Source organism: Daphnia magna, unplaced genomic scaffold (assembly GCF_020631705.1).
Source record: "Daphnia magna isolate NIES unplaced genomic scaffold, ASM2063170v1.1 Dm_contigs156, whole genome shotgun sequence".
Classification (NCBI taxonomy): domain Eukaryota; kingdom Metazoa; phylum Arthropoda; class Branchiopoda; order Diplostraca; family Daphniidae; genus Daphnia; species Daphnia magna.
Window position 1 is genome coordinate 52,792 of NW_025533145.1, and position 72,089 is coordinate 124,880.

Genomic DNA, 72,089 nt, shown 5'->3' on the forward strand with positions numbered 1-72,089 from the left:
AGAATCAAATATACCTGTATTCAATGTGAATACACTGTGATACCATGAGTTTTAACTTCTATATGTAAACAGGGTCAAATATACTTGTATTCAATGTTAATACACTGTGATATCATGAATTTTTACTTCTATATGTAAATATTATAAAATATACTTTTATTCAATGTGAATATTCTGTGAAATTATGAGTTTATACTTCTACATGTAAACATAATCAAATATACTTGTATTCAAAGTGAATATACTGTTATACCACGAGTTTTGACTTCTATATATAAGGGATCAAATATACTTGTATTCAATGTGAATACACTTTATATCATGAGTTTATACTTCTACATGTAAACAGAATCAAATATACTTGTATTCAATGTGAACACACTGCGATACCATCAGTTTTTTCTTCTATATGTAAACAGGATCAAAAATACTTGTATTCAATGTGAATACATGTGATATTATGAATTGATATTTCTTTACGTAAACAGGATCAAATATACTTGTATTCAATGTGAATACCCTTTGATGTTATGAGTTTATACTTCTACATGTAAACAGAATCAAATGTACTTGTAATCAATGTGAATACACTGTTATACCAAGGGTTTTTACTTCTATTTGTAAACAAGATCAAACATACTTATATTCAATGTGAATACACTGTGATATTATGAGTTAACTTCTACATGTTAACAGGTTCAAAAATACTTGTATTCAATGTGAATACACTGTGATATTATGAGTTTACACTTCTAGATGTAAACAGAATCGAATATACTTGTATTCAAGTTGAATACACTGTAATACCATGCACTTTAATTTCTATATGTAAACAAGATTAAATATACTTGTATTTAATTTGAATACACTGTGATACTACGAGTTTTTACTTCTTTTTGTAAACAGGATCAAATATAGTTGTATTCAATTTGAATACATTGTGATATTATGAGTTTATACTTCTAAGTTTAAAAAGAATCGAGTATACATGTATTCAATGTGAATACACTGTGATACCATGAGTTTGTATATTCTACATGTAAACAGAATCAAATATACTTGTATTCAATGTGAATAATCTGTGATACCATTAGTTTTTACTTCTACATGTAAACAGCATCAAATATACTTGTATTCAATGTGAATACACTGTGATATTATGAGTTTATACTTCAACATGTAAACAGAATGAAATATACTTTTATTCAATGTGAAATCACTGTAATATTATGATTTTATACTGCTGCATTTAAACAGAATCAAATATACTTGTATTCAATGTGAATACACTGTCATACCACGAGTTTTTACTTCTATATGTAAACAGAATCAAATACACTTGTATTCAATGTGAATACACTGTGATACCATAAGTTTTTACTTCTACATGTAAATAGAATCAAATATACTTGTATTCAATGTAAATACACGGTGTCATTATGAGTTTACACTCCTACATGTAAATAGAACCGAATATACTTGTTTTTAATGTGAATACACTGTAATACCATGAGTTTACACTCCTACATGTAAACAAGTTTAAAGATACTTGATTTCAATGTGAATACACTGTGATATTATGAGTTTACACTTCTACATGGAAACAAGTTTAAATATACTTGATTTCAATGTGAATACACTGTGATATCATGAGTTTATACTTCTACATGCAAACAGAATCGAATATACTTTTATTCAACGTGAATACACTGTGATATTATGAGTTTATACTTCTACATGTAAACAGGATCAAATATACTTGTATTCAATGTGAATACACTACCATACCACGAGGTTTTACTTCTGAACGTAAACAGGATCAAATATACTTGTATTCAATGTGAATACACTGTGATATTATGAGTTTATACTTCTACATGCAAACAGAATCGAATATACTTTTATTCAACGTGGATACACTGTGATATTATGAGTTTATACTTCTACATGTAAACAGGATCAAATATACTTGTATTCAATGTGGATACCTTGTCATACCACGAGGTTTTACTCCTATATGTAAACAGGATCAAATATACTTGTATTCAATGTGAATACACTGTCATACCACGAGATTTTACTTCTTTGTGTAAACAGAATCAAATATACTTGTATTCAATGTGAATACACTGTGATGTTATGAGTTTATACTTCTACATGTAAACAGAATCGAATATAATTGTATTGAATGTGAATACACTGTCATACCACGAGATTTTACTTCTTTGTGTAAACAGAATCAAATATACTTGTATTCAATGTGAATACACTGTGATGTTATGAGTTTATACTTCTACATGTAAACAGAATCGAATATACTTGTATTGAATGTGAATACACTGAAATACCATGAGTTTTAACTTCTATATGTAAACAGGATCAAATATACTTGTATTCAAACTGAATACCCTGTGATAGCATGAATTTTTACTTCTATATGTAAACAGGATTAAATATACTTGTATTCAATGTGAATACACTGTGATATTATGAGTTTATACTTCTACATGTAAACAGAATCAAATTAACTTGCATTCAATGTGAATACACTGTGATACCGCGAATTTTTACTTCTATATGTAAAACAGAATCAAATATCCTTGTATTCAAACTGAAAACCCTGTGATAGCATGAATTTTTACTTCTGTATGTAAACAGGATCAAATATACTTGTATTCAATGTGAATACACTGTGATATTATGAGTTTATACTTCTACGTGTAAACAGATTCGAGTATACTTGTTTTTCAATGTGAATACACTGTGATATTATGATTTTATACTTCTACATGTAAACAAAATTAAATACACTTGTATTCAATGTGAATACACTGTGATACCATGAGTTTTGACTTATATATATATAAAGGATCAAATATACTTGTATTCAATTAGAATACACTGTGATATTATGAGTTTATACTTCTACATGTAAACATAATTAAATATACTTGTATTCAATGTGAATACACTGATATTATGAGTTTATACTTTTATATTTAAACAGAATCAAATATACTTGTATTCAATGTGAATGCATTGTGATATTATGAGTTTACACTGCTGAATGTAAACAGGATCAAATATACTTGAATTCAATGTGAATACACTGTAATACCACGAGGTTTTACTTCTTCTGTAAACAGGATCGAATATACTTGTATTGAATGTGAATATACTGTCATACCACGAAGTTTTACTTCCTTATGTAAACAGGATCAAACATACTTGTATTCAGTGTGAATACACTGTGATATTATGAGTTTATACTTCTACATGTAAACAGAATCAAATAAACTTGTATTCAATGTGAATACACTGTGATATCATGAGTTTTTACTTCTATATGTAAACAGCATCAAATATCCTTGTATTCAATGTGAATATACATTAGTCGGATTCTATGCATTTTAATATTTAAGTATCAAAGATTCGTGAGCAATCGCCATTTTTCTAGAGTGGGAACTTAGGAAAAATTATGCAAAATAACTAACTTTTGAACAATGCAACCTTTTTTTAATGGCAATGGTCTAGAACCCTTTTTTAACGGAAATGGTCTAGATCGACGCAGAATCTCCAAATTAGGCGGATTCTATGCATTTTAATATTTAAGTATCAAATATTTGTGAGCAATCGTCATTTTTCTAGGATGGGAACTTTTTCGATAGGGATTCTATCAAAACTCTTATATTCCCAACCTCCTTATCAGGCACCCCTACCCTTCTACAAAGACCGGTGGACCGACCGACACTTTTTCTGAGACTTCACCCCAGAGATTGATGGCGTGGCAATTTCAGGGGTGTCGGCACTAATCTTTCGTTGGTTTTTTTATTTTAGATGCTGTGCCGCTGAGATTGGTCTCCTTTTGTAGAGGAAATAACGCATCAAATCGCGGTTGAGTCCCCGTTTTTATCGGCTGAACGACGAAGGAGTGTGGAGTTTCTTTTAAAATAACCCAATAAAAGCAACAAAAAAAACCAAAAATTCTATGACAAATGCAATAAAATAAAATGAGAACATTCAGAAATGTCAAAAGCAGATAGATATTTGGTCCTATGTTGGATATATTAAAGGATTGAAAAGGAACATTATCCCTGAGAGATTTAGATTGGTAAAGATGGAAGGCTATGCCGTGGTTATGGGCCCCAAACTGTTTATTGTTTCGCCAGGGGTTCCAGCCGGGTTTTGATTGTCTGCGAATTGGGTAGAATTATCGTGTGAAAACAGGGGAGTTGTTCTTTTTCATTTATTTTTTGTCTGATTCGCCGTAGTCAACTTCGTGCCAATAGGTTGTTTCTAAGTATGTAGTTTTTTTTGTTAATTTTATATATTTTTTTGTTTGATCAAATTAAAATTTTGGTCGTGAAAATCGGGTTCTGATTGGTTGGTGGGAGGTTGGTTGATTTAGGGACCCTCCTGTGCCGCAAGTTTTCGTTTTTTGGGTGAAATTTTATTACAGTTGGATTCTCCATGGAAAACTGTATGGAATAGGGTATTTTTTGTGATGAAAGGTTGGTTTGTTAATTTTTAATTTCTGTTTGTTTAGAAACGATGAGGGCGGCTGTCGTTTGTCATTTGTTTTTGATGCTGTCATGGAGAGAAGTGGAAAACGTCAGGTTTTTCGGTTATTCTATTCGATCAGCGTTTCGTAAGTTTTCCCTTTCAGAGTCTAATTAATCTCGAAGGCCGACACCCAGTGGCGTTTTCATTCTTGCTTAATTTATAAATTTCGCTAGTATCAATTCTCATCATAAATTTTCACTGTTTGACCACACCACTCACTCAGAACTTTAAGCAAAACAAGTTTCTGGAATTCAAAAATAATACAAGGAAATTCTTTACCTATTTACGCTCTTTTCTGGTCAAATGAAGTTTGATGCAGTTCTCTGTAATGTAAATTTAGTATCTAAAAGGCTTTTCCGAAGTTAATTTCTACTAGCTGGCTGAAACCAGTAAAAAAATGGCAGATTTAAAAAAATGGGAGTAAAGTTTCGTCTTTGAATGATTTTATCAAGACAATCACACAAATAATAACAAAAAATTTTCGAAGTCTTTATTACGGAAAAAATTATAAGGATAAGATTTTTTTTTTACCGTAAAAGAGAGTGAGACTTACGAGCAAAAAAAAGCAGATTTCATCAAGGCCTTGATTTGATAAATAAAGGTGCAGCCAGCTGCAGGTCCCCACTTGGTTTAACCAAGGATACTTAATGCTTAAGGCCTGTAAATTCAAATATCTCCTATGGCGGGTATTCATTCCCTAATAAGAGGTTACGACGACACCATCTGGCGCTCGCAATTGTAGCCGCGTTAAAAAATACCCCCAAAAAACTTAAACACTTGTTATAATTACATAAACCCATGAATAAAGATTAAAAAAAAAGAAAATCAAATTTTTGAAATGAAAAGTGTGCTAGTTTGACAGCAATATGGCAATTGAGTTGTTAAAAAGAAAATAGTAGTAGGTTAAAAATATATGTTTTATTATCATATTAGTGAAAAATTTTCTTCTTGGTTTTGTAATTAATTGAATTAATCACTTAGGAAAAAATATATATAAACGGATTAAACATTTTCACTTAGAGATAAAATTAAAAATTTATAAAATTTTACTCATATTGATAACATGACATAATATAGACTTGAACCGACAATCTCATATCCATAATTCACTAGACGGAGTCCTTAACCATCATCCAAATACCGATAAAAATTTGATTGAAATGGTGAAATTTAATGATGAAAATATTACTTAGTGGACACAAACCTTTTCCAAAGAGGAGATTTTCTACACTTACTGGAATTCTTTAACTAAAAGTTAAGGATTCTAAGATACTCTTAAAAACATTACATAAAATAAAATTCACAACGATGTGTAATAAATTCTTTTCATAAAATGAAAAAAAAAGATTTAAAATAGGTAAAAATATTGTATTGATATGAATAAATAAATTATAAACAATAAACTACATAATAAAAATAGAGGAAAAAAAAAGAAATGAAACGGCAGCACTGCAGAAAACTCCAATGTGGAGAGTGTGCACCGGAAAATGCATCACGCTATGCAAAAAAGTGCATCGCGCTGTGCAAAAAAGTGCATAGCGCTGTAGTCTGCCATCACTCAGAGTCACCACGAAATGTCCCTGAGAGCTGTCGCGATGATCGATATCTAGTTGAAGAATCAACAACGAACAAAAAACAAAAAAAATTAAATCATCATGAAACAAATTGTATCGTAATTCGTAAAGTACCTTGTCAAAAATACAGAAATACGCACTAATTTTTCTTATTAATTGTAGTTTAACATTTTTCCAATTAAGACATTTTTTCGCTTAACCCTATCGGGAACTGCGCGAACACCGAGTTTTAGGATTATCTCCCGTAGGGCAAGTTAACTGCTGGCGCAGATGGTCAGTCGGAACTTACAGGGGTGAGCCTACCAGACTGTTTAACCTTCGCTCGGTTAACCTTTTGGTCTAGGGCCGTAGCACGTTTCAGGGACTACGGTTGTCGTCTTTATCGGGCTATAGCTAGAAGTTCCAGCGACTGCTGTTCGCCTTATCGGGCTAGAGCAAGGTCGGAAGTCTGCTGGGCCTTGTCGGGCTCAACAGGGGTGGCTGCCGCTAGAGTCTTACTCTTGTTAGCGGTGATGACTGGATCCCGGGTCTTCGGTCGGCTCTGTTTGCAGGCTGGCTCGGCAACGGGATGACGGCTTACAGGCTAGGGAGGACGACGGCAACGGGCTCCGGAACTTAACTGGAAAGCAAGTGGGTTAGCGGAACAAATGACTTGACACAGGCACGACAAATCGGTGAAGAAAAGGGAGTGTATTTTCACGGCTAGATAGCCCCTTATATTCACGGAAAACTACACCGCTGTCTGATTTCTCCGAGCGTCCGATCCTGGAATAGAGGGCACCAGCTGCTGATGATTGCCGGTTATCGATCGGTAACCTTCCCGATAACCCTGCGGGAACAGAACCTTTATTTTGACGGGATGAACTCTGCAGGCTCCGCCTCAATGAGTTTAATTCTCACGTCGTTCCTTTCACCCTCAACAGGTGTCTCCATATATATGGAAAAGCACTCAGGCAGTTCCAATATCACTGTCTCGCGCTACAGCCTCTCGAATACGGCTCTTGCGAGCCGTAGACCGTCTTAAGTCGTTTGCTTCTGCTCATCGACTTCCCTATCCTAGGTGGCGCGGAAATCCACTGGGGATGACTCGGCTGAGTCTAACCTGCTTCGGCCAAAGGGTTGTCACCCAGACGAGGGCTGTGAGCTTCGTCCGTCGGAATTTCCGACACTCTCCTCGTTAGACCATGGTTTAACTGAGTTCGCGAAAGCTAACTGTCCTCGTAGGGTCCTGTGTTCCGGTGGTCGTCATCGATTTTGCCCGGATGGATTTGATGGAGCTCTAACGGGTACAAACTCTTTGAGTCTTTCGTTATCATGATTGACCCTTTACCTCTGAATTTGTCTGCAATGAGTACGATCACACGTTTCGTCTTTCCATCATTCCTGGGTATCAGTTTCACTACTCTCCCGGTCTTCCACCTCGTTCTCTTTGCTGACTCGTCGTGTATTAACACTGCTTGTCCCAGCTCTATCTAATTGACATGCCTCGGAGTTGGGCAGTGAAACTGCTCCAAATCCATCACGTATTCCGTGTAAAAGTCCTGCCACCACTGCGCCACCAAGTTTCTCCTAATCCTTTCTCTCTTCGTCAGCCTCACCTGGTCCGAGTATTCTCTCTCCTCGTCATCTACCGAGTGATGTTGTTGCTGCCGGTAACCCGTCACCAATTGCTTGGGCGTAAGCCGTTTCGTGTCATCTTCCGCGATGTAAGTCAACGGTCTCGTGTTGTTGGTGTACTTGATCACCTTCAACACCGTCTGAAAGAGATCGTACTCCATACAATCACTCCCGTAAGTCTTATACAGCAGCTGTTTTACGGCCTGCACCATTCTTTCCCAGAATCCGACCCACCAAGGGGCTAGACTCGGTGAGAATCACAATTTTATATTGAGATCAACCAGCGTGTTAAACACCCTGGTGTCTCTATAGGCTTCTCTCAGGTATTTAGCGGTCAATGTGAATGTTCCCGCGTTGCCGGAGTAGAGCGCCCTCAGGTACTCCCTCCGCGCGAAGAACCGTCGCAGAGCGAAGATAAATGTGGAAATCTACTGGTCGGTCGTAACTTCGAGATGAACTGCTCTCGTTACGGCGCATGTGAAGAGACACACGAATACCTTCGTCCTGTGGCCGCTATTCGCCGGCGACTCTACTGGAAATGGGCCTTAAAAGTCCACTCTCGTTATCGGGAACGGATTGGACATTTGCAGGCGGTCCAACGGTAGAGGCAACGGTATTTCGTCAAAATGCCTCAAGTCCAATCTCTGGCACCTCGTGCATTTTCTTGTCTCTTTCTTAATGGCTTGACGCATCTTCGGAATCCAGAAATCCGTTCTGAGCGCTCCCATCATGGTCTTCACTCCGGTATGTTTCAACCGAAGATGCGTCTGTTCAACCAGCTTTCTGGTTACGTTGTGCTCGGCCGGTAGCAGAATGAGCCTTGCTATTTTATTATATTCCATCCAGTTCAGATGCCGGCCTCGACACCTCAATAAACTAACTATTTCGTCCCACATCATGCCGAGTTTCCTCAGCTTGTGCGGGACCTCCAGTTTACCGGATCTAAGACTCTGTCACGACTGCTCCGAAATGAGTCACCTGGGCCTCTCTGTACAGCTCGAGCGTTGCTTCTCGAATCTCTTCTACCGTCAACAACGGGAGTTTCAACTTCCTTCCCCGGTGTCTGATCGTCGCCACCGGGCTTTACGGATGTTTCTCTCCCTTCAATTTCTTTATCGCCCTCAGCATCGTGGCCAAGACTCTTAACATGGTTCGCATGAAGCTGAATCTCTCATACCACTTTGTTTCGGTTGATACCGCGCATTGTGTCGTCTCTTCCGCCTTTTCATCGACCGATACTTACGGCTTGGTGACTGGGGCCATTCTTCCTCCTTCCTTTTCCACGATGGGCCAGTCCACCAACTCTTCTGCGCGTTTAACTGCGGTGTTGTAGCTCTTCTGGACGATACATCCGCTGAATTCTGTAACCCTGGACAGTGCCTGATTTCTTCAGTCTCCACTGTCCGTCTTCTATCTATCACCCTGTTGTGAACAAATAGCTTCCACCCACCAGCCTCGCCTTTTTATCGACCAGAAAGCTATCGTTGAGTCGGTCCACAGTAACTTTCTCTTAATCTGTTGCCCTGTGGCTTTCTCAATGTAGCTTCCAAGTCTTGCTGCCAGAAGCCCGCTTAGCAATTCAAAGCTCGGTTATCGAGACGAATTCTTTGGGGTCCGGCGCTACCCTCGTCTTACTACACAACATCAACGGGTCTTTCCCATCTATTCTCTGCAAGTATGCCACCACACTGTAGGCGTCGTTACTTGCGTCGCAGAACAGGTGGAGTCGGCCATCATGCTCTCCGGCCCATCTTGGCCTTCATGTATTTCTCAACTTGGTTATCCCATCAAAAAATGTTTTCCATTGAGGTACCACCTCTATTGGAATGGGCTCATACCATCCTGTTCCAGCCAAACAGATCTTCTGCATGATGAGTTTCCCCACCAACGTCACCGAAGCGATGAGACCCAGAGGGTCAAAGATTTTCAGCGCTAGACTGAAAAGATTCCGTTTGGTGGGTCTGTCACCAATTTCACGGGCTTCTCTGAGAACCTGCGTCGGATCAAACCTGAATTTGTCCGATATTGGATCCTAGATTACCCCTAGGGTCTTTGTTGCCGATTGACTTTCAGCTGCCACGCTCGTGACCGTCTCCTTGAACTGAACCTCCGGCAGTCTCTCAATTAATTCTGCGCTATTCTAGGTCCATTTACACCATTGCATTTTCGCGGCTTGGAAAATCGTATTCGCTTCGCGAATGTGTTTTTTCTCTCCTCAAAAGTGTTCTCTCCCCCTTACCAGTCGTCGACGTACAACTGCTGTTGTAATTGTCTTATGGTCTCGGGGTATTTCTCTTCGAACCCTTTCAGGTGTTAGAGGATGACGGCCTTGAGAATGAACGGGCTGCATGACAATCCGAACGGTACTCTCTTCCATCGGTACTCAATCAATCTGGGCTCGGTTTTCCTAGGGTCATCTACCCAAATGAACCGGATCAGTTGCCCATGCTCCTGGCGGATCTCAACTTGAAGAAACGCCTAAGTGATGTCGGCTGTCTAGGCTATCCGATTTTGTCGGAATCGCAACAAGACCACCAACACTTTCGGGTTTAGATTTGGCCCTGTCTCCAGCGCATCATTGATGCTAGGTCTCTCTTTTAGGTAAGCTGATCCATCGAACACCAGCCGAATTTTCGTTGTCTCCGCGCTCAATTTGATCACCGGATGGTGAGGCATCTTCGTTGTAAGTCGACCAAGCGGCCTTCCAACTTCCCCACGCGGCTATCTCTCCATTAAACATCGGAAGTGATAACTCTGGGCGATTGACGAGTGCCGTAGTTGCCGGTACAGGGACTCGTTTCTGGGACTCCGCCAACTGATTTAACACCACCATTTCACTCAGCATTACGTCTAGCTTCTCGCGGTCATTCACTCTTTCTTCCGCAATCGAGATTTCCGCTAGGTTCCGTGTAATCTCCTTTATTCTTTCATGTCTGGTTTGCGCTTTGAGTGTATTCACTCGCCGCTCCCCTTTGTCTCGTGACGTCTTCACTACAAGAGCGGCCCCCATTAACTCAGTCAAAAGGGTGTATCGTTCGGCCGTCAACTCGTCTCTTGTCTCACAAGAGGTGGTTGACGCCGACGCGCTGCTTGAGTGGCGGGTTCTCGCCGTTGTTCCTTCCTCCATGGAGTCTCCCACTGTTTTGGTGATCTCCCTTTGCTGTGTCTGTCGAGTCTACCTCAACTCAATAAGGAGATCTTCCTTGAATTTTTTCATCTCTTTAGCTGACTCGAGCATGACTCGCTTTGTCAGCGAGTCATCTTGCCGGAGTGACCCGATAAGGGCTGTTTCTCGGGCATCCATCTCTTCTTTGATTCTCTTCAAACTATTCTCTACTAATGCCGACTGTCTTTGGTTTATTTGGACCTCTATTAACAAGAGCAGCATGCTGATTCTGCGCACCTCCACTTCTAGAGTCCTTGCCTTTCCTTCAAGCACTGATATCACAGCGTCCTGTCTCTCGGCCGTTTCTCGGAACCCTAGTTCCAGCCGTTGAGACTCTTTAGTGACCCTCGCCTCGACTCTCTCCAACCATTCATTGAGTCCAGTGATGTCATTTTTGGTTTCGTCTAATGCAACCTCCTGCAATGCGAACCGTACGTCTGATACCTCCGCAGCCACTGCTGCTCGGGTCTTGACCGTTCATGGTTCCGAGCTCATTTCTGTTCCTTTTACCGAAAGAATTTAGTCAGCTTAAGACGCGTTAGTTTCGGTTTAACAATTTTATTTCTCTGAAACAAAAAAAAAACATAAAATACAAGGCCTTTTCTGGCTGAATAAGGGGGTTTGTGGTGACTTCAACACCGCCTCCTCGTCTTCTGAAGTGTTTATCCCGTGCTTTCGGAACTGTTTGGCTAATACTTTCTCTGTCAAGGTCGTCCGGTTTCGGCTTTCCTTGCTCGATCGGGGCGTTTAACCGGGCGTCTCCTTCCTCGAGTGCTTGCTGCTACTTCTGGATTTGGAAGATTTGGATGATTTGGACGAGCGCGCCGGGGTTACAAGTACGGCTTCGGGAGCCAATTTGGACGGACCGGTTTGAGGCACGACCTCTGGAAGTGGCTGAATCTGAAGGACCGCTGGTCTAACGATTGGTGAGGGGACGTAAGGCTCCGGTGTCTTAGCCGCAAGTCTCCTGGCGGAGGACGATTTGGCCAGCTCCTCCTTCCTTTGGATCAATGCTTCATTCTCCCGGCGAAGAAGACAGGTCTGCTGCAAATATAAGGCAGTCTCCACCGCCTCCTTCTCCTTGCGTTGAGCAATTATTATTGCAAGGACGTGCTTCTCCTTTACTCGCTGCACGGCCTCAAGTTCTGCCCTCTCTTTATCGTTGAGTAGTTTTAAGTCCTGGTCTGCCTGTCTGGCGTACGGGACGAATCGGGTGGAAGGCGAGATCTTGGGCTTGGCTGGTGCTGAGGATGCGCGTGGGAAAGGCTCCCTGAGTCCGAGACTCCGAAAAACTTCTTGAATGAATTGAAGTTCCCCGATTATCAATGAATAGTGATCTAGATTAGCAGTTGCCCAGCGGCCAACAAGAAGAGAATGTGACCCTAGTCACGTAATTCTCGTTGGCCTATCAGAACACAAGGTCACTGGTAAGACTAAATCCCTATGGCTGAAGCGGTGCTATCGGTGCAGCACCGATTATAGCACCATTCCGCACCGAAAAAACAAATCCCCGCATTGAATTTCCCCGATTCATTTTTATCGGGGAAGCTTAGCGGTGTCCCCGATTAGAATGTGATCGGGGCCGAGCCCTAGTTGTTGCCAGGTAACGCGTCATATCCATACGAGGTATTCGAGTTTACAGGCCTCAAGCATTAAGTAGGCCTTGCCCAACCCTATCGGGAACTTCCCGAACGGAGTGAGGGACTGAGGGGCTGAGGGGCAGCGCGCATGCCCTAGTGTCTATCGGGAAATAAGCACGATCTGGCAACAGGGCAATGTATAATCCATACTCAAACATTTGAAATCCAACTGGCTTCCTGGTGTGTCCGCTCTCCCTACTGCTCCCTGATTTTACCCCGGTGCCTTCGATTCCCTGATTTTACCCAAGTCCCTTCAACCCCCCCTACCTTCCCCTCAATAAAGTGCGCCACATTTTTTGTTCAGATTTAATTGAACCAATATTAGTACTTAGAAAATGAGCGAAATTTAACGCAGAGAAATGCGAAACAAAAACCAAAATATCCAAGTTTTCGTCCGAATTCGATGAGGGCGTATTTTTTACAAACTGCTGTGCATTCTGTTGTAATGATTTCGGTAAATTTTGTAAAGGCCTGTTAATTCGCAAGAAAAAAAAAACTCGTTCGCCAATTGTGGTTGAGAACCCAGTAGGTAATGATAAGGAGGTCCACGTGGTGGCAAAAAATTTTTCAACTAAATAAATTGCTTTTGATCGGGTCTTTGGGACCAATTCAAAACAAGTTGATGTCTACAAATTCGTTGAAGCCCTACTGTTGGATGAAGTATTGGCAGACTACAACTGCACTGTTTTTGCCTATGGACAGACAGGCACGGGAAAACTTTCACCATGGAAGGTGAAAGACAGGATGATTTGGCAACTTCTTGGGATAATGTAAGTTTTTTTTGTTTTTTTCTATTTCAAAGTGTTGCTTTTCTGGCATTCATAATACTTTTTCATTTAAGGACCCATTTCATGGAATTATTCCAAGAACTTTGTCACATCTTTTTGATAAATTGAGAATTCAAGAGGTGGAATGCACTGTCCGTGTTTCATTTATTGAAATTTACAATGAGGAAATATATGATTTGCTCTCTGGAACTAATGACGCAACGTGTAATGATGGAAACTAAGAGAGAGAAAGAGAGAGAGAGAGTCGAATTCTGCTGCAACAGTTTTGTATTTCTAAGTCAAGAACAATCACTATGAAACTCTATGGTAACACAAAGAGATCTTCGGCTGACGTCGATGACTGACGTCCAGCATCTGCCTCCTTCTCCCTCTTTCCGAGTCGCCTTAGGTGGTTTATATAGTTGAGGTGTCCGGGATACAATTCTGGGATTGAATCTGAATTGCACGGTCGTAAACGCAGCCAGGCTGTGCTTTGAGTACCCCCAAAGTCCGTGACGGGTTGTAACTGTTGGATGAGTTACAGGCTGAGGACAGGGGTTACCGTGACTCATCACTTGCGTGAACAGTATTGTTCAGCGCAAAGTGTGGAGACAAAGGAGTTTTATATTAAACACTTAAAGAACGGAACAAGCACAAAAGGGTATATTAGAAAGCATGCATATGAGTAATTGTATTTGCATGCGACAAGTAAGTGATTGCATTTGCATGCGGCTGTTCCTATCGATATTGGCATCCAATATCGATTATTGAAATAATCATTACACACCTCCCCCCTTTAAAAAGACTCGCCCTCGAGGCTTCTCAAAGATTGGAGGAAAAGTTACAACATAAGTACTACAGATGACTATGTGACTTTGTCGCGGGTTTTTTACATAAGGGTATCCGCATTCATCGTTTGTTATGTTTGAATGGAGAGTGCTATGCATTGGCAGGGAGTGGTTTGTGTATCCTTTCGTGAAGGTCGAGTTGCCAAAGGAATAATTTCTTTTGGTCCTCGTTGTTGATGGAGAGCATGATCGGGGTGTCTGGCATTGTCGGTAGTGAAAGGCATTGTTCCAATGGTAATCTTACCAGTGAAACGATACATTTCATTTTCAGTTTTGATTCTTGCAGTTGAATGATAGTTGTTTTGTTTAAACGGCTTCTGGTTTCCATGATGTTCGAGTATTTGGGATTGGAATTGGTGGTGTACGGAGTAATTCTGGGTCGAGGGAGGTAAACACTTGACAGCCGTCTTCCCAACAGTAGCCTTTTTGAATTACATATTTTGGGGTTGTATGATTGTGGGAGAGAGCAATGTCGATATCTGTAGTAATAGGTGCGAGTGCTGGAATAGTTAAAGAGGGTACATCAGAGACAGATGGAGATGGGATTGCAAGACAAATTGGTGACAGATGTAAAGGTTGAGGTGTTATTGAAGGTGGTGAATTTGAACAAATTAAAGTGGTTTCATCAATTGTAATTTCATTTGAATTTGTTGGTAGTTGCGAGAGGGCTAGAAGAGCGCTGGCATGACTCAAGAGAGTGGTGGTTGCAAGAGGATGACTGTGGAGTGATATTGGGGTAGGGGATGGGGTAGTGGATGTAGGGTGTTCATTGGTGGGTATAGACCAGGTAGCTCGTCGAATAGGGATGGCGACATTAGAGTCGTTGGGATTTAACATCACATTGGTCTGTTCAATCGGGGAGGAATTTTGTCGACGTTTTAGACAAAAGTAAATGAGGGCGAAAGCAGTAATAAGAAAAATAAAGCATGTAGCTGAAAAGAAGTTTGTAAGCCAGTTGAAAGAAAAGTTGAATCTACTTTTTTCTTGTGATTGGGAAAGAATGGGAGAAATTGGATTAATTTCATCATGTCTCATGACTGCCATTAATTCTCCTATCATATTCATTTGTTCAATTTCTTTGGAATGAAATGAAGTTTCAAGATTGTGTAAATATTTAGCTTCAATGTCTACTTCTTCGTCGAAATGATTTTTGATACCGATCGAAGAGATTTTATTATTTGGTTTAATTGGATTCCAAGTGCCATTGAAATATTCGTGAGGTTGTCCATTTTGGTTGGCGAGACCATTACTCCATGTGCAAGGTCTGAATTTTGTTCGGGTGAATCCATCTTTTCCAATTGTATAATGATGGAATTTGGGTTCCCATCCGCACTTAGTTTTTTGGGCTTTTACGTTTACAGTAAGTTTCTTACATTGCTGCAGGAGCATTGTTTGTCCGTCAGCTTGCACACGTTGACAAGTGGGGAGGCCTAAAATTATTCCTGCTAACATAGGGCTAGATTGAGCCATGCTCATCGCTAAAAATTGTTTGGTTTTTAAAGATTTACAGTAGACATTTCTAATTTCGCCATTCAATTGGTTAGAAATATCAATCAATGAACCTCAGGTATATGGATGATGGCTAGCTTCGTCTATGAATGCTGGTTCGTCGGAAAGAAAAATTTCCTTTTCCATGAATTTCCAATCCAAGTAATCGGTTTCGTCTTTTTCTATACAATCGATTAAAGTGGGCGTGACATTATTGAATTGTTGGTTTTTGTAAGAGAATATATCTAGTGCGAGGCAGTATTGATTGGCGTTGTTGTTTAGGGTTGTGTTGTCGTGTACGGATAGGGTTCCAGATGTACTATTATATTTCCATAGTTGTCTACTGGAGAGGGAGGTTTGGCAATTGGAATATATAATGTTGTTAAAGGAGGGGCTAGCGGTGACACATAAGTGTTGATCATGCTTAGGGATTATTCTATTTTGTATAAACATGTAGTTATCCGCATCTATAGAGGCACAATTTACACCTCGTAGTTCTTTTGTGTTATTGTTAGGTTTGCCTACGCAAAGACCTGTTCGATCGTTAACGAGAAATGAACTGGAAAGATTATATCCGAACTCGGAAGGGATACTAGCGTTAGATGTTTTGTTAATAACAGTGGTTGGTGCGCGAGAATAGCGAATGTATGTTTCAGCTATTCCCTTGACCTTGAAAGAGTGATCGAATTTGCAAATGGTTTCTGGTTTTCCATTTATGATGAATCCTAATTGGTTTTTTGCGTCTCTTAAATGTTGTATGGTGGAATTAGAAGAATCGTAGAGAAGTCCTCTACCTTGTCGTACTACTGTATAAACACAATGTGCTGGTTTGGCAACTGGCTTGTTCCAAATGAAAGTTAGGTGACCTTTGTGGTAGTGGGTAATATTGGAGTTTGAGTATGAGTTTAGAATACCGAATGGCGATTTGATGGGGCAAGTTGTACAATCCTGTGTAACATTAAAATGTTCAAGCTCGCAATTCATGATGGCATGGACTTGTGTAGTCATCCAAGATCCGTCTCCTTTTGGAGGGTTGTTGAAAGATGCTGAGTTGCCGATGAACTGTTATTTATTGCCGTTGCAGGTTTCGTAGACTGCCATTTTGGCACATTCTTGAACTGTGACCAATAGTGGTGTTTCTTGGTATCGTAGGCTCCGAAAAAATATCCAGTAATGGTTTTCTGTCTTAACCATTGTCTACAAAGGTATCCGATGTTTCTCAAAGGTGGCTCATTCTTGCTGACGACTTCGTATAATAATTCTGTGATGTGGTTGTAAGATGATTTATTGCAGAAATGAGGCTCACTGGTATCGAGGAGTCCAATGAAAATAGGTTTGTTGCAGTCGCAAGTGGAGATTTCTTTGCCGTGGGATGGTTTTGGTTCCAGGAACAAAAATGAAGAAAGAAGAAGGAGGTTGAATAAATTCATCCTATAACTGAAATAACAAATGGATATTTGTTTATTCGCTGTCTGATGGATTGCCATAAAAGGATGATCTTTTTGTGTGAGCTCTTAGGTTGTAACAAGTTCATGTGGATCTGTTAGATGGATCTTTATTTTCTTTATCAGAGTCTGAATTGGGAGTTACTGATACCTTCATATTATTGGTGCTAGGATTTAGTGATAGATCGTGATCGTTAGTATGGTAGTTTTTATGAGATTCTTCTTCGATAGTGGGTGGTTGTTGAGGAAATAGATCATCGATTGTGAAGTTGTCCGGTTGGTTGGGAAAAAGGTCTAGTGTTATGTCAGGAATGGTATCGATGTTCCAATCGATTGGGAAGGAGTGGGGAGAATGATTGTCTTTCGTGGGGGATGGGATGTCTGGCACATCTGTTCTTGGTGGGAGAAGCTTCATTCTATTGACGTGTACTACGATTGCATAAACGGAAGTGGTCGTAGTTTTTTCTGTTTCGCGTTGAACGGCATAATTTAGGGGACCCATTTTTCTTTTGACAATGTAAGGCCCGTCCCAACGTGGAGTAAGTTTAGATTTGAGTCTCGTGTCGAGAAGTAATTCTTTGTCCCCAATGTTGAAAGTTTTTTGGTTGGTACCTCTGTCGTAAAATTCCTTCTGTGTTTTCTGTGCTTTACGGAAATGTTCTTGAGCGATTATAATAGCTTTGCGCCAAATGCTGAAGAATTCATCTGCTTCGGAATCAATGTATCGTTTTCTTGCAGTTGTTGAGGAAATGTCGTCTGGTTCAATAGGATCCTGTCCGAATAGGAGATAATGAGGGGTTTCGTTCGTGCTAGCATGGACTGAAGAATTGTAGATATACATTATGTATGGTAGATATTCGTCCCAAATGTGTTTGTCATTTGCGAGAGCAGATGCTAACATATCGCCCATTGTACGATTAAATCGTTCTACCATGCCGTCTGTAGCAGGATAATACGCGGTAGTACGCGTTTGTTTAATGTTAAGCAGAGAACAAATATCTTTCATCAAGTTGGACAGAAAATTTTTCCCTTGATCGGTTAGGATTTGTAGTGAACTTCCATAACGGAGTATTACATGTCGAATGAATTTCCGAGCGACCGTCCTAGCTGACTGATTCTTCATCGCAACTGCTAACATATAACGAGAAGTATATTCTGACATCACCAAAATATAACGGTTCCCTTTATATGTTTCTGGGAGTGGTCCCACTATGTCTAATGCCACTCTTTGCCAGAAAAATGTAGTCGGTTCGAGAGGGCTTAAAGGTGCAGTCTTTTTCCGTAGGCTTTACGTTAAGCACAAACGATGCAGCTATTAATGTTCATAGTAATGTCGTTGACCATGTTAGGCCAGAAAAACCTTTGTGAAATACGTTTCACCGTTTTCGCGATGCCTAAATGTCCGCCAAGTAGGTGATCGTGAAAACGTTCCATTACGCGATGTTTCAAACTGCCAGGAATTAAGATTTTTTCTTTATGCGTAAGAAGTCCATTTTTGTTTAATTTGCGCTGGAATTGTTTTGTCTGCTCAATGCACAATATTTCATTTTCCTGTGCTTGTTTGATTTCGTCTGCTGATGGCAATCCTACTTTAGAGATAACGCTTATAGCTGCGGTATAACTGTTGTGATGTATCGGGATTCGGCTCAACGTGTCAGCGTTCTGATTAGTTTTACCGGGTCGATAGGTGATTTTTATGTCAAATGACTGCAAAAATAGAGACCAGCGTCCCAGTCGTCCACTTTGGCTTTGTTTCTTCATAATATATTCCAGAGGTTTGTGGTCGGAGTACACAGTTATCTGTGTGCCATGTATGTAAACGTGAAAAGTCTTGATTGCGTGTATAATTGCGTATAATTCCTTTTCGATGGTTGACCAGTTTGCTTCTCTGTCTAATAGATGCTTCGAAGTGTAAGCGATTACCACTTCTTCTCCTTGTTGATTCTGTCTTAAGATTGCTCCTATGCCGTATTGTGATGCGTCTGTGTCGATTGAATACTGCGCAGAAGTTAAATCGGGATGCCTCAAAATTGGCGAAGATGTCAATCTTTGTTTTAACGCGTTAAAAGCTTCCTTTTGCTCGTGCTTCCAGCACCATGTTATATTCTTCTTTGTTAATTCAGTTAATGGATGGGCAATTGTTGCAAAGTTGTTGACATAATGACGATAATAATTTTCTAGGCCTAAGAACGTCCTCAGTTGGTCAACATTTATCGGTTCCGGATATTTCGCAACGGATTCCACTTTCTTAGGGTTTGGTTTAATACCAACAGCTGAGATAATATGTCCAAGGTATATTATCTCCTTTTGTACGAATTCACATTTTTCGGGTTTTATTTTTAAACCTGCTTGTCCAAGCAGTTGGATCACATGATTGAGTTGGGTAAGGTGATTTTCTAAGGAATTTGAGAATACGATGGCGTCATCCAGGTATACTAGAGCGTATTTGTGAAGCACTTCGTCCAGAACGAGGTTCATTAATCGCTGGAAAGTAGCTGGTGCGTTGCATAATCCGAATGGGAGTCTGTTGAATTCGAAGTGTCCTATTTCGCAAGTGAAAGCTGTCTTTCGTTTGTTTTCTTCTGAAACTTCAATTTGCCAAAAACCACTAAAAAGATCTAGTGTGGAAAAGTATTTGGCTCCTTTGAAGTAGCTTGTTACGTCATCAATGCGGGGAAGGGGGTATCTATCTTTTACAGTTACGTTATTTAATTTCCTATAATCAATGCAGAGGCGCAATTTGCCAGTTTTCTTTTTAACAAGGACGATTGATGAACTGTAGGGGCTAGTACTTTTACGAATAACGTCATGGGCTAACATATCATTGATGTAGGTTTTAAGCAAAGGTCTTTGGGTAATAGGAATTGGGTAATGGTGGGTCCAGACTGGTTTTGGGTCAGTCAGGTGTATTTGGTGAATGGCTAAGGAAGTTTTTCCCAATTATAACAAAGATTCGGCAAAATGGTGATGGTGGTTTCTAAAGAGGGCCATAAAAGAGGCTTTGTGGTGATCGGGGAGATGAGATAAGTTGAATGTAAAAGGATAGGTTTTGTCGATTACTGGACCTTTATTGAATACTGAAACTGTGGCATCTGCGAATGTTGCTTTTGCCAGCACGGCTTTTGGTTTGCGTGAAAGTATGTGCAGGATATTACCATCGATAATGATACCATTATCGCGGATAAAATCTAAACCAAGGATACAATTAGATCGTAAATTTGAAACTACATAAAAATTGTGTTCGACCCGGGACTTAATATCAGGTAAGGTAATCAAAATTCTAAAGTATCCAACAATTTTTAAACTAGAATTAGATTCGGCTTTTAGGTTGTCCATGTCATTTGGTATTTGTTGAACGTAAAGGGGATTTAGCGAAGCAAAAATAATATAAGATAAAACACTAACTTCTGCGCCAGTATATACTAGTGCTGGTGTACTAACATTACCGATTGTTACATGTAACTTAATAGCGTTAAAATTATGACTACTATCTAGAAAAATTGTGGGTTGCTCTAATGTGGAGGGTACCTTCCTCGGAAGGATGATTGAAGACATTCTGCTTTAAAGTGACCGGGTTTGCCGCACTTAAAACAGCTTAATTGGCTATTCTTCGGAGTTCGTGGGTTGTTACTCGAGGTGCTCCAGGGTAAACGTTTTGGTACGAGTTATTAAATTGTCTGTAATAAGGAGGTTGATAAGTGTTATGTTGTTGTGCATCGTTGAATGGAGGTAGTTCCTTAGTGTAGGGATGGTTGCGGTATGGCGGCTTTGCTAAGTTGGTTGGTTGGTTTACATAGGTTTGATTAGCAAACGGATTAGGAGAACGGTTTCTGTTAAATGGACTTGGAGAACGGGTTTCGGGATAAGGAGTAGAGGAGCGCGTGTTTGGAAAAGGGCTCCGAGATCGTGGGCGTTTGTAAGGCATAGGAGAATGTCGATTTGTGTGCGGGCTCGGAGAGCGGCTCCTATTGTAAGGGCCGCGTGATCTGTGACGGTTGTAAGGACTTGTTGGTCGGCCTGTTGTTCTTGATGGGCTGGTCGAAAAATCTGTGCCGGAAGGTGATCGTCGTCCAAGGATTCCCTCGCCGCCTACATTGGGTGAGAAGCGAACAGTCTTTGCGTTGAGAGAGAGTCCAGAAGAAATGGATGCGGATGAAGAAAGCGTAGATGCTATCGGCTTATCTTTCGATTTGCTCCTTTTATCCTGTAAAGTTTCCACGGAAGAACAGGTGAGTCCCTCGAATTTTCGTTTAAGGTCCTCAATGTCAGATGATAAAAGCTCGTGACTGAGATTTATAGCACTAAGATCGGGTTGCCGTGCTCTGGCCGAAGAGTGTTTTCTGGTTAGGATGCTTTCAACTTCTGTTGCAGTTGCTATGGCGACATCGTAAGTTGCTGTAGCTGTTATTCTGTTTTCATAACCGGCGTGTAAATCACCTTTAAGTCCATTTTCGAAAGCTGCCTTTAATATGTCGTCCCTAACTGAAGCAAGTGTTTCGTTTTTGCTGCGAAACATGTTTTTTCACCGTATCCTTTTATAAAAATTTTTCGATTCGTGCACGAAAATCGCTTACTCGTTCATTGGGTTTTTGTTTTATTTCGTTGAGTTCATTTTTAAAGTATTGATTTTCCGTTGGATCTTTAAATTCCTGGATTATAAGTTCCTTCCATTCTTGGTACAATACTACTGGATCAGGATAGTTCGGATCATCGATTTCTTCTTGGAAAGAAAGGGCCAACTTTGTAAATCTTTCTGAGAAGTATCGTTTCATTTGTTCCTTGGACCAATTAGCGCCTTTTGCTATTCTTTCGGCTTCTTGGAACCAATCTTGGACACTAATGTCACCTAGGTATCCACTGAAACGAGGTATTTTCTCGCGAAGTGGGATGGATACCAGTTCTCCCAGGTCTGATGCTGATGCCATGATGGGTGTTGGCTGGTCTTGAGAGAGCATGCGCGTCACACGTGCAAGATGTTCCGCGTTGCAACGATCGATAACGTTGGATATGATGTTGCTAGCTGGTGAAGTTTTTAGAGTTTCGATAATGGAACGTTGGCGCTCGGATGTTTCTTTTATTTGGTTAAGCTCTAAGGATTGGTTGCTGAATTTGGACACCGCAAAAGATAGTGACTGCTTCAAGGAATTTATCTCGATTTCTTTACTAGAATTACTGGATGTAGCGTTGTTAAGAAGTAGTTCAAGGTGGTCGATTTTTCCGTTAAGTTGGGAGATTGTTTCCTGCAGGGCTTTCTGTTCTCCAATTAAATGGTTGTTTGAGGTTTGGAGATCGACAGCTATTTGTCGTAGTGAAGGAGTTTCGTCTGATACTGTATCGTGAGGAAGATCTTTTAGGCAGTTAAGGGTTGTTTGGAGGGAAGTCATTTCGTGTTCTAATAAAGCTATTTTATTGGATAATGTCTGTTGAATATCAGTTTTTTTTTGCTAGTCTCCAAGAGTTGTGTTTGGAGGGCTTTTAGTTGTGTATTAACGTCTATCGTTTGCTTAGAATATTGTGTAGCGTGCTGAGAGAGATCTTCTGCAAGAGATTTTACTTTTGCTTCAAGTACGGATTGAGTGTCTGTGCGGTTTCGTAGATGAGTTTTGAGATCTGAAATGTCTGCGTTATCTTTCAAAGCTTGTTCTTGTAGAGAAACTAGGGTTTTGTTGGCGTTATCAATTTGTTTATTAAAGTATGACTTAAGGGCTAAAATTTCTTGTTTACTAGTCTCAAGCTCTAAAATTTTTTCTGAAAGTAAATGTTCAAGCTGAGAATTTGCCTGCAGAAGTTGGTGAGCTTGTGATTCGAGAAAATACTTTCAGTCTGTATTGAAGCAATGTGCGATTGTGCTTCCCCGATAATACGCTCATTTGTTGCTTGTTGGGAAATGGAAGAAAGAGCAGCATCAAAATGTGCTTGTTGTAGTTGTAAATGTTGAGTTTGGACTAAAGCAAGGGCTGAATTCGCGTTTTGGATTTCTGTTTGGTGATTTAGAATTTGCTGTTTTAAGTTAGCTATTTTCTCACGTTTCTCATTGGTGGGTCTACCTGACGGTTGGTTTTCTGTCAGCTGTTTGAGTTGGGACTGTAAATCTTTGATAACAGATTCCGACCTAGATCGTATAAGGATATACGTATCAGGGTTGGAGTCGGTTATTTGGTGGCAGTGATCTGTTTAGGGTGAGATTTCCTGGTATATGGAACACTTCTAGCAGTACTACTAGTTGAAAGATCGTTGTCAGACCCACCCTCTGGGTAATTGTCACGAAGTTGAACGCCTTTCTTAACTATAGCTAATGCTCCACTGTCAGGGGTTAAACTAATAGGGGGATCTATTTCCATAGACGAAGGGCTTAGAAAACCTTAAAATTAACACACCTTGAATTAGTGGTTGTATGTAGACTGATGAATAATGTTCAAGACGATTTGGGGTAGCTTCAGTCGATACGGTTGTTGAACTTGAAAGAACGTAATGAAGCACTTAACAGGGGAAATTCGGTGCGTTGGGCGCCACATGTAATGATGGAAATATATGATTTGCTCTCTGGAACTAATGACGCAACGTGTAATGATGGAAACTAAGAGAGAGAGAGAGAGAGAGAGAGAGAGAGAGAGAGAGTCGAATTCTGCTGCAACAGTTTTGTATTTCTAAGTCAAGAACAATCACTATGAAACTCTATGGTAACACAAAGAGATATTCGACTGACGTCGATGACTGACGTCCAGCATCTGCCTCCTTCTCCCTCTTTCCGAGTCACCTTAGGTGGTTTATATAGTTGAGGTGTCCGGGATGCAATTCTGGGATTGAATCTGAATTGCACGGTCGTAAACGCAGCCAGGCTGTGCTTTGAGTACCCCCAAAGTCCGTGACGGGTTGTAACTGTTGGATGAGTTACAGGCTGAGGACAGGGGTTACCGTGACTCATCACTTGCGTGAACAGTATTGTTCAGCGCAAAGTGTGGAGACAAAGGAGTTTTATATTAAACACTTAAAGAACGGAACAAGCACAAAAGGGTATATTAGAAAGCATGCATATGAGTAATTGTATTTGCATGCGACAAGTAAGTGATTGCATTTGCATGCGGCTGTTCCTATCGATATTGGCATCCAATATCGATTATTGAAATAATCATTACACACCTCCCCCTTTAAAAAGACTCGCCCTCGAGGCTTCTCAAAGATTGGAGGAAAAGTTACAACATAAGTACTACAGATGACTATGTGACTTTGTCGCGGGTTTTTTACATAAGGGTATCCGCATTCATCGTTTGTTATGTTTGAATGGAGAGTGCTATGCATTGGCAGGGAGTGGTTTGTGTATCCTTTCGTGAAGGTCGAGTTGCCAAAGGAATAATTTCTTTTGGTCCTCGTTGTTGATGGAGAGCATGATCGGGGTGTCTGGCATTGTCGGTAGTGAAAGGCATTGTTCCAATGGTAATCTTACCAGTGAAACGATACATTTCATTTTCAGTTTTGATTCTTGCAGTTGAATGATAGTTGTTTTGTTTAAACGGCTTCTGGTTTCCATGATGTTCGAGTATTTGGGATTGGAATTGGTGGTGTACGGAGTAATTCTGGGTCGAGGGAGGTAAACACTTGACAGCCGTCTTCCCAACAGTAGCCTTTTTGAATTACATATTTTGGGGTTGTATGATTGTGGGAGAGAGCAATGTCGATATCTGTAGTAATAGGTGCGAGTGCTGGAATAGTTAAAGAGGGTACATCAGAGACAGATGGAGATGGGATTGCAAGACAAATTGGTGACAGATGTAAAGGTTGAGGTGTTATTGAAGGTGGTGAATTTGAACAAATTAAAGTGGTTTCATCAATTGTAATTTCATTTGAATTTGTTGGTAGTTGCGAGAGGGCTAGAAGAGCGCTGGCATGACTCAAGAGAGTGGTGGTTGCAAGAGGATGACTGTGGAGTGATATTGGGGTAGGGGATGGGGTAGTGGATGTAGGGTGTTCATTGGTGGGTATAGACCAGGTAGCTCGTCGAATAGGGATGGCGACATTAGAGTCGTTGGGATTTAACATCACATTGGTCTGTTCAATCGGGGAGGAATTTTGTCGACGTTTTAGACAAAAGTAAATGAGGGCGAAAGCAGTAATAAGAAAAATAAAGCATGTAGCTGAAAAGAAGTTTGTAAGCCAGTTGAAAGAAAAGTTGAATCTACTTTTTTCTTGTGATTGGGAAAGAATGGGAGAAATTGGATTAATTTCATCATGTCTCATGACTGCCATTAATTCTCCTATCATATTCATTTGTTCAATTTCTTTGGAATGAAATGAAGTTTCAAGATTGTGTAAATATTTAGCTTCAATGTCTACTTCTTCGTCGAAATGATTTTTGATACCGATCGAAGAGATTTTATTATTTGGTTTAATTGGATTCCAAGTGCCATTGAAATATTCGTGAGGTTGTCCATTTTGGTTGGCGAGACCATTACTCCATGTGCAAGGTCTGAATTTTGTTCGGGTGAATCCATCTTTTCCAATTGTATAATGATGGAATTTGGGTTCCCATCCGCACTTAGTTTTTTGGGCTTTTACGTTTACAGTAAGTTTCTTACATTGCTGCAGGAGCATTGTTTGTCCGTCAGCTTGCACACGTTGACAAGTGGGGAGGCCTAAAATTATTCCTGCTAACATAGGGCTAGATTGAGCCATGCTCATCGCTAAAAATTGTTTGGTTTTTAAAGATTTACAGTAGACATTTCTAATTTCGCCATTCAATTGGTTAGAAATATCAATCAATGAACCTCAGGTATATGGATGATGGCTAGCTTCGTCTATGAATGCTGGTTCGTCGGAAAGAAAAATTTCCTTTTCCATGAATTTCCAATCCAAGTAATCGGTTTCGTCTTTTTCTATACAATCGATTAAAGTGGGCGTGACATTATTGAATTGTTGGTTTTTGTAAGAGAATATATCTAGTGCGAGGCAGTATTGATTGGCGTTGTTGTTTAGGGTTGTGTTGTCGTGTACGGATAGGGTTCCAGATGTACTATTATATTTCCATAGTTGTCTACTGGAGAGGGAGGTTTGGCAATTGGAATATATAATGTTGTTAAAGGAGGGGCTAGCGGTGACACATAAGTGTTGATCATGCTTAGGGATTATTCTATTTTGTATAAACATGTAGTTATCCGCATCTATAGAGGCACAATTTACACCTCGTAGTTCTTTTGTGTTATTGTTAGGTTTGCCTACGCAAAGACCTGTTCGATCGTTAACGAGAAATGAACTGGAAAGATTATATCCGAACTCGGAAGGGATACTAGCGTTAGATGTTTTGTTAATAACAGTGGTTGGTGCGCGAGAATAGCGAATGTATGTTTCAGCTATTCCCTTGACCTTGAAAGAGTGATCGAATTTGCAAATGGTTTCTGGTTTTCCATTTATGATGAATCCTAATTGGTTTTTTGCGTCTCTTAAATGTTGTATGGTGGAATTAGAAGAATCGTAGAGAAGTCCTCTACCTTGTCGTACTACTGTATAAACACAATGTGCTGGTTTGGCAACTGGCTTGTTCCAAATGAAAGTTAGGTGACCTTTGTGGTAGTGGGTAATATTGGAGTTTGAGTATGAGTTTAGAATACCGAATGGCGATTTGATGGGGCAAGTTGTACAATCCTGTGTAACATTAAAATGTTCAAGCTCGCAATTCATGATGGCATGGACTTGTGTAGTCATCCAAGATCCGTCTCCTTTTGGAGGGTTGTTGAAAGATGCTGAGTTGCCGATGAACTGTTATTTATTGCCGTTGCAGGTTTCGTAGACTGCCATTTTGGCACATTCTTGAACTGTGACCAATAGTGGTGTTTCTTGGTATCGTAGGCTCCGAAAAAATATCCAGTAATGGTTTTCTGTCTTAACCATTGTCTACAAAGGTATCCGATGTTTCTCAAAGGTGGCTCATTCTTGCTGACGACTTCGTATAATAATTCTGTGATGTGGTTGTAAGATGATTTATTGCAGAAATGAGGCTCACTGGTATCGAGGAGTCCAATGAAAATAGGTTTGTTGCAGTCGCAAGTGGAGATTTCTTTGCCGTGGGATGGTTTTGGTTCCAGGAACAAAAATGAAGAAAGAAGAAGGAGGTTGAATAAATTCATCCTATAACTGAAATAACAAATGGATATTTGTTTATTCGCTGTCTGATGGATTGCCATAAAAGGATGATCTTTTTGTGTGAGCTCTTAGGTTGTAACAAGTTCATGTGGATCTGTTAGATGGATCTTTATTTTCTTTATCAGAGTCTGAATTGGGAGTTACTGATACCTTCATATTATTGGTGCTAGGATTTAGTGATAGATCGTGATCGTTAGTATGGTAGTTTTTATGAGATTCTTCTTCGATAGTGGGTGGTTGTTGAGGAAATAGATCATCGATTGTGAAGTTGTCCGGTTGGTTGGGAAAAAGGTCTAGTGTTATGTCAGGAATGGTATCGATGTTCCAATCGATTGGGAAGGAGTGGGGAGAATGATTGTCTTTCGTGGGGGATGGGATGTCTGGCACATCTGTTCTTGGTGGGAGAAGCTTCATTCTATTGACGTGTACTACGATTGCATAAACGGAAGTGGTCGTAGTTTTTTCTGTTTCGCGTTGAACGGCATAATTTAGGGGACCCATTTTTCTTTTGACAATGTAAGGCCCGTCCCAACGTGGAGTAAGTTTAGATTTGAGTCTCGTGTCGAGAAGTAATTCTTTGTCCCCAATGTTGAAAGTTTTTTGGTTGGTACCTCTGTCGTAAAATTCCTTCTGTGTTTTCTGTGCTTTACGGAAATGTTCTTGAGCGATTATAATAGCTTTGCGCCAAATGCTGAAGAATTCATCTGCTTCGGAATCAATGTATCGTTTTCTTGCAGTTGTTGAGGAAATGTCGTCTGGTTCAATAGGATCCTGTCCGAATAGGAGATAATGAGGGGTTTCGTTCGTGCTAGCATGGACTGAAGAATTGTAGATATACATTATGTATGGTAGATATTCGTCCCAAATGTGTTTGTCATTTGCGAGAGCAGATGCTAACATATCGCCCATTGTACGATTAAATCGTTCTACCATGCCGTCTGTAGCAGGATAATACGCGGTAGTACGCGTTTGTTTAATGTTAAGCAGAGAACAAATATCTTTCATCAAGTTGGACAGAAAATTTTTCCCTTGATCGGTTAGGATTTGTAGTGAACTTCCATAACGGAGTATTACATGTCGAATGAATTTCCGAGCGACCGTCCTAGCTGACTGATTCTTCATCGCAACTGCTAACATATAACGAGAAGTATATTCTGACATCACCAAAATATAACGGTTCCCTTTATATGTTTCTGGGAGTGGTCCCACTATGTCTAATGCCACTCTTTGCCAGAAAAATGTAGTCGGTTCGAGAGGGCTTAAAGGTGCAGTCTTTTTTCCGTAGGCTTTACGTTAAGCACAAACGATGCAGCTATTAATGTTCATAGTAATGTCGTTGACCATGTTAGGCCAGAAAAACCTTTGTGAAATACGTTTCACCGTTTTCGCGATGCCTAAATGTCCGCCAAGTAGGTGATCGTGAAAACGTTCCATTACGCGATGTTTCAAACTGCCAGGAATTAAGATTTTTTCTTTATGCGTAAGAAGTCCATTTTTGTTTAATTTGCGCTGGAATTGTTTTGTCTGCTCAATGCACAATATTTCATTTTCCTGTGCTTGTTTGATTTCGTCTGCTGATGGCAATCCTACTTTAGAGATAACGCTTATAGCTGCGGTATAACTGTTGTGATGTATCGGGATTCGGCTCAACGTGTCAGCGTTCTGATTAGTTTTACCGGGTCGATAGGTGATTTTTATGTCAAATGACTGCAAAAATAGAGACCAGCGTCCCAGTCGTCCACTTTGGCTTTGTTTCTTCATAATATATTCCAGAGGTTTGTGGTCGGAGTACACAGTTATCTGTGTGCCATGTATGTAAACGTGAAAAGTCTTGATTGCGTGTATAATTGCGTATAATTCCTTTTCGATGGTTGACCAGTTTGCTTCTCTGTCTAATAGATGCTTCGAAGTGTAAGCGATTACCACTTCTTCTCCTTGTTGATTCTGTCTTAAGATTGCTCCTATGCCGTATTGTGATGCGTCTGTGTCGATTGAATACTGCGCAGAAGTTAAATCGGGATGCCTCAAAATTGGCGAAGATGTCAATCTTTGTTTTAACGCGTTAAAAGCTTCCTTTTGCTCGTGCTTCCAGCACCATGTTATATTCTTCTTTGTTAATTCAGTTAATGGATGGGCAATTGTTGCAAAGTTGTTGACATAATGACGATAATAATTTTCTAGGCCTAAGAACGTCCTCAGTTGGTCAACATTTATCGGTTCCGGATATTTCGCAACGGATTCCACTTTCTTAGGGTTTGGTTTAATACCAACAGCTGAGATAATATGTCCAAGGTATATTATCTCCTTTTGTACGAATTCACATTTTTCGGGTTTTATTTTTAAACCTGCTTGTCCAAGCAGTTGGATCACATGATTGAGTTGGGTAAGGTGATTTTCTAAGGAATTTGAGAATACGATGGCGTCATCCAGGTATACTAGAGCGTATTTGTGAAGCACTTCGTCCAGAACGAGGTTCATTAATCGCTGGAAAGTAGCTGGTGCGTTGCATAATCCGAATGGGAGTCTGTTGAATTCGAAGTGTCCTATTTCGCAAGTGAAAGCTGTCTTTCGTTTGTTTTCTTCTGAAACTTCAATTTGCCAAAAACCACTAAAAAGATCTAGTGTGGAAAAGTATTTGGCTCCTTTGAAGTAGCTTGTTACGTCATCAATGCGGGGAAGGGGGTATCTATCTTTTACAGTTACGTTATTTAATTTCCTATAATCAATGCAGAGGCGCAATTTGCCAGTTTTCTTTTTAACAAGGACGATTGATGAACTGTAGGGGCTAGTACTTTTACGAATAACGTCATGGGCTAACATATCATTGATGTAGGTTTTAAGCAAAGGTCTTTGGGTAATAGGAATTGGGTAATGGTGGGTCCAGACTGGTTTTGGGTCAGTCAGGTGTATTTGGTGAATGGCTAAGGAAGTTTTTCCCAATTATAACAAAGATTCGGCAAAATGGTGATGGTGGTTTCTAAAGAGGGCCATAAAAGAGGCTTTGTGGTGATCGGGGAGATGAGATAAGTTGAATGTAAAAGGATAGGTTTTGTCGATTACTGGACCTTTATTGAATACTGAAACTGTGGCATCTGCGAATGTTGCTTTTGCCAGCACGGCTTTTGGTTTGCGTGAAAGTATGTGCAGGATATTACCATCGATAATGATACCATTATCGCGGATAAAATCTAAACCAAGGATACAATTAGATCGTAAATTTGAAACTACATAAAAATTGTGTTCGACCCGGGACTTAATATCAGGTAAGGTAATCAAAATTCTAAAGTATCCAACAATTTTTAAACTAGAATTAGATTCGGCTTTTAGGTTGTCCATGTCATTTGGTATTTGTTGAACGTAAAGGGGATTTAGCGAAGCAAAAATAATATAAGATAAAACACTAACTTCTGCGCCAGTATCTACTAGTGCTGGTGTACTAACATTACCGATTGTTACATGTAACTTAATAGCGTTAAAATTATGACTACTATCTAGAAAAATTGTGGGTTGCTCTAATGTGGAGGGTACCTTCCTCGGAAGGATGATTGAAGACATTCTGCTTTAAAGTGACCGGGTTTGCCGCACTTAAAACAGCTTAATTGGCTATTCTTCGGAGTTCGTGGGTTGTTACTCGAGGTGCTCCAGGGTAAACGTTTTGGTACGAGTTATTAAATTGTCTGTAATAAGGAGGTTGATAAGTGTTATGTTGTTGTGCATCTTTGAATGGAGGTAGTTCCTTAGTGTAGGGATGGTTGCGGTATGGCGGCTTTGCTAAGTTGGTTGGTTGGTTTACATAGGTTTGATTAGCAAACGGATTAGGAGAACGGTTTCTGTTAAATGGACTTGGAGAACGGGTTTCGGGATAAGGAGTAGAGGAGCGCGTGTTTGGAAAAGGGCTCCGAGATCGTGGGCGTTTGTAAGGGATAGGAGAATGTCGATTTGTGTGCGGGCTCGGAGAGCGGCTCCTATTGTAAGGGCCGCGTGATCTGTGACGGTTGTAAGGACTTGTTGGTCGGCCTGTTGTTCTTGATGGGCTGGTCGAAAAATCTGTGCCGGAAGGTGATCGTCGTCCAAGGATTCCCTCGCCGCCTACATTGGGTGAGAAGCGAACAGTCTTTGCGTTGAGAGAGAGTCCAGAAGAAATGGATGCGGATGAAGAAAGCGTAGATGCTATCGGCTTATCTTTCGATTTGCTCCTTTTATCCTGTAAAGTTTCCACGGAAGAACAGGTGAGTCCCTCGAATTTTCGTTTAAGGTCCTCAATGTCGGATGATAAAAGCTCGTGACTGAGATTTATAGCACTAAGATCGGGTTGCCGTGCTCTGGCCGAAGAGTGTTTTCTGGTTAGGATGCTTTCAACTTCTGTTGCAGTTGCTATGGCGACATCGTAAGTTGCTGTAGCTGTTATTCTGTTTTCATAACCGGCGTGTAAATCACCTTTAAGTCCATTTTCGAAAGCTGCCTTTAATATGTCGTCCCTAACTGAAGCAAGTGTTTCGTTTTTGCTGCGAAACATGTTTTTTCACCGTATCCTTTTATAAAAATTTTTCGATTCGTGCACGAAAATCGCTTACTCGTTCATTGGGTTTTTGTTTTATTTCGTTGAGTTCATTTTTAAAGTATTGATTTTCCGTTGGATCTTTAAATTCCTGGATTATAAGTTCCTTCCATTCTTGGTACAATACTACTGGATCAGGATAGTTCGGATCATCGATTTCTTCTTGGAAAGAAAGGGCCAACTTTGTAAATCTTTCTGAGAAGTATCGTTTCATTTGTTCCTTGGACCAATTAGCGCCTTTTGCTATTCTTTCGGCTTCTTGGAACCAATCTTGGACACTAATGTCACCTAGGTATCCACTGAAACGAGGTATTTTCTCGCGAAGTGGGATGGATACCAGTTCTCCCAGGTCTGATGCTGATGCCATGATGGGTGTTGGCTGGTCTTGAGAGAGCATGCGCGTCACACGTGCAAGATGTTCCGCGTTGCAACGATCGATAACGTTGGATATGATGTTGCTAGCTGGTGAAGTTTTTAGAGTTTCGATAATGGAACGTTGGCGCTCGGATGTTTCTTTTATTTGGTTAAGCTCTAAGGATTGGTTGCTGAATTTGGACACCGCAAAAGATAGTGACTGCTTCAAGGAATTTATCTCGATTTCTTTACTAGAATTACTGGATGTAGCGTTGTTAAGAAGTAGTTCAAGGTGGTCGATTTTTCCGTTAAGTTGGGAGATTGTTTCCTGCAGGGCTTTCTGTTCTCCAATTAAATGGTTGTTTGAGGTTTGGAGATCGACAGCTATTTGTCGTAGTGAAGGAGTTTCGTCTGATACTGTATCGTGAGGAAGATCTTTTAGGCAGTTAAGGGTTGTTTGGAGGGAAGTCATTTCGTGTTCTAATAAAGCTATTTTATTGGATAATGTCTGTTGAATATCAGTTTTTTTTTTGCTAGTCTCCAAGAGTTGTGTTTGGAGGGCTTTTAGTTGTGTATTAACGTCTATCGTTTGCTTAGAATATTGTGTAGCGTGCTGAGAGAGATCTTCTGCAAGAGATTTTACTTTTGCTTCAAGTACGGATTGAGTGTCTGTGCGGTTTCGTAGATGAGTTTTGAGATCTGAAATGTCTGCGTTATCTTTCAAAGCTTGTTCTTGTAGAGAAACTAGGGTTTTGTTGGCGTTATCAATTTGTTTATTAAAGTATGACTTAAGGGCTAAAATTTCTTGTTTACTAGTCTCAAGCTCTAAAATTTTTTCTGAAAGTAAATGTTCAAGCTGAGAATTTGCCTGCAGAAGTTGGTGAGCTTGTGATTCGAGAAAATACTTTCAGTCTGTATTGAAGCAATGTGCGATTGTGCTTCCCCGATAATACGCTCATTTGTTGCTTGTTGGGAAATGGAAGAAAGAGCAGCATCAAAATGTGCTTGTTGTAGTTGTAAATGTTGAGTTTGGACTAAAGCAAGGGCTGAATTCGCGTTTTGGATTTCTGTTTGGTGATTTAGAATTTGCTGTTTTAAGTTAGCTATTTTCTCACGTTTCTCATTGGTGGGTCTACCTGACGGTTGGTTTTCTGTCAGCTGTTTGAGTTGGGACTGTAAATCTTTGATAACAGATTCCGACCTAGATCGTATAAGGATATACGTATCAGGGTTGGAGTCGGTTATTTGGTGGCAGTGATCTGTTTAGGGTGAGATTTCCTGGTATATGGAACACTTCTAGCAGTACTACTAGTTGAAAGATCGTTGTCAGACCCACCCTCTGGGTAATTGTCACGAAGTTGAACGCCTTTCTTAACTATAGCTAATGCTCCACTGTCAGGGGTTAAACTAATAGGGGGATCTATTTCCATAGACGAAGGGCTTAGAAAACCTTAAAATTAACACACCTTGAATTAGTGGTTGTATGTAGACTGATGAATAATGTTCAAGACGATTTGGGGTAGCTTCAGTCGATACGGTTGTTGAACTTGAAAGAACGTAATGAAGCACTTAACAGGGGAAATTCGGTGCGTTGGGCGCCACATGTAATGATGGAAATATATGATTTGCTCTCTGGAACTAATGACGCAACGTGTAATGATGGAAACTAAGAGAGAGAGAGAGAGAGAGAGAGAGAGAAAGAGAGAGAGAGTCGAATTCTGCTGCAACAGTTTTGTATTTCTAAGTCAAGAACAATCACTATGAAACTCTATGGTAACACAAAGAGATATTCGACTGACGTCGATGACTGACGTCCAGCATCTGCCTCCTTCTCCCTCTTTCCGAGTCACCTTAGGTGGTTTATATAGTTGAGGTGTCCGGGATGCAATTCTGGGATTGAATCTGAATTGCACGGTCGTAAACGCAGCCAGGCTGTGCTTTGAGTACCCCCAAAGTCCGTGACGGGTTGTAACTGTTGGATGAGTTACAGGCTGAGGACAGGGGTTACCGTGACTCATCACTTGCGTGAACAGTATTGTTCAGCGCAAAGTGTGGAGACAAAGGAGTTTTATATTAAACACTTAAAGAACGGAACAAGCACAAAAGGGTATATTAGAAAGCATGCATATGAGTAATTGTATTTGCATGCGACAAGTAAGTGATTGCATTTGCATGCGGCTGTTCCTATCGATATTGGCATCCAATATCGATTATTGAAATAATCATTACACAACGAAACTACGGTAAGCTTTTTGTGATTACACAGAAGCATCACACGTGAAAATACTAAAATTTTCTGTTTAGCTTGTGTCGAAACTTATTCTCCACCTTTAAAATTATTTCAGTGTTCCTCTGTATGTCTCCTTTTGCAACCCCCCCTTTTCTCTCGCCCCCAGCCTCCCCTTTTCTTCTTTTCATCTTGTTAGAGCCCCCAGCTATTGTAACCACGATTGTCTTTTGTTTCACTGTCTTTCGCAACGGCCCCTTCCTGTTTCGGGCAGTCTGTTTTTTGATACCTCATGTGGTAGGTCCTCGAATGGGCCCTTTCTCAATCCATTTTCAAAGTGCTTTAATCTACAGGCTCTCAACTCAATAAAACACAACGTAGGATCGTACTCGAACTAGCATTTTGAATCTCGTTTCTCTCAGATTTTTATCGACAGCTTGTATGACGATACAACAAAGAAAGGTGCTGTCATTACACAAGGAATGGAGGAAGTTACCGTTCACAACAAGAATGAAGTGAGTCTTGTTCTGGATACTTTAAAATGAAACCATAGTTTTGATCTTATTTCATTTATTCCTTTTTGTATTGTGTTTATAGGTGTACAGCATTTTAGCAAAAGGCTCACTTAAGCGCAAGATAGCCGCCACGTTAATGAATGCTCATTCCAGCCGTTCCCATTCCATCTTTTCCATCACTGTGCATATCAAGGAGAACGCAGATGACGGCGAGGAGTTGATGAAGTTTGGCAAGCTGAACTTAGTCGACTTGGCGAGCAGTGAAAATATTGGTCGATCAGGAGCCGTCGAACGCCGAGCTCGCGAGGTCGGTAATATCAATCTATCGTTGCTGACCTTAGGTTGTGTTATCACGTCGCTCGTCGAGCGTGCGCCTCGCATCCCATACAGGTAGGGGAGACTGGAGTAAGCCGGGACGGTTTTCGTTTTCCCCCTATATCTCCCAAACTAATCATTAAATTAATTTATTATTTTGTTTTTATGTATTCCATACTGTAATGTATCCCCAATATTTTTTATATAATTTAATAATAAACCATTTTCCCATGTAAGACCTTTAAAGTTTTCTTAGATTTGTGGGAGGAGCCTATTTTGAGGGGTAAGTGAGGACACTAGGGTGGGTGGTGAGGGACGTCCTCCGTTTTCGCCTTAAAATTCATTAAAAAAATTTGTAAAAATTGAAATAGCGTCCCACTGCATAGACTCTATAAGTTAATAAATGTTTCAATTTGATTATTGTGTTAATAAAAATTTTTTGTTATATGATAAAAAAACCCTTATTAAAGAACGGCGGGGGTTGGGCTTATTGTAATCGATTAATATGCTGAATAATCGATTGCTTGTTATCATTGTAAGGGACAGTAATGGCGTCATGAGCTCGGTGATGAGTGATGGGCTTGAAGACCAAACCCGCCCACTAATGTCCCATTTTAGTCAAAAACAGCTGTCCCGATTTCCCGATAAAGACTATTTTTTTAAAACGTTAATATTATCTACAGTAATTGATCGAAAATTATAATTTTTGTTTTTAACGATAAAAAAATGATTAAGCTTCATTTCCATATTAAATTTACATGCCATTTGCGATTATTTTTTTGTAGAAACATTAAATGGCGGAGACAAAATTAACTAAAAAAACCGTTTTTTAGTTTTGTTGATACCTGATACAGTTATTGACAAAACTCAACCAAATTTCATGCCAAAGTAGATTGTATGTATCTAAATAACATACAAAAAAAATTTTTAATTTTATTAAAATCTACTATTTTTCCCCCTACTGTCCCTCTTGACCCGGTGTCCCGGCATACTCCAGTCTCCCCTATAGTAAAATTAATCGACCGTCCCTCCCTGTTAAGTTCATCATTCAATACCTTAATATTATTAAACAAAAATGCTATTGAAATCGTTTAGAGACATCAACAAACGACCCGAGGTCGGTTATATCGGAAAGATATTTTACAAGAGGTCTTTGAAGACGGAGAAAATGAATGGATTCACTCAAATATGCGATGGTTTCTTGAGTAGCGCCTTTTGCGTAAGCTTCTGATTGACCTCGGGTCGGTTTGTGATGTTCATGGCGCGATGAGCGTAGTCGAGGGTTGATAGCGTCTCCTCCAAGTTTGCGGCCGCTGGCGAAATAGTGGCGATGATAGACGTTTTAGTCCGACCGCCCAGAGAGTCTTGCAACAAACGTGTCAGTTTTGATTCTCTAAACGATTTCAATAGCAATTTTGTTTAATCGTATTAAGGCATTGAATGATGAACTTAACAGGGAGGGACGGTCGATTAATTTTACTATACCTGTATGGGATGCGAGGCGCACGCTCGACGAGCGACGTGATAACATGACCTAAGGTCAGCAACGATAGATTGATATTACCGACCTCGCGAGCTCGGCGTTCGACGGCTCCTGATCGACCAATATTTTCACTGCCCACCAAGTCGACTAAGTTCAGCTTGCCAAACTTCATCAACTCCTCGCCGTCATCTGCGTTCTCCTTGATGTGCAGAGTGATGGAAAATATGGAATGGGAACGGCTGGAATGAGCATTCATTAACGTAGTGGCTGTCTGGCGCTTAGGTGAGCCTTTTGCTAAAATGCTTCACACCTATAAACACAATACAAAAAGGAATAAATTAAATAGGATCAAAACTTTGGTTTCACTTTAAAATATCCAGAACAAGACTCACCCCATTCTTGTTGTGAACGGTAAATTCCTCCATTCCTTGAGTAATGACAGAACCTTTCTTTGTTGTATCGTCATACAAGCTACACAGAAAATTTTAGTATTTTCACTTGTGATGCTTCGGTGCAATCGCAAAAAGCTCACCTTAGTTTCGTTGCGACATTAGTTCCAGAGAGCAAATCGTATATTTCCTCATAGTACATTTCAATAAATGTAACACGGACAGTGCATTCCATCTCTTGAATTTTCAATCTATCAAAAAGATGTGATAAAGTTCTTGGAATAATTCCAGAAAATGGGTCCTTAAATGAAAATGTATTATGAATGCCAGCACAGCAACACTTTGAAATAGAAAAAAAAAAAAAAACTTACATTATCCCAAGAAGTTGCCAAATCATCATGTCTTTCACCTTCCATGGTGAAAGTTTTACCCGTGCCTGTCTGTACATAGGCAAAGACAGTGCAGTTGTAGCCTGCCAATACTTCATCCACCAGTGGGGCTCCAACGACTTTGTAGACATCAACTTGTTCTGAATTGGTCCCAAACACCCGATCAAAAGCAAATGATTTAGTTGAAAATTTTTTTTCCACCACGTGGACCTCCTTATCGTTACCTACTGGGGTCTCAACCACAATTGGCGAACGAGTTTTTTTTTCTTTCGAACTAACAGGCCTATACAAAATTTACCGAAATCATTACAACAGAATGCACAGCAGTTTGTAAAAAATACGCCCTCATCGAATTCGGACAAAACTTGGATATTTTGGTTCTTGTTTCGCATTTCTCTGCGTCTAATTTCACTCATTTTCTAAGTACTACTATTGGTTCAATTAAATCTGAACAAAAAGTGTGGCGCACTTTATTGAGGGGAAGGTAGGGGGGGGGGTTGAAGGGACTTGGGTAAAATCAGGGAATCGAAAGGACTGGGGTAAAATCAGGGAGCAGTAGGGGAGCGGACACACCAGGAAGCCAGTTGGATTTCAAATGTTTGAGTATGGATTATACATTGCCCTGTTGCCATATCGTGCTTATTTCCCGATAGGCACTAGGGCATGCGCGCATGCCTCCCTCAGTCCCTCACTCCGTTCGGGAAGTTCCCGATAGGGTTGGGCAAGGCCTACTTAATTTTTGATGCCTGTAAACTCGAATACCTCGTATGGATATGATGCGTTACCTGGCAACAACTAGGGCTCGGCCCCGATCACATTCTAATCGGGGACACCGCTAAGCTTCCCCGATAAAAATGAATCCGGGAAATTCGGTGCGGGGATTTGTTTTTTCGGTGCGGAACGGTGCTATAATCGGTGCTGCATCGATAGCACCGCTTAGCCATAGGGAGTTAGTCTTACCAGTGACCTTGTGTTCTGATAGGCCAACGAGAATCACGTGACAAGGGTCACATTATCTTCTTGTTGGCCGCAGGGCAACTGCCAATCTAGATCACTATTCATTGATAATCGGGGAACATTTTTTTAATAAAACGTACGTCGGAAATTCTGTTCCCCCTTTCTTTCCCTTTTGCTTTTCCCTTCCATTCTTCCCCCAGGCTAGGATTTCGTCCCCTCGCCACGAAAGATTGATCGGCATTGTTTATTTTAAAAATCGGCAAAATTAGCCTTTCATAAAAAAAAATTTAAACTTTGTCAAAATGTAGACGACTATGTCGTCTACCGTTTGTAAAAGTTTCAAGTAAAAATTCATAAATTGGAATTTTTAATAATTTTTTCAGTAACATACACTTTAGCATGGAAACATATGGCGAGCGCGCCGATGTTTCCAAACTTTATACCTATGACTTTGGGGCTAAACTTCTATTCACAAACATTTCAAAAAATTCATGGTGAAAGGAAATTCTTTCCTCAACAAGAGGATTTTTTTGGATTTGCTTTGCGATAACTCAAACGTGAGTTATCGCGTAAAAAAGGCAGACACTTTGGCCCGTAAGCCGCCGTGTTAAAAGCGCGGAAAAACTCGTCGTGTTTCCAAACTTTGTGTGGGTACTGTATGTGGACCCATGCAAGTTACCTCACCAGGAGAAGCACGCTACTACGTGATTTTTAAGGACGACTACAGTGTATGGACTGTAATCCATTTCATTCAACGCAAATCCGAAGTAGAAGAGAAGTTTAAAAATTATACAGCTCGATTGCGTGTTGAGAAGGGAAAAGCCGTCAACACACTCAGAACCCACCGAGGAGGAGAATATGTGGGGAAAAGCTTCAACGACTGGCTAGAAAGTGAAGGTATTCGACATGAGATGAGTGCAGCCTATACCCCACAACAAAATGGCGTCTCCGAAAGATATAACAGAACTGAAATGGAGTCAACTCGCTGCCTACTATTCGCCAGAAAAGTAAAGTTTTTTTGTTTTGTATTATATACATCATCCAATAAGCTCTTTTTCTCTCCATCTCAAGGTTCCTATAGAACTTTGGGCTGAGGCTGCTAATTACTCGAATTACATCCGGAATCGAGTACTGTCAAGCACTGGTACAGTCACCCCTTACGAAATCTGGTTTGGAAAGAAACCAGACCTTTCCCATCTCCGAGTTTTCGGCTCACAAGCATTCATTCATATTCCAGACGAAAGAAGAAAGAAACTAGATGAAAAAAGGATGGAAGGGATTCTAGTTGGATATTGTGACACATCCAAAGCCTACAGAGTCTGGGATCCAGTTACCCGAAAAGTGAAAATCAGCTGTGACATCAGGATCAACGAGGGTGCGATTCCAGAAACAACACAGAGCGCCCCAGAACTTGAAGATCCAGTCACCTTTCTGCGATTCATGCTACCAACGAGCCACATACAGAATCGAGAACCGGTACATGAGATCCCACAAGTAGAAGAACCGGACAATCCACCAGTAGAAGAACCGGACAATCCACCAGTAGAAGTTCCAAACATCAATGTTCCAGTCTGCGATGCAGTGCAAAATGATGAACAGCCTGAAGCAGTGGAAATCGAAAATGAACCAGCTGCCTCTAAACCACGCTCTACTACCAAGAAGATGCTCGAGCCAACAAGACACTCTAGGAGAATTGAAAATCAAAAACGAGGTGTGAGTCTTATGTCTTTGGAACAATACAGCGACGATCCTGATGAGCCAACAAACTACAACGACGCACTTTCATCTCAGGAGGGAATTCTATGGAAGAAAGCAGTGGACGAAGAGTACTCATCCCTAATTGAAAATGGAACTTGGACACTAGTACCACTTCCGTCAAACCAAGTCCCAATAAAATGCAAATGGGTCTTCAAGATCAAACCTGGTCACAATTATGTTGCTGCAAGATACAAAGCTCGCCTGGTAGCCAAGGGCTACAGCCAAAGAAAAGGAATCGATTACAAAGAAACATTTGCGCCAGTAGTAAAGCACACTTCACTTCGATTGATCCTGGCCATAGCAAGCAAAGAAGACCTCGACATGCTACAGCTAGATATAAAGACGGCGTTTCTTTATGGTGACCTAGAAGAAGACCTGTACATGGAACAACCGGAAGGATACCTTGACGAGAACAAATCGGACTATGTATGCAAACTGAAGAAATGCATTTATGGCCTCAAACAGGCACCAAGAGCCTGGCATCAAAAGTTCAATGCTTTCCTACTGAAGTTTGGTCTCACTCAAAGCGCAGCCGACCCTTGCATACTATTCCGCCATCAACAGGGAGAAATAACGATTGTGGCAATCTATGTTGACGACGGATTAGTAATGAGCAACAAGAAACATCTTCTTACGGAAATGACGGAGTATCTTGGCACTCACTTCCAGATTCGATGTCTACCAGCAGATCGTTTCATTGGACTGGATATCATAAGAGATCGGTGTCAGCGCAAGATATATCTAAGCCAGCATCATCTGATAACAAAGGTGTTAAAAAGGTACAGCAGTAGTTACTTTTTTTTTATGTGTAAGTGTTTGCATTATATATCTCACCCCCTCTTTTACCTAAGCAGATTCAATCTTGCTGAATGCAATTCAAAAGTGATACCGGCAGATCCAAACAGCCGTCTCACATCACAAATGTGTCCCACTGATGAAAAAGCGATGGAGGCGATGGCAAAGGTCCCTTACCGTGAAGCAGTAGGCTGCCTTATGTACATTATGGTACTATCCCGACCGGACATCGCATTTGCGGTGAGCCAAGTTGCCCAACACTGCCAGAACCCAGGGCCAGCTCACTGGAAAGGTGTTCAGCGAATTTTCTCCTATCTACATGGAACTTCAGACTACGGGCTCTGCTTCAATGGAAACGACCATGACGAGCTTATAGGTTACACCGACGCTGACTACGCGGGAGATTTGGATACCAGAAAATCAACGTCTGGATATGCCTTCATCTACCAAGGTGGAACAGTGTCATGGGCCAGTCGGCGACAGCGGTGCACCTCTCTGTCCACCACAGAATCAGAATTTGTGGCTGCCTGCGAAGCAGCTAAGGAGGCTGTTTGGATCCAGCGCTTACTCTCTGAGATCAAAAATTGTGAAGCCAAGACTGTTCAAATTCGATGTGACAACCAGAGCTCAATAAGTCTTATCCGAAATCCAGAGCATCATCAAAAGACTAAACACATCGAAGTAAAATACTTTTTTGTTCGTGACCAGCAAAAAGCCGGAAGGATCGATGTAACTTATATCGGCACGGAAGACCAGCTGGCCGACATGCTAACAAAGCCACTATCAAGACCTCGGCTGGAAGATCTACGCGGAAGGATCGGTGTGGTACTCGTGAAAGATTCAGCTACTTATAATTTGAGGGAGAATGTTGAAATATGTTCTGTAGCAAATAATAAGTAGGGTGCTGTTTAGCCCTACTGTCTATCTCTACCTTTCATATTCTGCCCTAGCAGACACTCAGCTCAGGCCTCGTTTGTAATATCTCTCTCTCTCTCTTTCTGATAGTCACCTAAAGTAGTCGCAACTTAAATTGTCTATACAGTACTAAAGGTATCTCGATATTCCATCTAGTGTAACCTTATCTTCTAACTCACAGGTATATATGCTTACACACGTAATTGCTTGTCTATCCATGTATGTGAATATATGTATGTGCTGTTGGACAGTTTGTCCTATCCAAGTGACGATGTGCGTCAACACATGTTTGCCCTATGGGAGAGCCATTGAAAGGAGAATACAGAGTTCCTTGCTGAGATTGAAGTACTAAAGTGTGTTCCTTGTTTTATTATTCAACAGGGATAAACACTTCAGAAGACGAGGAGGCGGTGTTGAAGTCGCCACAAACCCCCTTATTCAGCCAGAAAAGGCCTTGTATTTTATGTTTTTTTTTTTTGTTTCAGAGAAATAAAATTTTTAAACCGAAACTATCGCGTCTTAAGCTGACTAAATTCTTTCGGTAATTTTTTTTTTGTGTTTCAGAGAAATAAAATTTTTAAACCGAAACTATCGCGTCTTAAGCTGACTAAATTCTTTCGGTAAAAAGAACAGAAATGAGCACGGAACCATGAACAGTCAAGACCCGAGCAGCAGTGGCTGCGGAGGTATCAGACGAACGGTTCGCGTTGCAGGAGGTTGCATTAGACGAAGCCAAAAATGACATCGCTGGACTCAATGAATGGTTGGAGAGAGTCAAGGCGAGGGTCACTAAAGAGTCTCAACGGCTGGAACTAGAGTTCCGAGAGACGACCGAGAGACAGGACGCTGTGATATCAGCGCTTGAAGGAAAGGCAAGGACTCTAGAAGTGGAGGTGCGCAGAATCAGCATGCTGCTCTTGTTAATAGAGGTCCAAATAAACCAAAGACAGTCGGCATTAGTAGAGAATAGTTTGAAGAGAATCAAAGAAGAGATGGATGCCCGAGAAACAGCCCTTATCGGGTCACTCCGGCAAGATGACTCGCTGACAAAGCGAGTCATGGTCGAGTCAGCTAAAGCGATGAAAAAATTCAAGGAAGATCTCCTTATTGAGTTGAGGTAGACTCGACAGACACAGAAAAGGGAGTAGGAGACTCAATGGAGGAAGGAACAATGGTGAGAACCCGCCACTCAAGCAGCGCGTCGGCGTCAACCACCTCTTGTGAGACAAGAGACGAGTTGACGGCCGAACGAATACACCCTTTTGACTGAGTTAATGGGTGCCGCTCTTGTAGTGAAGACGTCACGAGACAAAGGGGAGCGGCGAGTGAATACACTCAAAGCGCAAACCAGACATGAAAGAATAAAGGAGATTACACGGAAGCTAGCGGAAATCTCGATTGCGGAAGAAAGAGTGAATGACCGCGAGCAGCTAGACGTAGCGTTGAGTGAAATGGCGGTGTTAAATCAGTTGGCGGAGTCCCAGAAACGAGACCCTGTGCCGGCAACTACGGCATTCGTCAATCGCCCAGAGTTATCACTTCCGATGTTTAATGGAGAGATAGCCGCGTGGGGAAGTTGGAAGGCCGCTTGGTCGACTTACAACAAAGATGCCTCACCATCCGGTGATCAAAGTGAGCGCGGAGACAACGAAAATTCGGCTGGTGTTCGATGGATCAGCTTACCTAAAAGAGAGACCTAGCATCAATGATGCGCTGGAGAAAGGGCAAAATCTAAACCCGAAAGTGTTGGCGGTCTTGTTGCGATTCCGACAAAATCGGATAGTCTGGACAGCCGACATCACTTAGGCGTTTCTTCAAGTTGAGATCCGCCAGGAGCATGGGCAACTGATCCGGTTTATTTGGGTAGATGACCCTAGGAAAACCGAGCCCAGGTTGATTGAGTACCGATGGAAGAGAGTACCGTTCGGATTGTCATGCAGCCCGTTCATTCTCAAGGCCGTCATCCTCTAACCCCTGAAAGGGTTCGAAGAGAAATACCCCGAGACCATAAGACAATTACAACAGCAGTTGTACGTCGACGACTAGTAAGGGGAGAGACCACTTTTGAGGAAGCGAAGAAACACATTCGCGAAGCGAATACGATCTTCGAAGCCGCGAAAATGCAATTGTGTAAATGGACCTCCAATAGCGCAGAATTAATTGAGAGACTGCCGGAGGTTCAGTTCAAGGAGACGGTCACGAGCGTGGCAGCTGAAAGTAAATCGGCAACAAAGACCCTAGGGGTAATCTAGGATCCAGTATCGGACAAATTCAGGTTTGATCCGACGCAGGTTCTCAGAGAAGCCCGTGAAATTGGTGACAGACCTACCAAACGGAAGCTTTTCAGTCTAGCGCTGAAAATCTTTGACCCTCTGGGTCTCATCGCCTCGGTGACGTTGTTGGGGAAACTCATCATGCAGAAGATCTGTTTGGCTGGAACAGGATGGGATGAGCCCATTCCAATAGAGGTGATACCTCAATGGAAAACATTTATTGATGGGATAACCAAGTTGAGAAATACATGAAGGCCAAGATGGGCCGGAGAGCATGATGGCCGACTCCACCTGTTCTGCGACGCAAGTAACGACGCCTACAGTGTGGTGGCATACTTGCAGAGAATAGATGGGAAAGACAAGGGGATGTTGTGTAGTAAAACGAAGATAGCGCCGGAACCCAAGAAATCCGTCTCGATACCGAGCTTTGAATTGCTAAGCGGTCTTCTGGCAGCAAGACTCGGAAGCTACATTGAGAAAGCCAAAGGGCAACAGATTAAGAGAAAGTTACTGTGGACCGACTCAACGATAGCTTTCTGGTCGATGAAAGGCGAGGCTGGTCGGTGGAAGCAGTTTGTTCACAACAGGGTGACAGATAGAAGACGGACAGTGGAGACTGAAGATATCAGGCACTGTCCAGGGTTACAGAATTCAGCGGATGTAGCGTCCAGAAGAGCTACGGCACCGCAGTTACACGCGCAGAAGTGTTGGTGGACTGGCCCATCGTGGATAAGGAAGGAGGAAGAATGGCCCCAGTCACCAAGCCGTAAGTATCGGTCGATGAAAAGGCGGAAGAGACGACACAATGCGTGGTATCAACCGAAACGAAGTGGTATGAGAGATTCAGCTCCGGACGAAGGTATTCGTGTGTCTCTTCACATTCGCCGTAACGAGAGAAGTTCATCTCGAACTTACGACCGACCAGTAGATTTCCACATTTATCTTCGCACTGCGACGATTCTTCACGCGGAGGGAGTACCCGAGGGCGCTCTACTCCGGCAACTCGGGAACATTCACATTGACCGCTAAATACCTGAGAGAAGCCTATAGAGACACCAGGGTGTTTAACACGCTGGTTGATCTCAAATTGGGATTCTCACCGAGTCTAGCCCCTTGGTGGGGCGGATTCTGGGAAAGAATGGTGCATACCGTAAAACAGCTGCTGTATAAGACTTACGAGAGTGATTGTATGGAGTACGATCTCTTTCAGACGGTGTTGAAGGTGATCGAGTACACCAACAACACGAGACCGTTGACTTACATCGCGGAGTGTCGGAAATTCCGACGGACGAAGCTCACAGCCCTCGTCCGGGTGACGACCCTTTGGCCGAAGCAGGCTAGACTCATCCGAGTCATCCTCAGAAGATTGCCGCGCCACCGAGGATATGGAAGTCGATGAGTGGAAGCAAACGACTTAAGACGGCCTACGGCTCGCAAGAGCCGTAGTTGAGAGGCTGGAGCGCGAGACAGTGATAATGGAACTGCCTGAGTGCTTTTCCATATATATGGAGGCACATTGGGGGTGAAAGGAACGACGTGAGGGTTGAACTCATTGAGGCGTAGCCTGCAGAGTTCATCCCGCCAGAATATAGGTTCTGTTCCCGCAGAATCATCGGACGGTTACCGATCGATAACCGGCAATCATCAGCAGCTGGTGCCCTCTATTCCAGGATCGGACGCTCGGAGAAATCAGACAGTGGTGTAGTTTTCCGTGTATATTAGGGGCTGTCTAACCGTAAAAATACACTCCTTTTTCTTCACCGATTTGTCGTGTCTGTGTCAAGTCATTTGTTCCGCAAACCCCCTTGCTTTCCAGTTAAGTTCCGGAGCCCGTTGCCATCGTCCTCCCTAGCCTTCCAGCCATCATCTCGTTGCCGAGCCAGCCTGCAAACAGAGCCGACCAAAGACCCGGGATCCAGTACTCACCGCTAACAAGAGTAAGACTCTAGCGGCAGCCACCCCTGTTGAGCCCGACAAGGCCCAGCAGATTTCCGACCTTGCTCTAGCCCGATAAGGCGAACAGCAGTCGCTGGAACTTCTAGCTATAGCCCGAAAAAGACGACAGCCGTAGTCCCTGAAACGTGCTACGGTACTAGACCAAAAGGTTAACCGAGCGAAGGTCAAACAGTCTGGCAGGCTCACCCCCGTAAGTCCCCACTGACCATCTGCGCCAGCAGTTAAGTGGCTCTACGGGAGATAATCCTGAAACTCGGTGTTCGCGCAGTTCCCGATAGGGTTAAGCGAAAAAATGTCTTAATTGAAAAATTGTTAAACTACAATTAATAAGAAATATCAGTGCGTATTTCTGTATTTTTGACAAGGTACTTTACGAATTACCATACAATTTGTTTCATGATGATTTTATGTTTGTTTGTTTTTTGTTCGTTGTTGATTCTTCACTAGATATCGATCATCGCGACGGCTCTCAGAGACGTTTCATGGTGACTCCGAGCGATGGCATGGAGTTTTCTGCAGCGCTGCCGTTTCATTTGTTTTTTTCTTTTCTCTGTTTTTATTATGTAGTTTATTGTTTATAATTTATTTATTCATATCAATACAATATTTTTACCTATTTTAAATCTTTTTTTTTCATTTTATGAAAAAAATTTATTACACATCGGTGTTAATTTTATTTTATTTTATTTATTTAAGAGTATCTTAGAATCCTTAAATTTTAGTTAAAGAATTCCAAGTGTAGAAAATCACCTCTTTGAAAAAGGTTTGTGTCCACTAAGTAATATTTTCATCATTACATTTCACCATTTCAAATAAATTTGTAACGGTATTGGAATGGTGGTTAAGGACTCCGTCTAGTGATTTAAGGACATGAGATTGTCGGTTAAAGTTATATTATGTCATGTTATTATTGTGAGTAAAATTTTATAAATTTTTAATTTTATCTCTAAGTGAAAATGTTTAATCCGTTTATAGATTTTTTCATAAGTGATTAATTCAATTAACTATAAGAACAAGAAGAAAATATTTCATTAACATGATAATAAAACTTATATACTTTTAACATACTTTTTTTTTCTTTTTAACAACTCAATTGCCATATTGTTGTCAAACTAGCAAACTTTTCATGGGATGCTGACAGTAGAACTCCAAAGACAGAAAAACTCCAAAAACAGAAGAACTCCAACGACAATAGAACCCCAATTTTTTAAATATTTTAAAAAAACTTATATTGACCCGACAGTAGAACCCCAACGATAGTAGAACTCCAAAGACATAAGAACTCCAGCAGTAAATACTTTTAAAAATATCGGACAATAGAACTCCATTGCCCGACAGTAGAACTCCAGTACGCGAGAGTAAAACTCCACTGCCCGACAATAGAACTCCGACGATTTTTTAATTTTTTTTGGTTCCTGACAGTAGAACTCCATTAATTTTAAAATATTTTAAATGCCCTACAATAGAAATCACAACGACTTTAAGGATCAAATATACTTGAATTCAAAGTGAATACACTGTGATACCATGAATTTTTACTTCTATGTGTAAACAGGATCAAATATACTTGTATTTAATGAGAATACACTGTGATACCATGAGTTAATACTTCTACATGTAAACAGAATCAAATATACTTGAATTCAATGTGAATACACTAGGATATTATAAGTTTATACTTCTACATGTAAACAGAATCAAATATACTTGAATTTAATGTGAATACAATTGGATACCATGAGTGTTTACTTCTATATGTAAACAGGATCAATTATACAAAAATTCAATGTGAATACACGAGTTTATACTTCTACATGTAAACAGAATCAAATATAATTGAATTCAATGTGAATACACTGGGATACCATGAGTGGTTACTTCTCTATGTAAACAGGATCAATTATACTGGAATTCAATGTGAATACACTGTGATACTATGAGTTTTTACTTCTATATTTAAACAGAATCAAATAAACTTGTATTTAATGTGAATACACTGTGATACCATGAGTTTTTACTTCTATATGTAAACAGCTTCAAATCATTACGTCACAGCAAAATATTACGTATATAACATCAATAGAAGTACATTACAAATAAAAAAAACATTTTCTAGGTTTAATCGTAATAACATAGAACACATGAAGTAGACTAGAAATCACAAAATTTTGATTGAATTTCACAAGGAATTATCAAATATGATTGGTGAGTTATCTCAATAATTAAAGGGTTTTTTTTACTCGGAAGCGATTTCCATCATATATTTAGGGCAGAAAACCGGTTAAAAAGGGTTTGAAGTTTAAACCCCCGCGCAAGTTCAAAGAATACAAGGCTAAAGGGGTCTTTTTGGTGCAGACTCCACCCCTTCCCACTTTGTAGGAATTCCTTCGCGAGCCTCCCACTTCGTGGACCGCTACTGTACTTGTATTCAATGTGAATACACTGTGATACGATGAGTTTATACTTCTACATGTAAACAGAATCAATTATACTTGTATTTAATGTGAATACACTGTGATGCTATGAGTTTTTTATCTATATGTAAACAGGATCAAATATACTTGTATTCAATATGAATATGTAATGATTATTTCAATAATCGATATTGGATGCCAATATCGATAGGAACAGCCGCATGCAAATGCAATCACTTACTTGTCGCATGCAAATACAATTACTCATATGCATGCTTGCTAATATACCCTTTTGTGCTTGTTCCGTTCTTTAAGTGTTTAATATAAAACTCCTTTGTCTCCACACTTTGCGCTGAACAATACTGTTCACGCAAGTGATGAGTCACGGTAACCCCTGTCCTCAGACTGTAACTCATCCAACAGTTACAACCCGTCACGGACTTTGGGGGTACCCAAAGCACAGCCTGGCTGCGTTTACGACCGTGCAATTCGGATTCAATCCCAGAATTGCATCCCGGACACCTCAACTATATAAACCACCTAAGGCGACTCGAAAAGAGGGAGAAGGAGGCAGATGCTGGACATCGGTCATCGACGTCAGCCGAAGATCTCTTTGTGTTACCATAGAGTTTCGTAGTGATTGTTCTTGACTTAGAAAATACAAAACTGTTGCAGCAGAATTCGACTCTCTCTTAGTTTCCATCATTACATCTGGCGCCCAACGCACCGAATATCCCCTGTTAAGTGCTTCATTACATTCTTTCAAGTTCAACAACCGTATCGACTGAAGCTACCCCAAATCGTCTTGAAAATTATTCATCAGTCTACATACAACCACTAATTCAAGGTGTGTTAATTTTAAGGTATGCTAAGCCCTTCGTCTATGGAAATAGATCCCCCTATTAGTTTAACCCCTGACAGTGGAGCATTAGCTATAGTTGAGAAAGGCGTTCAACTTCGTGACAATTACCCAGAGGGTGGGTCTGACAACGATCTCTCAACTAGTAGTACTGCTAGAAGTGTTCCCTATACCAGGAAATCTCACCCTAAACAGATCACTGCCCGCCAAATAACTGACTCCAACCCCGATACGTATATCCTTATACGATCTAGGTCGGAATCTGTTATCAAAGATTTACAGTCCCAACTCAAACAGCTGACAGAAAACCAACCGTCAGGTAGACCCACCAATGAGAAACGTGAGAAAATAGCTAACTTAAAACAGCAAATTCTAAATCACCAAACAGAAATCCAAAACGCGACTTCAGCCCTTGCTTTAGTCCAAACTCAACATTTACAACTACAACAAGCACATTTTGATGCTGCTCTTTCTTCCATTTCCCAACAAGCAACAAATGAGCGTATTATCGGGGAAGCACAATCGCACATTGCTTCAATACAGACTGACAAACATTTTCTCGAATCACAAGCTCACCAACTTCTGCAGGCAAATTCTCAGCTTGAACATTTACTTTCAGAAAAAATTTTAGAGCTTGAGACTAGTAAACAAGAAATTTTAGCCCTTAAGTCAGACTTTAATAATCAAATTGATAATGCCAACAAAACCCTAGTTTCTCTACAAGAACAAGCTTTGAAAGATAACGCAGACATTTCAGATCTCAAAACTCATCTACGAAACCGCACAGACACTCAAACCGTACTTGAAGCAAAAGTAAAATCTCTTGCAGAAGATCTCTCTCAGCACGCTACACAATATTCTAAGCAAACGATAGACGTTAATACACAACTAAAAGCCCTCCAAACACAACTCTCGGAGACTAGCAAAGAAAAAACTGATATTCAACAGACATTATCCAATAAAATAGCTTTATTAGAACAAGAAAATACTTCCCTCCAAACAACCCTTAACTGCCTAAAAGATCTTCCTCACGATACAGTATCAGACGAAACTCCTTCACTACGACAAATAGCTGTCGATCTCCAAACCTCAAACAACCAATTAATTGGAGAACAGAAAGCCCTGCAGGAAACAATCTCCCAACTTAACGGAAAAATCGACCACCTTGAACTCCTTCTTAACAACGCAACATCCAGTAATTCTAGTAAAGAAATCGAGATAAATTCCTTAAAGCAGTCACTATCTTTTGCGGTGTCCAAATTCAGTAACCAATCCTTAGAGCTTAACCAAATAAAAGAAACATCCGAGCGCCAACGTTCCATTATCGAAACTCTAAAAACTTCACCAGCTAGCAACATCATATCCAACGTTATCGATCGTTGCAACGCGGAACATCTTGCACGTGTGACGCGCATGCTCTCTCAAGACCAGCCAACACCCATCATGGCATCAGCATCAGACCTGGGAGAACTGGTATCCATCCCACTTCGCGAGAAAATACCTCGTTTCAGTGGATACCTAGGCGACATTAGTGTCCAAGATTGGTTCCAAGAAGCCGAAAGAATAGCAAAAGGCGCTAATTGGTCCAAAGAACAAATGAAACGATACTTCTCAGAAAGATTTACAAAGTTGGCCCTTTCTTTCCAAGAAGAAATTGATGATCCGAACTATCCTGATCCAGTAGTATCATACCAAGATTGGAAGGAACTTATAATCCAGGAATTTAAAGATCCAACGGAAAATCAATACTTTAAAAATGAACTCAACGAAATAAAACAAAAACCCAATGAACGAGTACGCGATTTCCGTGCACGAATCGAAAAAATTTTTATAAAAGGATACGGTGAAAACATGTTTCGCAGCAAAAACGAAACACTTGCTTCAGTTAGGGATGACATATTAAAGGCAGCTTTCGAAAATGGACTTAAAAGTGATTTGCACGCCGGTTATGAAAACAGAATAACTGCTACAGCAACTTACGATGTCGCCATAGCAACTGCAACAGAAGTTGAAAGCATCCTAACCAGAAAACACTCTTCGGCCAGAGCACGGCAACCCGATCTTAGTGCTATAAATCTCAGTCACGAGCTTTTATCATCCGACATTGAGGACCTTAAACGAAAATTCGAGGGACTCACCTGTTCTTCCGTGGAAACTTTACAGGATAAAAGGAGCAAATCGAAAGATAAGCCGATAGCATCTACGCTTTCTTCATCCGCATCCCTTCCTTCTGGACTATCTCTCAACGCAAAGGCTGTTCGCTTCTCACCCAATGTAGGCGGCGAGGGAATCCTTGGACGACGATCACCTTCCGGCACAGATTTTTCGACTAGCCCATCAAGATCAACAGGTCGACCAACAAGTCCTTACAACCGTCACAGATCACGCAGCCCTTACGATAGGAGCCACTCTCCGAGCCCGCACACAAATCGACATTCTTCTATCCCTTACAAACGCCCACGATCTCGGAGCCCTTTTCCAAACACGCGCTCCTCTACTCCTTATCCCGAAGCCCGTTCTCCAAGTCCATTCAACAGGAACCGTTCTCCTAATCCGTTTGCTAATCAAACCTATGTAAACCAACCAACCAACTTAGCAAAGCCGCCATACCGCAACCATCCCTACACTAAGGAACTACCTCCATTCAAAGATGCACAACAACATAACACTTATCAACCTCCTTATTACAGACAATTTAATAACTCGTACCAAAACGTTTACCCTGGAGCACCACGAGTAAACAACCCACGAACTCCGAAGAATAGCCAATTAAGGTGTTTTAAGTGCGGCAAATCCGGTCACTTTAAAGCAGAATGTCTTCAATCATCCTTCCGAGGAAGGTACCCTCCACATTAGAGCAACCCACAATTTTTCTAGATAGTAGTCATAATTTTAACGCTATTAAGTTACATGTAACAATCGGTAATGTTAGTACACCAGCACTAGTAGATACCGGCGCAGAAGTTAGTGTTTTATCTCATATTATTTTTGCTTCGCTAAATCCCCTTTACGTTCAACAAATACCAAATGACATGGACAACCTAAAAGCCGAATCTAATTCTAGTTTAAAAATTGTTGGATACTTCAGAATTTTGATTACCTTACCTGATATTAAGTCCCGGGTCGAACACAATTTTTATGTAGTTTCAAATTTACGATCTAATTGTATCCTTGGTTTAGATTTTATCCGCGATAATGGTATCATTATCGATGGTAATATCCTGCACATACTTTCACGCAAACCAAAAGCCGTGCTGGCAAAAACAACATTCGCAGATGCCACAGTTTCAGTATTTAATAAAGGTCCAGTAATCGACAAAACCTATCCTTTCACATTCAACTTATCTCATCTCCCCGATCACCACAAAGCCTCTTTTATGGCCCTCTTTAGAAACCACCATCACCATTTTGCCGAATCTATGTTACAATTGGGAAAAACTTCCTTAGCCATTCACCAAATACACCTGACTGACCCAAAACCAGTCTGGACCCACCATTACCCAATTCCTATTACCCAAAGACCTTTGCTTAAAACCTACATCAATGATATGTTAGCCCATGACGTTATTCGTAAAAGTACTAGCCCCTACAGTTCATCAATCGTCCTTGTTAAAAAGAAAACTGGTGAATTGCGCCTCTGCATTGATTATAGGAAATTAAATAACGTAACTGTAAAAGATAGATACCCACTTCCCCGCATTGATGACGTAACAAGCTACTTCAAAGGAGCCAAATACTTTTCCACACTAGATCTTTTTAGTGGTTTTTGGCAAATTGAAGTTTCAGAAGAAGACAAACGAAAGACAGCCTTCACTTGCGAAATAGGACACTTTGAATTCAACAGACTCCCATTCGGATTATGCAATGCACCAGCTACTTTCCAGCGATTAATGAACCTCGTTCTAGACGAAGTGCTTCACAAATACGCTTTAGTATACCTGGATGACGTCATCGTATTCTCAAATTCCTTAGAAAATCACCTTACCCAACTCAATCATGTGATCCAACTTCTTGGACAAGCAGGTTTAAAAATAAAACCCGAAAAATGTGAATTCGTACAAAAGGAGATAATATACCTTGGACACATTATCTCAGCTGTTGGTATTAAACCAAACCCTAAGAAAGTGGAATCCGTTGCGAAATATCCGGAACCGATAAATGTTGACCAACTGAGGACGTTCTTAGGCCTAGCAAATTATTATCGTCGTTATGTCAACAACTTCGCAACAATTGCCCATCCGTTAACTGAATTAACAAAGAAGAATATAACATGGTGCTGGAAGCACGAGCAAAAGGAAGCTTTTAACGCGTTAAAACAAAGATTGACATCTTCGCCAATTTTGAGGCATCCCGATTTAACTTCTGCGCAGTATTCAATCGACACAGACGCATCACAATACGGCATAGGGGCAATCTTAAGACAGAATCAACAAGGAGAAGAAGTGGTAATCGCTTACACTTCGAAGCATCTATTAGACAGAGAAGCAAACTGGTCAACCATCGAAAAGGAATTATACGCAATTATACACGCAATCAAGACTTTTCACGTTTACGTACATGGCACACAGATAACTGTGTACTCCGACCACAAACCTCTGGAGTACATTATGAAGAAACAAAGCCAAAGTGGACGACTGGGACGCTGGTCTCTATTTTTGCAGTCATTCAACATAAAAATCACCTATCGACCCGGTAAAACTAATCAGAACGCTGACACGTTGAGCCGAATCCCGATACATCACAACAGTTATACCCCAGCTATAAGCGTTATCTCTAAAGTAGGATTGCCATCAGCAGACGAAATCAAACAAGCACAGGAAAATGAAACATTGTGCATGGAGCAGACAAAACAATTCCAGCGCAAATTAAACAAAAATGGACTTCTTACGCATAAAGGAAAAATATTAATTCCTGGCAGTTTGAAACATCGCGTAATGGAACGTTTTCACGATCACCTACTTGGCGGACATTTAGGCATCGCGAAAACGGTGAAACGTATTTCACAACGGTTTTTCTGGCCTAACATGGTCAACGACATTACTATGTACATTAATAGCTGCATCGTTTGTGCTAAACGTAAAGCCTACGGGAAAAAGACTGCACCTTTAAGCCCCCTCGAACCGACTACATTTTTCTGGCAAAGAGTGGCACTAGACATAGTGGGACCACTCCCAGAAACATATAAAGGGAACCGTTATATTTTGGTGATGTCAGAATATACTTCTCGTTATATGTTAGCAGTTGCGATGAAGAATCAGTCAGCTAGAACGGTCGCTCGGAAATTCATTCGACATGTAATACTCCGTTATGGAAGTCCACTAGAAATCCTAACCGATCAAGGGAAAAATTTTCTGTCCAACTTGATAAAAGATATTTGTTCTCTGCTTAACATTAAACAAACGCGTACTACCGCGTATCATCCTGCTACAGACGGCATGGTAGAACGATTTAATCGTACAATGGGCGATATGTTAGCATCCGCTCTAGCAAATGACAAACATATTTGGGACGAATATTTACCATACATAATGTATATCTACAATTCTTCAGTCCATGCTAGCACGAACGAAACCCCTCATTATCTCCTATTCGGACAGGATCCTATTGAACCAGACGACATTTCCTCATCAACTGCAAGGAAACGGTACATTGATTCCGAAGCAGATGAATTCTTCAGCATTTGGCGCAAAGCTATTATAATCGCTCAAGAACATTTCCGTAAAGCACAGAAAACACAGAAGGAATTTTACGACAGAGGTACCAACCAAAAAACTTTCAACATTGGGGACAAAGTATTACTTCTGGACATGAGACTAAAATCTAAACTTACTCCACGGTGGGACGGACCATACATTGTCAACAGAAAAATGGGTCCCCTAAATTATGCCGTTCAACGCGAAACAGAAAAAACTACGACCACTTCCGTTTGTGAAATCGTAGTACACGTCAATAAAATGAAGCTTCTCCCACCAAGAACAGATGTGCCAGACATCCCATCCCCCACGAAAGACAATCATTCCCCCCACTCCTTCCCAATCGATTGGAACATCGATACCATTCCTGACATAACACTAGACCTTTTTCCCAACCAACCGGACAACTTCACAATCGATGATCTATTTCCTGAACAAACACCCACTATCGAAGAAGAATCTCATAAGAACTTTCACACTAACGATCAAGATGTATCACTAAATTTTAGCCACAATAATGAGAGAGCATTCGTAACTGCCAATTCAGACTCTGATAAGGAAAATAAAGATCCATCTAACAGATCCAAACGAACTTGCTACAACCTAAGACCACACATAAAAAGACCATCCTTTTATGGTAACCCATCAGACAGCGAATAAACAAATATCCATTTGTTATTTCGGTTATAGGATGAATTTATTCAACCTCCTTCTTCTTTCTTCATTTTTGTTCCTGGAACCAACACCATCCCACGGCAAAGAAATCTCCACTTGCGACTGCAACAAACCTATTTTCGTTGGACTCCTCGACACTAGTGAGCCTCATTTTTGCAATAAACCATCTTACAACGACATAAAAGAAGTATTATACGAAGTCATCAGCAAAAATGAGCCACCTCTGAGAAACGCAGGTTACCTTTGTAGACAATGGTTAAGACAGAAAACCATTACTGGATATTTTTTCGGAGCCTACGATACCACATACCAAGAAACACCACTATTGGTCACAGTTCAAGAATGTGCCAAAATGGCAGTCTACGAAACCTGCAGCGGCAATAAATTACAGTTCATCGGCAATTCAGCATCTTTCAACAATCCTCCTAAAGGAGACGGATCTTGGATGACTACACAAGTCCATACCATCATGAATTGCGAGCTTGAACGTTTTCATGTTACACAGGATTGTACAACTTGCCCCATCAAATCGCCATTCGGTATTCTAAACTCAAACTCAAACTCCAATATTACCCACTACCACAAAGGTCACCTAACTTTCATTTGGAACAAGCCAGTAGCCAAACCAACACATTGTGTTTATACAGTAGTACGACAAGGTAGAGGACTTCTCTACGATTCTTCTAATTCCACCATACAACATTTAAGAGACGCAAAAAACCAATTAGAATTCATCATAAATGGAAAACCTGAAACCATTTGCAAATTCGATCACTCTTTCAAAGTCAAGGGAATAGCTGAAACATACATTCGCTATTCTCGTGCACCAACCACTGTTATTAACAAAACATCTACCACTAGTATCCCTTCCGAGTTCGGATATAATCTTTCCAGTTCATTTCTCGTTAACGATCGAACAGGTCTTTGCGTAGGCAAACCTAACAATAACACAAAAGAACTACGAGGTGTAAATTGTGCCTCTATAGACGCGGATAACTACATGTTTATACAAAATAGAATAATCCCTAAGCATGATCAACACTTATGTGTCACCGCTAGCCCCTCCTTTAACAACATTATATATTCCAATTGCCAAACCTCCCTTTCCAGTAGACAACTATGGAAATATAATAGTACGTCTGGCACCCTATCCGTACACGACAACACAACCCAAAACAACAACGCCAATCAATACTGCCTCGCACTAGATATATTCTCTTACCAAAACCAACAATTCAATAATGTCACGCCCACTTTAATCGATTGTACAGAAAAAGACGAAACCGATTACTTGGAATGGAAATTCATGGAAAAGGAAATTTTTCTTTCTGATGAACCAGCATTCATAGACGAAGCTAGCCATCATCAATATACCTCAGGTTCATTGATTGATATTTCTAACCAATTGAACGACGAAATTAGAAATGTCTACTGTGAATCCTTAAAAACCAAACAATTTTTAGCGATGAGCATGGCTCAATCTAGCCCTATGTTAGCAGGAATAATTTTAGGCCTCCCCACTTGTCAACGTGTGCAAGCTGACGGACAAACAATGCTCCTTCAGCAATGTAAGAAACTTACTGTAAACGTAAAAGCCCAAAAAACTAAATGTGGATGGGAACCCAAATTCCACCATTATACAATTGGAAAAGACGGATTTACCCGAACAAAATTCAGACCTTGCACATGGAGTAATGGTCTCGCCAACCTAAATGGACAACCTCACGAATACTTCAATGGCACCTGGAAACCAATTAGACCAAATGTTAAAATCTCTTCGATCGGCCTCAAAAATCATTTCGACGAAGAAGTAGACATTGAAGCTAAATATTTACACAATCTTGAAACTTCATTTCATTCCAAAGAAATTGAACAAATGAATATGATAGGAGAATTAATGGCAGTCATGAGACATGATGAAATTAATCCAATTTCTCCCATTCTTTCCCAATCACAAGAAAAAAGTAGATTCAACTTTTCTTTCAACTGGCTTACAAACTTCTTTTCAGCTACAAGCTTTATTTTTCTTATTACTGCTTTCGCCCTCATTTACTTTTGTCTAAAACGTCGACAAAATTCCTCCCCGATTGAACAGATCAATGTGATGTTAAATCCCAACGACTCTAATGTCGCCATCCCTATTCGACGAGCTACCTGGTCTATACCCACCAACGAACACCCTACATCCACTACCCCACCCCCTACCCCAATATCACTCCACAGTCATCCTCTTGCAACCACCACTCTCTTAAGTCATGCCAGCGATCTTCTAGCCCACTCGCAACTACCAACAAATTCAAATGAAACTACAATTGACGAAACCACTTTAAATTGTTCAAATTCACCACCTCCAATAACACCTCAACCTTTACATCTGTCACCAATTTGTCTTGCAATCCCATCTCCATCTGTCTCTGATATATCCTCTTTAACTATTCCAGCACTCGCACCTATTACTCCAGATATCGACATTGCTATCTCTCACAATCATACAACCCCAAAGTATGTAATTCAAAAAGGCTACTGTTGGGAAGACGGCTGTCAAGTGTTTACCTCCCTCGACCCAGAATTACTCCGTACACCACCAATCCCAAATACTCGAACATCATGGAAACCAGAAGCCGTTTAAACAAAACAACTATCATTCAACTGCAAGACCCAAAACTGAAAATGAAATGTATCGTTTCACTGGTAAGATTACCATTGGAACAATGCCTTTCACTACCGACAATGCCAGACGCCCCGATCATGCTCTACATCAACAACGAGGACCAAAAGAAATTATTCCTTTGGCAACTCGACCTTCACGAAAGGATACACAAACCACTCCCTGCCAATGCATAGCACTCTCCATTCAAACATAACAAACGACGAATTTTTTTTTTTTTTCGTCAAGTGCTACCCTTCAAAGGCATGGGTCAATTTTCCTTCACAATATGATTCATTTTTTTTATGTATTTAATGTCTCTCAATTTCCAAGTAGTTCTTTTCCTGTTTAGCAACTCGTTTTTCTTCACTCAAGTAGCGGATACCCTTATATAAAAAAAAAAAAAAAAACCGCGACAAAGTCACATAGTCATCTGTAGTACTTTTGTTGTAACTTTCCCTCCATCTTTGAGAAGCCTCGAGGGCGAGTCTTTTTAAAGGGGGGAGGTGTGTAATGATTATTTCAATAATCGATATTGGATGCCAATATCGATAGGAACAGCCGCATGCAAATGCAATCACTTACTTGCCGCATGCAAATACAATTACTCATATGCATGCTTGCTAATATACCCTTTTGTGCTTGTTCCGTTCTTTAAGTGTTTAATATAAAACTCCTTTGTCTCCACACTTTGCGCTGAACAATACTGTTCACGCAAGTGATGAGTCACGGTAACCCCTGTCCTCAGACTGTAACTCATCCAACAGTTACAACCCGTCACGGACTTTGGGGGTACCCAAAGCACAGCCTGGCTGCGTTTACGACCGTGCAATTCGGATTCAATCCCAGAATTGCATCCCGGACACCTCAACTATATAAACCACCTAAGGCGACTCGAAAAGAGGGAGAAGGAGGCAGATGCTGGACATCGGTCATCGACGTCAGCCGAAGATCTCTTTGTGTTACCATAGAGTTTCGTAGTGATTGTTCTTGACTTAGAACATACAAAACTGTTGCAGCAGAATTCGACTCTCTCTTAGTTTCCATCATTACAGAATACACTGTGATACCATGACCCAGGTAAAAAAATACTAGATTGCACTACAATAAAATGATAATATAGCCAAGTAAACTATCATTTTACTGTAGTGAACGCAGTAAAATAAAAGTAACACTAAGTAAGCGTATTTTTTTCTTTGTTTCAATATCAGTATTACTAACACACACTACTATTTCACTATCCCAGGTAAAAAAATACTATATTGCACTACAATAGAATGATAATGTAGCGAAGTTAACTATCATTTTACTGTAGTGAACGCAGTAAAATAAAAGTAACACTAAGTGGGCGTATTTTTTTCTTTGTTTCAATATCAGTATTACTAACACACACTACTGTTTCACTAGTGACAACTACACGTTTACTTGGACACACTTTGTTTTCAGTAGTGTTCACTGTATATTTACTGACACAAACTGCTGTTTTACTGCGGTTTCACTACATTGGGCATTAATGCCACTATATTCTTACTGAGGCTTACATTGTTTTTACTGATTGCCACTGTACTTCTACTTTATATATTTTTATGCATGTATTTTTCGTGGATATGCTTCACTCTTAATTTTTGGTTTCTACCTTTTTCCTAACTTTCTTCTGATGATTTACAGGTAAATTTTACTTCCCCCTTTAAATTTGTCATATTTTATTTGCTTTTGTCCAACTATTTCCAGTTTGGCTTTTTAAATTTGTTATTGCACATTAACATTTTCTTTTTTATTTTGAAATATTTGGGTTAAATTAGCGATTAAAAATGAAAAAGATAGAAATTATAGTTTAAAATTAATATATAATTATTTAAAGTAGGATTTGATTATTAACACATAGTAAAATGTCTTAAATGTAAACATACTTTAGTTTTCAGTCAGAATTTTTTCTTAACAAAGTTCTTAACTGAATCCTCGATATAGTCAGGAAAATGTAGAAACAATATTATATCAAAATAGCTGAGTAAGTTAAGGCGTTCTGCTGCGAAAGTCAGTAAAATGTGGTCTACAATCCCCACCGAAGACTTTTCTTTTTTTCCGTTTTAGTCAATGGTAGACTAGTCTACTATTATATTATATTCTAAATTCACTGAATTTCATTGTACATTTACGAGGGTTTCACTAGAAAATGACTGCTTCGGTACTGCTTGCTTTATTTTCTAAAAGTTTTTTTGCTTCAAGTAATTCTATAGTATTTCTATGTTATTACTGTAAAAATTCTTGTTCAAAAATCCTTCACTATTACTCGAGTTTTTTTTATTACTTGAGTAATTGCCAAATAAATTTTTACCTGGGAAGTTTTTACTTCTATATGTAAACAGGATAAAATATACTTGTACTCAATGTGAATACACTGTGATACCATAAGTTTATACTTCTACATGTTAACAGAATCAAATATATTTGTATTCAATGTGAATACACTGTGATACCATGAGTTTATACTTCTGCATGTAAACAGAATAAAATATACTTGTATTCAATGTGGATACACTGTGATACCATAAGTTTTTACGTCTATATGTAAACAAGATCAAATATACTTGTATTCAATGTGAATACACTGCGATACTATGAGTTTATACTTCTATATGTAAACAGAATCAAATATACTTGTATTCAATGTGAATACAATGTGATACCATGAGTTTTTACTTCTATATGTAAAGAGGATCAAATATACTTGTATTCAATGTGAATACACTGTGATATTATGAGTTTATACTTCTACATGTAAACAAAATCAAATATACTTGTATTTAATGTGAATAAACTGTGATATTATGAGTTTATATTTCTACATGTAAACAGAACAAATATACTGGTATTCAATGTGAGTACACTGTGATACCATGAGTTTTTACTTCTATATTTAAAGAGGATCAAATATACTTGTATTCAATGTGAATACACTGTGGTATTATGAATTTTTACTTCTACATGTAAACAGGATCAAATATACTTGAATTCAATGTGAATAGACTGTGTATGTAAAGAGAATCAAATATACTTGTATTCAATGTGAATACCCTGTGATACCATAAATTTATACTTTTACTTGTAAACAGAATCAAATATACTTGTATTCAATTTGAATACACTGTTATATTATGAGTTTATACTTCTTCATTTAAAAAAATTAAAAATAGTTGTATTCAATGTGAATACATTTTAATATTATGAGTTTATACTTCTACATGTAAACAGAAACAAATATACTTGTACTTAATGTGAATACACTGTGATACCATAAGTTTTTATTTCTATATGTAAACAGGATCAAATATACTTGAATTCAATGTGAATACACTGTGATACCATGAGTTTTTACTTCTAAATGTAAACAGGATCAAATATACTTGTAGTCAATGTGAATACACTGTGATACCATGAGTTTTTACTTCTATATGTAAACGGGATCGAATATAATTGTATTTAATGTGAATACACTGTTTTATTATGAGTTTATACTTCTACATGTTAACAGAATCAAAGATACTTGTATTCAATGTGAATACACTGTGATACCACAAGTTTTTACTTCTATATTTAAACAGCTTCAAATAAACTTGAATTCAATGTGAATACACTGAGATACCATGAGTGTTTACTTCTATATGTAAACAGTATTAATTATACTGGAATTCAATGTGAATACACTGTGATACTATGAGTTTTTACTTCTATATGTAAACAGGATCAAATATACTTGTATTCAATGTTAATACACGAGTTTATACTTCTACATGTAAACAGAATCAAACATACTTGTATTCAATGTGAATACACTGTGATACCATGAAATTTTACTTCTATATGTAAACAGCTTCAAATATACTTGTATTCAATAGGAATACACTGTGATTCCATGAGTTAATAATTCTATATGTAAACAGGATCAAATATACTTGTACTCAATGTAAATACACTGTGATTCCATGAATTAATACTTCTACATGTTAACAGAATCAAATATACTTGTATTCAATGTGAATACACGATGATACCATGAGTTTATACTTCTGCATGTAAACAGAATAAAATATACTTGTATTCAATGTGAATACACTGTGATTGCATGAGTGTTTACTTCTATATGTAAACAGGATCAAATATACTGGAATTCAATGTGAATACACTTTGATACTATGAGTTTTTACTTCTATATGTTAACAGGATCAAATATACTTAAATTCAATATCAATACACTGTGATACCATGATTTCATACTTCTATATGTGAATAGGATCAATTATACTTGTATTCAATGTTAATACACTGTGATACCATGAGTTTATCCTTCTACATGTAAAAAGAATCAAATATACTTGTATTCAATGGGAATTCACTGTGATAACATAAGTTTTTACTTCTATATGTAAAGAAGATCAAATCACTGTGAACACACTGTGATATTATGAGTTTATACTTCTACATGTAAAGAGAATCAAATATACTTGTATTCAATGTAAATACACTGTGATACCACAAGTTTTTTCATGGACAGTAGAGCCGATTCAAGTGTCCAAAGACGCTATTGCACTTCGGATTCCTATAGCGGCGAACTTTTACATTGCACTCCGGAACAATATAATGAACAATATTTTATATTTAATTTGCTGTATTTTATTTTCTGGGTAATTACAAATTTTTAAATACATTAGAGTGATTAAGGCAAGAAAAACCCAATCGCTGTATGAAATGGCGTACGACATTATGGGCATGGATAATTGCGAGTAAATCTTTCAACACACTTACTACAGCAGGTGTGGCCACAAGGTACAAAAATACGATTTACAGCATTAAATAAACATACAGGACACCGTATATTATGAGGAGCAGCAACAAGTGGCACTTCATCTGCAGCTATTGGCAGGGCTACCGGTTGTTCAGCAATTGGAAGCGGATTTCGTCGAGGACGACCACGTCGGCGGACCAATGAAGCAACCAAAGGTTGCGCTTCAACTTCAGGGACAGGATGCCCTTCAGCGACTTGTGGTACAGCAATTGAATGCGGATTTCGTCTAGGACGACCACGTCGACGGACTACTGCAGCAACCAAAGGTTGCACTTCAACCTCGTTCCTCGTTCCTGCTCCTCGTTCAACCATCGTTTCCTCTTACCGATATTGTGGCAACTCACGAAGCAAAGCTTCAGCTTCGTTGAATGTCCTTGGAGGTGGCGGCTTATTTTCTTGTTGGGTCCGTTGCATCCGTTTTTCAAGCGCTCCGTTTTTCAAGCGCTCCGTTAAATCATAAAAAAAAACTTCTGGGTGCCTATAGATTAGAAAGAAATCAATTATTTATTACGCGAAATAAATAAAACATCCAAGTACGAATCCTTACTCGTGTCGAACTTCTTCAAAAATTCTTTTAAGGCCCCCTGGAGCACGTCGTTCTATCACTCGCTTACAGCACTCATTCACAAACTCAATTCTCCCGATATCTTCTTCTTCCCTTGGGTGGCTATGTGGAAGCCCTGATTTGCGGTAAACACCGTCTCTTTTAATTATACGGGCCAGACAATGATGCGATTTGTAGCACCGACAACGGTACAAAACAGATGTTTTCCTGTGAAACAATTCAGAAATTTTAGTAGAACTTACATCAGTCTAGAAAAATTTGAATGATTATAACTTACAATCTTTTAGCAGTATGGAATAAAAACATGTCACCCGTCTTGTAGAGTTCACTGTCTTTCCTCTCTCCCTTGATCTTAGTCACGTTCACAATCTCTCCAGCACGTACTAAGTTGTCGACATCATCGCCCGAATTCTCGTCCTCACTTCCACTCGTTGAAAGATTTTCAGCCATCTTATTTTTTCAAAAGAGATAGTAATTGTTACAAACAGTGCGCAAAAAAAAGTGAATGAAAACAACATACCATTTAAAACACGAGAGAAACTTGAGCGACTCTGCAAGGAAGATGCTCGATCTGATATGACATAACATATCGTTCTGTAGCTTATATACCTCGCAGGTCTCTCAAAATTGCTAGGTTCTGGGAAATAGTTTTTTATGTATGTTCGAGGAAAGGTCAAACCCAGTTACCGTCGCACCAGCATTCATAAACACTTAAACAGTCGGCGTCAGTTTGTTCGGTAACAACTAACAACTCGTCTCTTGGGCCTTGTTTCTCTTTCTCAGCTCGCCTTCTGAAGAAACGCCGGTTACGTTGATTGACCACACGCCATCAAGCATCGCCGAATGTGAAACCAGTTGAATACTTCCCATACAATTTTTAATTTCTGCAAAACTAAAAGACGAATTTTTTGTAGCCTTTCACCTATATCTTACGACACATTTATTTCTTGAACAACTTATCCGCCGTGGATTCTTTCGCTTAACTTTTCATCTAGCTATTTTTAATTTCCTGATTGTATTTTGCTCCCGTAAATGAGTGAATAGGACCATTGATTATCATGAGTTATTAAAAGTCTATTCCATTTGTCAAGTTCTTATAGACTCACTATCGGTGTTTTAAATTGCTAATTGCTGTTAAACAATGAAACGTAACTGTACTTATGGACTGCGGGTGGCTCTTAAAATGTAACCTCGGATGTCGGAAACAGTAGAGAACGATGCCCAGTCATATTCTTCACGTGTAGCGTCAAAGAAAGCCATTTTAATGGATGACGTTTGATGGTAAATCTTAAACAGCGTAGCCTACTGTCCGAGTACCATTGTAAGAATATGTTACCAATTGACAATATCCTGTTTTGATTATGTTTTACCGATTAGGCGATTACAAAATGAAAATGAAAATGTATTCACATTCATTACAAGTATATTTGATTATGTTTACATGAAGAAGAATGAACTCACAATATCACAGTGTATTCACAATGAATACAAGTATATTTGATGCTGTTTACATATAGAAGTATAAACTCATAATATCGCAGTGTATACAAGAGCAAACACATTCAATACAAGTATATTTGATGCTGTTTACATGTAGAAGTATCAACTCATAATATCACAGTGTATTCAAATTGAATACAAGTATATTTGATCCTGTTTACATATAGAAGTAAAAATCAAGCTATAGAAGTGTATTCACATTGAATACAAGTATATTTGATGCTGTTTACATATAGAAGTATAAACTCATAATATCACAGTGTAAACACATTGAATACAAGTATATTTGATTCTATTTACATGTAGAAGTTTAAACTCATAATATCAAAGTGTATTCACATTGATTACAAGTATATTTGATTCTGTTTAAATGTAGAAGTCAAAGCACATGATATCACAGTGTATTCACATTGAATACAGGAAAATTTGATTCTGTTTACATGTAGAAGTATAAACTCATAATATAACAGTGTATTCACATTGAATACAAGTATATTTGATCCTGTTTACATATAGAAGTTAAAACTCATGGTATAACAGTGTATTCACATTGAATACAAGTATATTTGATTCTGTTTACATGAAGTAGTATAAACTCATAATATAAGAGTGTATTCACATTGAATACAAGTATATTTGATCCTGTTTCCATATAGAAGTAAAAACTCATGGTATAACAGTGTATTCACATTGAATACAAATATATTTGATTCTGTTTACATGTAGAAGTATAAACTCATGGTATAACAGTGTATTCACATTGAATACAAGTATATTTGATTCTGTTTACATGTAGAAGTATAAACTCATAATATAACAGTGTATTCACATTGAATACAAGTATATTTGATCCTGGTTACATGTAGAAGTAAAAACTCATTGTATCACAGTGTATTCCCGTTGAATACAAGTATATTTGATCCTGTTTACATACAGAAGTTAAAACTCATGGTATCACAGTGTATTCACATTGAATACAGGTATATTTGATTCTGTTTACATGTAGAAGTATAAAATCATAATATAACAGTGTATTCACATTGAATACAAGTATATTTGATCCTGTTTACATATAGAAGTAAAAACTCATGGTATAACAGTGTATTCTCATTGAATACAAGTATATTTGATTCTGTTTACATGTAGAAGTATCAACTCATAATATAACAGTGTATTCACATTGAATATAAGTATATTTGATCCTGTTTATATATAGAAGTAAAAACTCATGGTAAAACAGTGTATTCACATTGAATACAAGTATATTTGATTCTGTTTACATGTAGAAGTATAAAATCATAATATAACAGTGTATTCACATTGAATACAAGTATATTTGATCCTATTTACATAGAAGTAAAAACTCATGGTATCACAGTGTATTCGCATTGAATACAATTATATTTGATCCTGTTTACATATAGAAGTAAAAACTCCTGGTATAACAGTGTATTCACATTGAATACAAGTATATTTGATCCTGTTTACATATAGAAGTATAAACTCATAATATAACAGTGTATTCACATTGAATACAAGTATATTTGATCCTGTTTACATATAGAAGTAAAAATTCATGGTATAACAGTGTATTCACATTGAATACAAGTATATTTGATTCTGTTTACATGTAGAAGTATAAACTCATAATATAATAGTGTATTCACATTGAATACAAGTATATTTGATCCTGTTTACATATAGAAATAAAAACACATGGTATAACAGTGTATTCACATTGAATACAAGTATATTTGATTATGTTTACATGTAGAAGAATAAAATCATAATATAACAGTGTATTCACATTGAATACAGGTATATTTGATCCTGTTTACATATAGAAGTAAAAACTCATGGTATAACAGTGTATTCACATTGAATACAAGTATATTTGATTCTGTTTACATGTAGAAGTATAAACTCATAATATAACACTGTATTCACATTGAATACAAGTATATTTGATCCTTTTTACACATAGAAGTAAAAACTCATGGTATCACAGTGTATTCACATTGAATACAAGTATATTTGATCCTGTTTACATATAGAAGTAAAAATTCATGGTATAACAGTGTATTCACATTGAATACAAGTATATTTGATTCTGTTTACATGTAGAAGTATAAACTCATAATATAATAGTGTATTCACATTGAATACAAGTATATTTGATCCTGTTTACATATAGAAATAAAAACACATGGTATAACAGTGTATTCACATTGAATACAAGTATATTTGATTATGTTTACATGTAGAAGAATAAAATCATAATATAACAGTGTATTCACATTGAATACAGGTATATTTGATCCTGTTTACATATAGAAGTAAAAACTCATGGTATAACAGTGTATTCACATTGAATACAAGTATATTTGATTCTGTTTACATGTAGAAGTATAAACTCATAATATAACACTGTATTCACATTGAATACAAGTATATTTGATCCTTTTTACACATAGAAGTAAAAACTCATGGTATCACAGTGTATTCACATTGAATACAAGTATATTTGATCCTGTTTACAAATAGAAGTTAAAACTCATGGTATCACAGTGTATTCACATTGAATACAGGTATATTTTATTCTGCTTACATGTAGAAGTATAAACTCATAATATAACAGTGTATTCACATTGAATACAAGTATATTTGATTCTGTTTACATGTAGAAGTATAAACTCATAATATAACAGTGTATTCAAATTGAATACAAGTATATTTGATCCTGTTTACATATAGAATAAAAACTCATGGTATACCAGTGTATTCACATTGAATACAAGTATATTTGACCCTGTTTACATATAGAAGTTAAAACTCATGGTATCACAGTGTATTCACATTGAATACAATTATATTTGATCCTGTTTACATATAGAAGTAAAAAATCCTGGTATAACAGTGTATTCAAATTGAATACAAGTATATTTGATTCTGTTTACATGTAGAAGTATAAACTCATAATATTACAGTGTATTCATATTGAATACAAGTATATTTGATCCTATTTACATAAAGAAGTAAAAACTCATTGTATAACAGTGTATTCACATTGAATACAAGTATAATTGATTCTGTTTACATGTAGAAGTATTAACTCATAATATAACAGTGTATTCACATTGAATACAATTATATTTGATCCTGTTTACATATAGAAGTATAAACTCATAATATAACAGTGTATTCACATTGAATATAAGTATATTTGATCCTGTTTATATATAGAAGTAAAAACTCATGGTATAACAGTGTATTCACATTGAATACAAGTATATTTGATTCTGTTTACATGTAGAAGTATAAAATCATAATATAACAGTGTATTCACATTGAATACAAGTATATTTGATCCTATTTACATAGAAGTAAAAACTCATGGTATCACAGTGTATTCGCATTGAATACAATTATATTTGATCCTGTTTACATATAGAAGTAAAAACTCCTGGTATAACAGTGTATTCACATTGAATACAAGTATATTTGATCCTGTTTACATATAGAAGTATAAACTCATAATATAACAGTGTATTCACATTGAATACAAGTATATTTGATCCTGTTTACATATAGAAGTAAAAATTCATGGTGTAACAGTGTATTCACATTGAATACAAGTATATTTGATTCTGTTTACATGTAGAAGTATAAACTCATAATATAATAGTGTATTCACATTGAATACAAGTATATTTGATCCTGTTTACATATAGAAATAAAACACATGGTATAACAGTGTATTCACATTGAATACAAGTATATTTGATTATGTTTACATGTAGAAGTATAAAATCATAATATAACAGTGTATTCACATTGAATACAGGTATATTTGATCCTGTTTACATATAGAAGTAAAAACTCATGGTATAACAGTGTATTCACATTGAATACAAGTATATTTGATTCTGTTTACATGTAGAAGTATAAACTCATAATATAACACTGTATTCACATTGAATACAAGTATATTTTATCCTTTTTACACATAGAAGTAAAAACTCATGGTATCACAGTGTATTCACATTGAATACAATTATATTTGATCCTGTTTACATATAGAAGTAAAAAATCCTGGTATAACAGTGTATTCAAATTGAATACAAGTATATTTGATTCTGTTTACATGTAGAAGTATAAACTCATAATATTACAGTGTATTCACATTGAATACAAGTAAATTTGATCCTATTTACATAAAGAAGTAAAAACTCATTGTATAACAGTGTATTCACATTGAATACAAGTATAATTGATTCTGTTTACATGTAGAAGTATTAACCCATAATATAACAGTGTATTCACATTGAATACAATTATATTTGATCCTGTTTACATATAGAAGTATAAACTCATAATATAACAGTGTATTCACATTGAATACAAGTATATTTGATCCTGTTTACATATAGAAGTAAAAATTCATGGTATAACAGTGTATTCACATTGAATACAAGTATATTTGATTCTGTTTACATGTAGAAGTATAAACTCTTAACATAACAGTGTATTCACATTGAATACAAGTATATTTGATCCTGTTTACAAATAGAAGTAAAAACTCATGGAATAACAGTGTATTCACATTGAATACAAGTATATTTGATTATGTTTACATGTAGAAGTATAAAATCATAATATAACAGTGTATTCACATTGAATACAGGTATATTTGATCCTGTTTACATATAGAAGTAAAAACTCATGGTATAACAGTGTATTCACATTGAATACAAGTATATTTGATTCTGTTTACATGTAGAAGTATAAACTCATAATATAACACTGTATTCACATTGAATACAAGTATATTAGATCCTTTTTACACATAGAAGTAAAAACTCATGGTATCACAGTGTATTCACATTGAATACAAGTATATTTGATCCTGTTTACAAATAGAAGTTAAAACTCATGGTATCACAGTGTATTCATATTGAATACAGGTATATTTGATTCTGCTTACATGTAGAAGTATAAACTCATAATATAACAGTGTATTCACATTGAATACAAGTATATTTGATTCTGTTTACATGTTCAAGTATAAACTAACAATATTACAGTGTATTCACATTAAATGCAAGTATATTTAATCCTGTTTACATATAGAAGTAAAAACTCATGGTATCACAGTGTATTCACATTGAAAACAAGTATATTTGATCCTGTTTACATATAGAAGTTAAAACTCATGGTATCACAGTGTATTCACATTGAATACAGGTATATTTGATCCTGTTTACATATAGAAGTAAAAACTAATGGGATAACAGTGTATTCACATCGAATACAATTATATTTGCTTCTGTTTACATGTAGAAGTATAAACTCATAATATAACAGTGTTTTCACATTGAATACAACTATATTTGATCCTGTTTACATATTAAAGTAAAAACTCATGGTATAACAGTGTATTCACATTAAATACAAGTATATTTGATTCTGTTTACATGTAGAAGTGTAAAATCATTGTCACTTACAGTGCTGCCCTCACGGGCAGGATTGTAGGTGGCAAGGGCCTTCGTTTTGTGTTTATGTTGGAAGTGGCCCTTGCCCCCTTTTTTCAGTGTTTTTCAGTAGAGTATACTGTAACGGTCATGAACTAGGATCTCTCGTTTACCTCCCCCCGTAATCCAATCTAAATTTAAGTTCACAATTTTTTCTCTCTCTCTCTTTGTTCCCCTTTTTTTTCAACAAAGAATAAAGCCGTGCGTTTTCCCTCAAGTCATATTTTTCATCTTCATTATTTTTCTTCCTCCATCCCACATCTTTTTTGTTACGACGTTCCACTGCACGTGAGCGTACGTAACAAATGGTACCGAAACCCGGAATTTAACGATCACGTGCATTTCTCTTGTTATCCCTAGTAAAACTTGTTAGATTCAGTAAAATTGTCGGGTATTCTCCTTTGTAAGACTTTGAGACACGTCCACGCCATCCTGAAGGCAAAACCCAGTCTACCACGCCTTTACGTATCTGACTGTATCGTCGCTGTATCTACGTGAATCATCGACATCCGTTTACGTGTGACTACTTCCTTGTCTTTGAACGTTTCTACGTCATGAGTGAAGCCGTAGCAAAAGCCGAGAGTATTGAGTCGGGCGGCAATATCTCTATAGAAGACGAAATAAAGCCAGAAGCAATGAAGAATGAAGGCCCCCTCCTCCCAGACAACGATCTCAAGCAGAAACGTGGGAGAAGAAAGGCGGCCCACACGAAGTTAACGAATCAGCTCAGAAAAGCAGTGACAGATCACAAGATGGGAGCCATCAGCCTCAAGAAGTTGCAAGTTGCAGCATGGCGAGACGAATTAATTGGTATCTACGAAGACGTCAAAGATCTTCATCACAAGTATATGGAAAGCTTGCCCGATATTACTGATCCACAACGTCAAGCCTGTGAAAAATGGGAGGTACAATTCGACACCGAACACGTGGAAATCCTCAACTTCGCCATTAGGTATGCCACGTCGTCTCGTCACTCAGCCAGTTCTATTGGTACGACAGCTTCAGACGTCATAGTTAGCACCACGCTATCACAGAAGAGGTCTACCCGTTCAGCGTCCAATGTTTCCCTTGGTCAACCCAGCCATCGTGATTTGTGCTTTCAGAAACAGATGTTGGAACTGGAAGTCAAGATGGAGCGTGCAAGAATCCAGATGGAAGCGAGCACCACGTCGGCTACGGAAACGTTAAGCAAGGCGCTGAAAGGCATGGGTGAGCACCTAAGCAAACTCGTTGACA

The 72,089-nt window shown here is 39.1% G+C and overlaps 2 protein-coding genes and 1 pseudogene across 2 annotated transcripts in view; 2 read left to right on the forward strand and 1 right to left on the reverse strand.

Moving 5' to 3' along the window:
- Positions 1 to 7,455, forward strand: part of LOC123467192 — a 12,200-nt gene extending 4,745 nt beyond the window's left edge. Inside the window, 1 exon segment of the mRNA XM_045167224.1 lies at positions 7,198 to 7,455. Coding sequence (XP_045023159.1) covers positions 7,198 to 7,455 — 258 coding nt within the window.
- A 5,464-nt stretch (positions 7,456 to 12,919) lies between these two features.
- On the forward strand, positions 12,920 to 35,290 carry LOC116929751 (annotated as a pseudogene).
- A 999-nt stretch (positions 35,291 to 36,289) lies between these two features.
- On the reverse strand, positions 36,290 to 37,888 carry LOC116928705 (kinesin-like protein KIF11). The gene is given in 7 exon segments (XM_032935799.2): positions 36,290 to 36,411; positions 36,414 to 36,604; positions 36,697 to 37,004; positions 37,087 to 37,165; positions 37,227 to 37,384; positions 37,455 to 37,767; positions 37,833 to 37,888. Coding segments are annotated over 7 exon segments (1,227 nt in total).
- Between the last annotated feature and the right edge of the window lie 34,201 nt (positions 37,889 to 72,089).